Raw genomic sequence first — 54,762 nt, forward strand, 5'->3', positions numbered from 1 at the left:
TTTTCTTACCGCTCTTGATTATCTATATTAAATGGCACATCGGTACACTGTGTACTGCTGTTTTGAACAACAGTGGTGGGGTTTGAATTTTACATACACTGCTGTACTTCCCCTTCATGTAATAGCTTGTGCATGTTTGCGATTGATAGCCTTGTGCCCTGTGCTGCCGGGAACAAACTGCAAGACTTCCACGACCCTAACCAACGTGACTGGTTGGAAGATGGATGCCTGCAATTTTCTATACTGAAAGTTCAAACAAAATTTAGTATGTCGTAGAAAGCAAATTGAGTCAAGAAATGACACAAAATTGACCACCGTCCTCTTACACCCAATAACACCGCTTCAGCAGTAATCTCTGTCACCTCCTGTAGTCACTAATCTTTCTGAGTGTCATCAAATAATTTTGCTCGGCTCCTTGCTGCACAATTGTGCGACATTTTCTGATTTCTGATTGTGATCCACCTATTACAGGTCTTGCCACATCTATTTCAAAAAGGAAAATCTAAAACATTTATTTTCTTGTACTTCGACGATTCTGACATTGCCTTGTTAGTTAATTTTGTTTCATGTCCTGCTTCAGCTCATAGATGGATGTCATGTTGTTCTCAACCACAATTTTACGGTTTCGTCAATGATGGAAAGTCACCCAGGTCTTGTTGCAGCGAAGCATCCTGAATCCATGACATCACCACCACCATGCTGCACTGGAACGCCGGTGGCTTTTGTGCTCACCAGTCATAATGGACACGTGACTCCAGAAAAGTTCCACTTGAGACTCTGTTCATAGCACATTGTTCCCAGGATAATACAGCTGATAGTTCCTGGTCCTCTAGCCTCAGGAATGGCATTTGGGTACAAAGTTCCAGGTACTGATGTCACAGAATACATTATTTATTTTGTGATTAATTGTCATTGTTGACACACCACAGCACACAACAACGAAATGTGTTCCCTCCATTTAACCCATATGCGACATAGCAGGGGGCAGCTAATTCAGCGCCCGGGGAGCAGTGCTTGGGGACGGTACCTTGCTCAGGGTACCTCAGTAGTGCCTTGCTGGTGGAGGATTCGAACCTGCAATCTTTCAATTACGAGTGTGTTTCCCTAATCATTAGGCCACCACTGCCCATTAGCTGTGTAATATGAGATGCATGATTGAATTGTCATACCTGAACATTTGTTCTTTGCTGGGCATCACTGGGTAGAACTGAGCAAACAGCAGTCCACTCTGCTTGGATGGATATTGCAGCATGGACAGTAACAATAAATTGAAAGAAACGTGTACTGATCTTCTCTCTTCCAGAGACAGCCTGAGTATTGGACATCGCCGCTATTGTATTAAAATATAATATAGACAATGCAGCTTCGAACCCAGAAAAGCTTCATATCTGAGCTTTAAGTCTCTCCTCAGCTTAAACTATTCACTCCAGCCTGTCAAAAACAATCCATCCAGTTTCTAAAATGAATGCTCAGGCGTCATAAAAAGTGCTGCGCTGTTATTGTTATTGTAATAAAGCTGATTGAGCGATAGTGACAATGTGATTCAATCTCTTTGTGCTTAACAGAATTGTTTCCCATATAGCTGATGGGGGACCGCTTTCCAATGGGTGGGGTGCCCTCTGACACCCCTGTTCTGAATATGAAATTCCATGACCATTCAAGGCTTGCTGTGACAACTGTTTGGCTGTTTTTGGATGAGTAACAGTCTGCTCAGCATTATGGTACAGCCAGGAGAAGTTAATGGTAACCAGCTGCTGTTTCTAATACCATTGTTGTGTTTTACTGGTCTTATATTTTTGTTTCTTTTTATTTAGGTGAGGTATTTCTCCAATGTGAATTACATAGTTTTGTATTTGAGTAAATATGAAACTTGTGTTGGGTTGAGGAAACTGGAAACATAGTGATTTTTGCACTTGAGGCAGTGTGTCTGATTTCTGTGTTTAGGCATTATTTTTAATGGATTTAATTTCCATAAGCTGCCAGTTGCTTTGACTCCTGATTTTCTTTCATGACCAGGTAGAGACAAGCATTGACCTTGACTGCTGTTGTGATGTGTATATCTTCTGTTGTCGTGAAGATATGTCATACTGCGGTCATATTTATTTTCCTGTGGTAATGGCCACCCAGGGAACATGTCTCTTTGTATGTAGCTCCAAAACCACATTCACCTAGTTACCATTTTCCAGTCATTTCCAGGAATAACCAGGAGAGTTCACTGGGATCAGCTAGCCTCCATTTAACACTCTTGACCGAAACAGCGTAGTAAAAAAATACGCCTGGGCAAGTCTACTGATATTTATCCAACCATTTGCCAAACACTTATCCCGAGTCCCGGGCTATTGAAATTTAATTTAATTGTATTTATTTGATTGGTAGTATCAGAAATACTGAGACCCTCAATACCGATTAATTGAAAGGTATATTATATCAAACATGCAGCCTGAATATTTTGTTTAGAAACTCGATACCGCGGCCTTCTCACGCTTACTCTCACAAGGGGGCTGAAACGGATTTAGAGACAGGAGGCGCAACGGCTCCGCTTCTTTCCGCGGTTCCCAGGCTTTTTCTGTGTTGAGCAAAGCAGCTCTTCTGAACCCGATCGACCGAGTCTACTGCAGCAGTACAGCGCGCGCTGCACGCAGTGGCAAGTTTAAGTTTTAACATTTCATTTCGGAAAAGGTTTGCAAACACTGCATACATCTTCGGTGGATTTAACTGCACGCGGAAAGACGGTGCGATTTTCTTTTTTCACCTGGGGCTTGAAGAAGACATCTACACTACCTATCCAGTTCAGGAAGGTATTGCAATTATACTTTGTATATAACTATTTTTTTAATTATTATTGAAGACAAAGTATTGCGGTTTTTATAGTTTTCGTTCACTTTTATTTTTCTCCGATAATAATCTGATTCATTATAAAGCGTATAATTTTTGTTGTTACTATTATTTGTTTTGTTATATGTATGGAATCAGTGAACTGAGTTCTTTGTTCTATTAGTTTCTTAGTTAATACACACACACTTTATATAGGATAAACAAAAGCGCGAATGAATGTGAATTATAACTTATTCGCGATATTGAAAGTATTCTCTAAGAGGAACACTGCAGTCTAACATATAACCCCTAGGCCTATTGGTCCGTCAGTCTACTCTTCTACTAAATAATTGCATTTTCTGGGTACAGGTGAGGATACAAGATTACATATTTCTCCGTGTGTCGAATCCAGTCCCTTTCGGTCGCTCTTTGTCCACTTGAACATATTCTTTATCCCATCAGGAACAGTGCGGCTTTAGCACTTGCAGAAGTTTTCTGAAGTTGTCTGAATCTCTGAAATGCACAGCCCAGTTGTCAAAAGACATTCAATATATATTTGGAATGATGCATAGACCACGCATCAAGGAAATCGATATCCGCAGCTTCCCGAGAACTGCAGTAGATAATGACGGCGAATTTAATTGCACGGGTTTCGTTTTCACGCGTTATTATGTGCAGCACAGCAGCTTCCCGCATCGATGGGGGTAGTGTTTTAAAATTTGGCCCCTACACTGCGCACAGCCGGCGTGTTTTGTGGTTGCTGCGGTTTCCTCCCACGTTTTAATGACATGCAGTTCAGCCAAACTTGTGCCATTAAATTGGCCTTGGTGTGCAACTGTGTGACTGAATATCATACCCTGTGACGGGCTTCTCGCATTCAGACTGTACCAGGCCAGGTAGCTTTGGAATAAAAAGCATCATGTTGTTTCATTTAGGGAAAAAACGTCTGATACATGACGCATAGCAGCACGTGAATAAGCGCGCATTTTCTAAAGTTCCTTAAACGACAGGGTGTATGCTTCGCTGAACTTAAAATCGCAGACCTCTGTGAAATCAGTGGTTAACTGGAATGTGATATAACGAAATAGATTAATAACGTGTTCAGTTTTTCATTTTCCCTATCATGGAAATGTTAATGTTGAGACACAGAAGGTGTTTCTGTTCTATCTTGAATTTGATATAGGAAATTTTATTGTAGCTCTTGACTGTGGGTCATACAGTTTCTGTACTAGGAGGGTGTCCTTTATCATTTGTCTGATGAGGTCAAGATAGATGCAGAAACCACATAGAAATTATGTATTGTCTAGAACAGGGGTGGCCAATCTTATCCGCAAAGGGCCGGTGTGTGTGCGGGTTTTCACTGCAACTCCCTAATTAGATTACTAATTAGAGGACTGATTGCTGAAGAGTCCTCACACCTGGGTTTGAACAGCTGACCTACAGGTTATCCCAAAAACTTGCATACACACCAGCCCTTTGCGGATAAGATTGGCCACTCCTGGTCTAGAATGTAAACCCTGAAGAGCTAATATAGCTAGTTATTCAGTAATTAGGATGAATGAATTCAGAGGAAAACTGAAATTCATGCTTTTCATACCCTCACATTCATTAAATTAGTACACATTAACAATATTTAAGCAACATGTAACTTTATGTACTTACATTAATTTAGAAGACACTTATCCAAAGAGACATTCGTTTTTGAGCAAGCAAGTTCACACTGTCCCTGGAGCAATTTGGGGTTAAGATCTTTGCTCACAGACACAATGCTCAAATCACTTTACTAACCCGGGGATTTAAACCAGCAACCCTCCGATTACAGGCTCAGCACCCTAGCCTGCTATGGCACACAGTGCCACCAAACTGCAAAGAGCTGAGACTTTATGTGATACGGGATGCCAAGATAATGCGTAAGGGGGAAAAAGTGGTACGAGAGGAACAGCCCTTAAACATGGCACCCGCAGTGGTGTGTGGCTCTGTGAGTTTGGACCTGTGATTGCAAAGTTGCCAGTTGAAATCCTGAGGCCTGTAGCCACCAATGGGCTCCTGACTAAGACCCTTAACCCCTGGTCGCTCCTGGGTCACTGCATGCCGGCTGACACACAAGCTTCCTGTGACTGTCTCATAAGGAGCAAGACAGGAAGACACGCCAAAAAGACATTTTCCCCATGGGGATCAATAAAGTATCACTATTCAGTATTCAGTATCCTCTGTTATAAAATGTCTGGATTAAAGATCGTATTTCAGTCTGATTTGTTCACTTTTATCCCCCAAGAAAAATGGCGGCACCATTCCAAGTCAACAGCTGCCGGTTAATCCACTGTAATCGTTTGACGTCCTGTTTGTGTTCGTTAACGGAGGAAACCCATTTGGCAGATTTAAGGCTTGACATTTCACTGTTCTACATTGTATGTGATTCTGCTGTTTACATCAGAATCTGTTTTATTAAAGTGTGCAATTAATCCAGTAACACACTTGAATTTTTTTTTAGTAAAACAGTCTTTTTATAAAAAGATACTGTAAATGTTTACTTTTAACAGTGTTTGTGTACACAGTAATGTAACACAGCCCATTAAGCTCCTCCCATATGTCTGTAAGGATGATGTACAATGAACAATAACAATGCATGAAGACAAAATGAATACAAATCACATTATTCTCCCATATTTATGTGGTTATAACAGTTAAATGAACCCTGATATTATAAATAGGAAAAATACACAGAGAATGACTAAATTACTACTCGGGTAAAATTGCTAGTCTTGTTCTATTGCTCATTTTGAGTACTGCCTTTTAATGCCTCTCTTTCTGTGACATAAATCAGTAGTTATGAAAATACAGTGAAATGCAGTTACAGTGAATGTGATGAACTGAGCCGTGCCTTTTCCCTGTTGATTTTTCTATGTACTAAAAATGGTAATTTAGTCAATAATGATTTCTCTGGTATTCCAGGACACCCCTTTCAAGTAAGAATCCTCCTGCTTGCGGGTGCTGGTTCCTGGTGTCCTTAAGCAATGATAGAAATCTCTGTGTGGACACTGAGGTAGGAGAGGATGAGCCTCAGTTGGTCACATCTGCATGTTTTTAAGTGTCTTTTACTGTTCCTCCAGTCAATGACCCTGGACCCCTGCTTGATATTTAGCTCAGAATGAAAAATGATTGGAGAGATAACCAATCAGATTATGGAGGAGGTGGGTCCAACCAATCAGATGTCTTGGTCTGTATGCTGAGTAAATGAGTCGTAATGGTATTCAGCACGCAAGCTGCTTGGACCCACCTCCTCTACAATCTGATTGGTTATCTCTCTGAACCAATCATTTTTTATTCTGCCCTCAGAACATTTTTGTGCTGGTAAAACTCCCACAAGCTGATAGCTATGGCATTTACCATGTTTTTTTCCCCAAAGTTTACCACAAAGTATTCAGGAATTCTTCGTTGTCTTGTTATTGTTGTTATTGTTTTGTATCTTTAATCCTATGTGCGCGACCTCATCGATGTGGCGTCCTCCACAGAGCTCTCATGCTTCTGGTGCTCATGTGGCCAAGCTCACTGGAGTGTCAGCACATTACAGTTCACACGAAGGTATGTGGAACATCTACAGGTACAGTGTGGTGTTTTCAATGATTCTGGCTTGACTGAGGTATAACAAAAGGTGGATCATGATATTGTTTCTGTCGCTGTGAAATAACTGAGGTCAATTAAAAGGTGCAATATTATGTTGTCAGTCCCTGTGACATAATTAAGCCTTTTGCAGTGAATTTGATTACTCTTTGTTGTTGTTGGATTCTCTCTGGAATGTATTCTAGCTTATGAGCTGACATATTTCCTAATACTGAGCTGGTTAGCAAGTCAAGGACCAGGTACCTGGTTTTGGGCTTGGTGGGGAAATACTATCGAACTTGACATTCATCCAGAGGTATTAAAGCATCCCTCAAACAAGTCTGAGCAAATCCAGCTGTAGGACGTCATTCTCACTTTGTTCTGCCATTGCCTGTAAGGTCATCAGTTTGTTTTTCAATCGGTACCCAAAACGACTGGTCTTTGCTGCTTTATGAGTTTTTGCTCCTGAGTGAAAACGTTCTTGAGGGTTAATTCTGCCCACTCATTGGTGGGTTTGGTCAAATGCTGAGTCGTGCAAAGAAAGGCGCTGCCAGCTGTTTGGAGGGCATTCCCCTACCCCTGTCTACTTTGCCAGGATGATGATAGGTTAGAACCGGAAAGGGGGGTGGGCGATTGCTCCAAATGGCCAATCCTGTCAATGCTTGAAGCTTCCCCTCTTCTTTTGGAGTGACTTTTTACCAGCAAAGGAATCTCTCCTTGAACTGGCTGTCTGACCTACATCTGACCCAAGAGATTAAGGGCTCTGGTTACTAAGGTGCTGGGTTTGAGCACACTATGAATATCTAGGTATTTCTTTATAACAACCAGATATCTCCCCAACAACTGTAATCCACCCTGTCTCTAGTATTCCTTTACAGTCACCCAACAGCACAGTGTTCAGTACGCAGAGAACACAAAGAAACACAGAGAAGAGTTCTCGCTTGCTGATATGGACGGCTTGTCCTCAGCTGGATATCAGATCCACTACGGTGTCTGTTTTCACTTCTGGAAGAGGGTGATCTGAAAAGGAAACGCTGTAGAGATCAAAGTCCCCAAGACTGGCCTATTGCCCTACTGGTCTGTACTCGACCGCTGAGATGGATAACTGGAACCACTAGCTGCAGAATGGTCTCACAGCAGCATTTGATTCTCTGATGTAATGGATTTTATCTGACTCACCTGCCCTGACTTTCTCAGCAAGAATTGCAGTGACTTGCACTGACTCGCAGTTGCATCTCTTCGCAGGTTCCTACGAGGCCAGAGTACCAGCCGGACCGTGGAACCAGGGAGGGCGGGGTTTCAGGCTCCTGGGGTCCTTGGGGGCCGTGGGGGGACTGCTCACGATCCTGTGGGGGAGGGGTGCAGGAACAGACTCGCTCATGCCTGCTGATTGACGACGCTCCAGTCAACCATCCCCCAGGACGAGCCCCCCTCCCTCTGACTCCTGGTGGTGTAGTGCCCATGTTACACCCCTCTGGCCCCCTGCACCGCAACCACGTATGGCCTTCACACAATACCACACGCCCTGGTTCTCACAGATCGATGGGGAGCCACCCACAAGGCCCCAGAAACCACCGCCCTGGACACAGGTGACGAAATCCCTTTTTTATTACGGCGCCCCCTACTGCACATGCAAGGAAATGTCGGATTTGTTCAGCTTCTGTCACAGGCTGACTTGAATGCTGAGCAGACTGAAGGAACAGACTTCTGGATCCTTCCCAGTTTAAAGTCTCGATGATAAATAGCCTCAGTGTCTCTGTTTGCACCCATGCTGCTGCCTCCTTCAAGCAAGAGCATTGAAAGGAGGTGCTTTATAAAAAGCTCTGACAGCCGATTAATGGGATTTTAATTGGGGGAAGTAAGGTCTGAAAAATGGCAGCCAGTGCATTCAGTACAGAAAATACCATTCAGCTCAAGGGCTGTTTTGTCACACTTGACTAATTGCACAGTCAAATATAAAAGTCTTTTTATAATGTAAATCAGGTTTGACCTTTATGACATATTCTGTCTGGTTGCCTTGTGTGAGTGGAAGTTACTGAGCAGAATGGATGGCAAGTGCCTGTATTTGTTGAGAATTAGACACTCCCCAATATTTGTAATTCAACGGTGTGTTACTTGAGGTGACAGGATGCTTCCTGTGCAGGGGGGGTCATGAACGCATCGTCCCGGGGAGGTACGGCTATGGGCGGATGCCGTACGTCATGCCGCTGCAGACGGACACCGGCCAGCCTCAGAGCCGCCCACGGGGCCGCAGGACGAGACAGGGATCCTCAGTAGGACACCAATCTAAGGCCCGACACCGGGGACAACCATCGGGCTTCCCGCTGCAGACCCAGAGCCGTGATTTCAGTAGCCCCCAGCAGCAGCCCACTGGGTCTCAGCCCATGGCGGGGCCAGGGGGGGTCTCACTTTACCAGGCGCCTGGCTCCCAGCTGGGCTCCCACCTCGACAAAGGCCCGTCGGTGACTCGCAGTGGGCCGCCTTCCGCTGCCTGTCTTGGGCCCCAGAAGCTGCACCGGATGTGTAACACCAACGTAAGGACTGCAGCTTGTGTGGCGAATACCTTTCCGATTCATTTACTCGGCCTACAGCTAGCCTTTATATGATGAGTAGTTGCTTAGGATTCATTCTCACGGTTTTTGAATATTACTGATTTTTATCTAAGCTGCTTTCTTGGTAGCTAAGTAATTGTAACTTACTGTTAAAAATTAACATAAAACACAGACTAGGGACTGAAACTAGGCTGGCAGAACTATTACAACTTAGACAAGAGGATTAATATACTGAACTGAAGACTTAAGTCCCTAGAATGGGGAAGAAAGGCCAACTCTTGCTGTGACTAAAGCAGTGGGGACCTCATCATCCCTGATTATACTGATGGCCACTAGTCAAAGTCAAAAGTCAAAGTAAACTTTATTGTCATTCGTACCACACAGTTTGAGAGTGCATGGTAGAACAAAATTGCGTTTCTCCTGGCTCCATTTGCAAAACAAACAGAAATACTACAGTATAATATAATACAGTATAATACAATATAATACAGTACAGTAAAATAATACAGGCTACACAAAATTCACACAATACAACACAGAGCTACACAGAGAACAGAACTACACGGAGAGCTACTATTCAGCACAGAGGTAAATCTCGTGCAGAGTAATAGTGCTCAAAGTTAAAATTACAAATTATTGCACAGTCAAATATTGCACAGTAATATTGCACTATATGAGGCTTTGGCTTGTTAGCCCCAAATGTTAGCATTTCCTGTAAGATTGTAACGATAAGATAGCAAAGAGTGTCATGCAAACAGAAATGGATACTTACAGGATATCGTGATGTCTAAAAACTCCTCCAAAGATTCAAGTCTGCAAAACAAAACATCATTATAAGCAAGTCGTTTGTTTGAATGGGTTTGGCATGGAAGCTAAATGCCGGCGCTTCTGCTAAATCGTGTCAACAGCGGATTGTCGCATGTGCTTCTGCTGCCTGTCTGTTTGCCCGCCCCCAGGCCTGCCCCCCACCCGGCCGGCACATCAGGGAGGTGCAGTGTTCCTCGTACAACAGCCGTCCCTTCATGGGTCGCCTCTACCAGTGGGAGCCGTTCACAGACGGTCAGTGCGCTCGTGTCGAGTCCCTCCCCCGCGATAACATGTCAGGCTCCTCTGGCTTGAAAATTGTACCATTTATTCCATAAGTCAAGGAAATCGATCATTTGGGAGCTAATTTGAAAAATGAATTGATGAATTGATCCCAGTGGGGAAATTCTCTTCTTGTCTACCTCATCTTGCTCCCCGTGACACACACAAAGAGAGTAAACTTGGCAGCAAAGGGCATCCTCCCGTGGCAGCGCCCAGGGAACTGGGTGGGGGTTAAGGGCCTCAAGGACCCGCAGACATGCTGAGGTCATGCTTGAACCCGTGACCTTCTAATTATGGGCCCAGAGGCTTAGCCCCCTGAGCCCCACACCACCCCCAGCTTTCTAAAACTCAGTCCGTTTTTTATTGCTTTTGAGATGAGGCTGCCAGTGACCTAAAGTCAGGCTTCCTGATCATATGTTACAGTGCTGGAAAACAAAACTCACTCAGTCCCAGTGTAATCCAACAAGATACTTTTGTTTACTTTCCTAAACTCACTTTCCTAAAGTCACGGAAAACTGTATTCCATGGACTGAGTGAGTTTTAGAAATGTGCACTTCAATACCTAGATAATCTCAAAACGATGGAAATTGCGTGATTGAATAATTAGTAAGATGAGGCTGTTGGAGTGAAAGCTGGCGACGAGCCAGGAGGCTGACTTTGCCCGTAACCTAATCCATCCTTCTACTCTGTTGAAAAAAGTCTTCCACCGTATCACAATGGAATGCTAACACTGTTAGCTGCTTTGAGCTGCTGTCAAACACTTTCCACATCCAGTCAACTAGTATCCAAGCGACAGTGGCAGTGACACGGTTCTTTTCCGACAGCCCTCTGCAGGGCCCCAAAGTGCATGTTTTTCTAGCTTACATAAAAGGGGCAATATTCTGATTTATATGTGAATAAACCCCGCCCCCAGAACCTCCCCCCCAGAAGCCCCGCCCCCTGATTGCATCAACAGGCAGGTGATGGCTTCTTGTGGCTCATCTCATGCCATTTGGCACGAACATACATGTGCGTGGGACATATATGCTGATTGCACGTCACAGTGAACCATCAGCTGTGAATCACTGCCATGCCTTCTGAATATGAAGAATATGGTGACCTAAATATGTACATGCATTCAACGATAAATCTGATCGTAGTCTTTTAATCAAATTTAAAGCCTCCTGATTTGCTCTGTCCGCTAACACTTTCAGTATAACACTGCTTTGCATTTCTTACCAGTTACACCAAAGTTTTTGCATCCCACTGGGTCTTACCGACAGCAGCAGGCCAGCAAGCGCAAGGCAGATAATTATTGGCACCATAAATAGCGTCGTGATTATCTTGCAGACTTAAGGAAGCAGGTGATTGGCTTGTACTGAAACCTAGGGTGTGAGATTCTAGTGTCAGCAGGTCTTTTCATTTCAGGTTCCAAAAGTGGGAGGTGGGAGGGTCTAAGGTCAGCCCCTGATGATTAATTGCCTGTAGTACTGTGTATTCTGTGAGTTCTTCATCATTAGGATTTGCTAAACAGTGTCTGGAATATCTGGTCACTGTTGCCATGCCAAAAATACATTGCCTTCAGCAAAACTCTGCTTCACAAGCCTCGACCGGCCTGGAAGAGGGCTGTCCTGTGTAACGTCGCAGGGCCAAAGGCATTGAAAATGGCGAATAATGATAACAGGCTGCACGCGCACAGCTAGGAATCGATGATGATGTGATGACCGATCATCTGGCTTACACATTCTCCCACTGCCACAAAAAAGTAGCTATAAAATTTGAACGGCAATCAGGGGGGGATAAAATGGTAAAAATGGCTGTAAATTATGAAGGTTTAAAGAACTGAAACGTATCTGTGCCCCCCACCCGGATGGGGCACTTAAAATAAATCACTGCATTAAAACACACTGTGGAAAACGGTGAAAATGTGAGTCACCTTGGATGAAAGTGTAGGCCAAGAAACTTCAGTGATCCGTATAATTTCTTTTTATATATCATACATGTGTATCTACACATATATAACTAAAATATATCCTCAGGCTAAAACTTTTTATGCATATATGTGCTGTTCATCTTTCTGTCTTCTTATTTAAGTGAAGGTTGTTGTGCAAATGTATGTCAGCTGTGAAAAGGTTTAATGTCACCAACCACTGTTTCACCTCCACTATTACTTTTTGGCCAGATATTCACTTGAATGTGTATCCATGATATCGGACAGGTTAAATAGTTTCCTGGTTGGAACCTTATTCTGTCCCTAAAGTGTTGTGAGCACAAAGTCATATATTGTCCTGGCCTGCTGATCTACTTCAGCTGCACTACTTTAAGCATGTGACCCGGGGGGTGTAATCTGAATGGTAAAAACCATTTTCATGGGCCAATCAGAGCTGCTGAACTCTCGGATGTGGCACTTGACCTGTGAGGATTCAGAAAATAACCACTGACTGCTTAAAGAACCCCAGAAGTCCTGCTCATTTAAGTCACAGTGCGGCACTAAATAAGTCAAGTAGTACAGTACATTGATTCTTGAACCAATGGATTGAGCTTTTGATGGTGGATGAAGGGAATTTTGCCACTTTCCAGGTGGTGAATAGACACCTCATGTTCAGCTTCTGAGGAACAGGCTCACATGATGAAAAGTCTGTTTCTGGCCACAGTTCTGTAAATGCATCCCTTCTCCAGTGCAGCTGCACACCTGGCAGAACAGGTCCTGAAGAGGTGATGGCCTCTGTATCTCCAGCAGTGTTGGGCATTTCTGGTCCAGTAGCTAGAAATCCAGACCAAGATTTTGTTTCTACCAACATGCCGAGTATTGTAACTGTGATTTATGCTCACCTACTGGGTAGAAACAAAATCTTGGTCTGGATTTGTAGCTTCTGGACCTGAAATGCCCAACACTAATCTCTAGTCACAGCTGGTCCTCAACCTTCTGATTCACGGCTGCAGTGGTGGAAACACTTGCTGTTGGTGCTATTGGCAGCAGCTTTTATTTCAGATGTTGGGCGACAGCAGCGGTGACTGTGACACAGCGTGGTCGGGACCAAAGGGGTCTGTCTTGTGGGCAATGTACAATGTCGAAAATGCAACAGCGTGTTAAAATGTACTGTGTTTTCAGTATCTACTCTTAGAGACTGAAGAAGGTTGGGGATTTCCTATCTTTCTGGCTGTAACACTCAGAAGTGATGCAAAAAGAGAATGAGATCAAAATCAGATCAAGAAACAGATGGAGAGTTTTCACAATCATTTCCTAATTTTGAGGCATGCCTTAGAAGTACAAGAATTTAAGAAATCATGACATCTGATACAAAGTGCATATCCCAGCATTCAAGTCCTTTTGTCATTTTGTTGTTTGAAAGGAAGTACTTTTAATAGTGATCTAGTAAAATACTGCACCCATGTGGTGGTTTTCAGAAGTGTTTTCTTCCCAGTTGCCGTGGAATGGATGTCGTGATTGTCCCACGTCTCTCTGCCCTTACAGCTCAGGGGGACCAGCACTGTGAACTCAATTGTCGCGCCGTCGGCTTCCGTTTCTATGTGCGCCAGTCAGAGAAGGTGATTGACGGCACGCCGTGCGGCAGGAACGAAACGTCGGTCTGCATCGACGGATCGTGTCAGGTACCCCGGGCCACCAACAGCCTGTCGCCTTCTCGCCGTCTTTCGATCCTATTCTCGTATCGTCTATATTATCAGCTATTTTTATCGGGCTTTGAAAAAGTGTGATATGAGGTTTCTAGCCGCTGTCGAGAAAGGGCGGGAAAGTCGATGCATTTGCCTGATGTAGCCGTGTGATCCTATTATCAGCAGGAGGGCAGCATTCGAAATTGGAATACAAGTAACATGTTGGTTTATAACAGTGACTCTGGGGTTATCTCATGACTTTGTACTGGAGAAGTGGTTGGAAGATGGGTGGATGGAACTGGCTTCAATTCACCAGGATCTCAGGGGCCCTGGGAACACATCCAGGCTGTCATGCCCCACCGTGACACCCTGGACCCGACATGCCCCACCTCCGTGCACTGGACCAGGCTAAACCTAAGCAGCAAAGGGCAGTCAGTCCTGATGTGAAGGAGAGGCCATGTAACCATGGGAACCTGTATGAGCAGATTGTACTTATGACCCTGAATTGTCCCACAGATTCAGCTGCAAACTGTGGAAGAAGACCAAAGCACACAAATGGTTGGCTAGAGAATCTTTTGCTCCTCATTCCTTGGCCTAAATTCCTTAACGGGACCAATGTTTTACTTCTCTTTAACACCAATGGCGCATACAACAGTCACAGTGGAGCACTTTAACTCTGAAAAAAATGCCTTTCGGGTTGAACTCGAAGGTTGCAGCCTTTCCCCAGTCATGTTTTCGCAGGGAATTGAAGTCAGGTCAGAGCTGGTTAAGAAAACAGTTGGAGAGCTACATACACACAACAAGCACTAATACCGTACCACGCAATTCCTTGCGTGTGGTTGTTATTTTTAGCAAAGGTATCCTAGCGCATCGCCGTGGGAGCATTTCCCACAGCTCTCAACTCCCTGATCCCCAACTCTGTTTCCTGGACAACAGGAGCTCAATTTGGCCTTTGCTAAGGCTCTGACCTAGAGGGGAGTACTGCTTTTAGAGAAGTGAAATCAATAGTCCCGTTTAATAGAACAGTCTCCGTGAAAATGTGGAGGGGTGTTTACAGCCAGTTAGTCCTGATGTGGAGGAGATGTTATCCCCTGTTCATGTTGGCCTCCACAAATGACATCTTGTCTGACCTCGCTGATGAAAGTGCAGTGGCCTGTTACCTGAAGTCCAAGGTAATTCTGGCTCCTCTCCTAATCCACGGTTCATCTGTCTTGCATCTAAATCACATGTAACGGAGTGGCTGCAGTTTCCCTCTTCCTCTAGACTGCTAAATGACCTGTATTAAAGAAAAAAAGTATAACTATGCTAATTAGGATAAGATCACTCGTCATTGGACCTCTTAGAAAGATGTCGCCCAATTTCTGAGTATTCAGAGCGGCAATTGGCTTCCAGCTATAGAAGAGTCAGCATCTTGCTTGTGAGTAAGGAGGTTACATTTGGCTTCCAGCTTGAAGGGAGGTCACAGTGGATTCACTGTATGGCGTCTGGGGGTCCATGCAGTATTGGGTAAATATTGTTGAGCTGTATTTCAGACATAACTAGTTCCTTAAGGGGAGAGTCTGTGTGGCATTAATGACTTGTGCTGAATCAGGAAAAAGGCTGGCAGAGCTTGAAGCAGATTCTTCAGCAGCTAGATTGGCTGCCAGCTATTGATACTGCTGTGGAGATTATGGGATTCTTAAGGGAAGTGAGCAGCACCCACTGTATGCAAGAGCTCTTCTCGCTATATGTATGTCAGGGATGGGAAAAGGTGTCCAGGTTCCTGTGGTGCTGACCTGACAGCACAGACAATGAACTACTTAACAGTCTGTGGCCCCTGACTTTAGCTGGGAAGTGAATACAGTTTTGGGCAGGAGTCTGTGGCCCCTGACTAGCAGGGATGTGAATACAGTTTTGGGCAGGAGTCTGTGGCCCCTGACTTTAGCTGGGAAGTGAATACAGTTTTGGGCAGGAGTCTGTGGCCCCTGACTAGCAGGGATGTGAATACAGTTTTGGGCAGGAGTCTGTGGCCCCTGACTTTAGCTGGGAAGTGAATACAGTTTTGGGCAGGAGTCTGTGGCCCCTGACTTTAGCTGGGAAGTGAATACAGTTTTGGGCAGGAGTCTGTGGCCCCTGACTTTAGCTGGGAAGTGAATACAGTTTTGGGCAGGAGTCTGTGGCCCCTGACTTTAGCTGGGAAGTGAATACAGTTTTGGGCAGGAGTCTGTGGCCCCTGACTTTAGCTGGGAAGTGAATACAGTTTTGGGCAGGAGTCTGTGGCCCCTGACTCGCAGGGATGTGAATACATGCTGTGGACACTTAGTTATCTTCAGATAATTCCCCCTTATTTACACTGAGCCTCAGAGGTTGTGCCGTAAAATCACAGCAACATAAAAATTTTGAGGCTAATGATTCAGCTTGTTCTTCAGAATCTTATCCCCTTTTCAAATATTTTGCAAGCCTCCAAACGGAAATATAGCGTAACCACTGGATTACGGGTCAATAAACACTGACTTGTGATATTAATGTCCCCTGAATGCATCCTTAGTGAGGCTCGTATGAAATTCCAGCAGTAAACCCAGTGCATATTTAGATTGTAAGATAATTCCGGATAACAGGAAGAAAGAGGACACTGTTTAACTTGACAGGTACATCAGAAATCAAGTTGTAATTGTTGGCGGTATTTTGGCAATACACTAATGGTTATATATGCTTGTCATATAGAAGAAGGTGATACAGGAGAGCAGGATGGTGATAAATGAGAATGTTATGGAACATGTGTATTATACATTATTGTTTATTATGATTGGCAAGAAGGAGTTTGACTCATAAAGACACAGCCTCCAGCTGGGCCTTGGGGTTCTGTCATGACTGGGATCAATGTGCTGAGGGAAGGTTAACGATGGATGCCTGCCATTGCTGTGTTGAACTTTGGTCATAACTGTTCTGGGGTCTACTGGACTGTGAGTGATGAACTTTTTGGAAGGAATTCTGCTACATGCAAAAATTATGTGTCTCTACAGGTATTCTGAAGGCGACTAGTATAGGCTAAGAGAAACATCACTAGGGTTTCATTATTTATATTAAGCAACCCTGATCCTGGAGTGTCAGTATCCAGCTAGTTTTCTATCCAGCCTGGTCTCTGATGAACAACACCAGATCACAGGCAGATAGTAACTCATCAGTAAGGACCTGTTGGATACTGGCACTCCAGGATCAGGGTTGCCCACTCCTGATCTAGTGATGGCCAAATGAAGCTTCATGAACCATTTGCTGTATTTTCTGACCCCACTAGATGGTGCTATCTAGGCTCAAAGCATGCCAAAAAGCAAATCAAGGGCACCATCTAGTGGAGTCAAAAAATATAGCAAATGGTTCATGAAGCTTCATTTGCCCATTGTTGCCTGTAATCTATATGTTTCTGTGAGGACTGCAATAACAGGTTCTTAGTGTACTTGATGATCAAGACACATTAATAAGAAAAACTTTTCATATCTGTTTTAACTTCCTTCGCTGTAGAGATGGCTGTCATCTCGCTATCACTGATGACTCCTTTTCTTCTATGATCTGTTGAGGAGATGCCCCTTTACTAGTCATGGTGATGGTGTGTAATGGCAGATTTATTGTGTGGGGAATGAATATCACTTATACTTAATCTGGCCGCGTGCCAGGAAAATGGTGGCAGTGCGCTGTGCTGTGTGTGGCTGCGGCTTTTAGCGCCCTCTACTGCTTCTTGGGTGCCTGTTGCGCTAGCAGCTGAGCCCGAGATGGACGTCACCCAGAGGGCAGCTGAGACAGAGGTCTGCATATGAAACATTACATTCAGAGCTGCTGGGGGTCGTTATCAGGAGCCGTGAAAATCACCGACGACCTTTCTTCAGGGTCGTTACCTCTCCGAGAGCACAGTGACAGATATTACTGTATCTTTTGTCTATTCCTTGCGGTACTACGCTCCTTTGAAATGCGGGGTTCAAGAACTTAAACAAATGCGGCTACTCTCCACTGACCCCTCCCACTGCACTCCCCACCTCCCACCAACCTGTTTTGTTCATTATTGACCTGCCGTACCTCCCTCGGCGAAGCGCGTAGCTCGGAGGAAACAATCAAGGGACTTGCACGTCTGACTTTGCTGCGCCTAATATATATCCCAGATCCAGAAAATGCAGAAAATCTTTTATTTTTCTTGCCATTATCTTACTTGACTCTGCAGAATGGATTGACTGTGTATAACCCACATTTCTGGATGCTGGGCGGTTTGGGGGGTGGGCGGGGGAGCACGTATGGGGAATTTTATTTTCCGGTGATCTTACATAGCTGAAGACGGCACATGCCGGGACAGGCGGAATGGCATGCATTTATAGTACATGCTCTGCAAACAGCAATAATGTATGCTGGGTTCCAGCAGCTTGTGATCATTCTTCTCTGTCAATGTTGACCTGTATGGATGGTTTGAACCATCACGTTAAATTAACATTCAACGGTGGGTGTCTTACACCAAGTTCTGATGTTAGGTACGGAATAATGGGATCCCAGAGCAGGATAAAAATGTATAGAGGTTCAAGAGCAGTCAAGGGTCATATGGTACAGGCAGGTTATTTTCTAACAGTAGTAGTCACTAGAGATTTATGAAAAGGGGATACAAGCCTGATTTTATTGGAAATGAATGAGAACACACTAATTATACTAATTAGTGTACATTTATTTGTGCACTCAGAACATTACAGCCCTATCGACGCCCCCATATAGTGGAATGTTCGGTCTGTGTCCTCCTTTGACATGGTAACAGGATTTGAAGCATTAATAGATCTGTCAGCTGCTTGCAGGTCATGACAGGAGAATGGGCGGAGCTGCCACTCCCTGTCAGTCACTGACAGCTTTATCTCGCTCTTTATTGGTTACTTTGCACCAACAGAAACGCGTGGTAATCCTGAACAGCACGGGTGTCTGGCCTCTATCTCTTGTCGCTACCTGCAGGTTGTTAATTGCCATCGCTGAGTGATGTCCTGATTATTTACTTCCCCCCACCCTCCCAGATTGTGTAAAGTTAGCTGGAGGTGCAGTGTGTCAGAGGAGTAAATAGTTTGCCTGTTCGGGCTTTGATTTGGATTATGAACTGGGCCGTCAATTTAGTCTGGGATAAAATACAAATACAAAATTACAATATAGAATATCTGTATATCTACCGAACTTATCTGTATGTTACTAATGCTAATTTATCCTCATCATTATGCCCTTATCTGCTCACTTAACTTATTTGTACATAAACTGTACATAACAATTCCCACCTCTGTACATACTCTCTTAACTGTACAAATTGTACATACTGCACATATTGTACTTGCTACTCTCAGCACTTCTGATTAGATGCTAAACTATATTTCCTTGCCATGTATTTATACATGTGTAAAGGCAATACAGTTGAATCTAATCTAATTTAACCTGATATGGAATTTTCATTAAGTTCAGATGGGGGCATGAGACTCAAATCCCAAAAACACATGTATGCCGCAACAGACCCTCACCGCAAAGTGTTCTGCTTAAAGGTGACAGAGTTTCTGTCACGTGACAAACTACAGAGCTGATGCTGCTTCCAGGAAGTGGTTGCTGGAATGGAATCCTCTGGAAATGACGAGTTTCTGAATAGCATGTCTCAGAGATATGAAGATGGATGTGGTGTGCAGGAGCTTTGCTACGCCTGGATGCTTTGGTGATGCTGCCTTCCGCAGTCATGAAGGGATGTGGGCCTATAGACCTTCAAAGCGAGCAGGCCCTGCGGTGAGGATAGCAGACACGGTGAAAAGGAAGCCAACTGCGAGCATAATTGGATATACGACTCAGTGTAAGCTTTAATCTGTGCCACCAGCGATTTCAGAGGAACCTACATTAAATCTTGAACAGACATGAATAGTCATTGTGTGCCAAAATATTCCAGGTATCACACACTAATGCCATTGTGAGGGACTGAGAGCTGAGAATGTATCGACTGAGATCTCTGACCTAAAGGGTGACTTTCGCCTTGCCTATTGTCTGCCTCGCACAGATACAGAAGCCTTCTTAGAAAGAATGAGGGCTCTATGTCTGTTCTTGACTTCAGGAAGGTAACTATAAGGACCTCAGCATACAGTAGTGAGTGGAGGAGTTCAAAGAGACGGCAGATGTGTAACTCTCCATGGTTTATGCTTTTATGATTGAACCGCCGGTCTGTTCAATTAAAAGTAAAATGATGCAATATGGATGGCATGTGGGAAAGTGGCAATTAGTGTTACTTCAGAAACGTGGCTTTGTCACGGAGGCAGGTGCTCGTGTCACATTTTCATGAGTTATAGGCATACAACGCAGTGATTGGAGCTGAAACTGGACTGCTGCTGTCCCCCCCCATCACCTCGGGGGGGCTAGAGGGCGTGAAATCGGGGATCAATGTTACGGTGGCGATGATGCTGACACAGCACAAAGATAAGGAGGCTTTTTGACTGGTCTTTGTTCCTTTGTTTCCACAGTGCAGTCATGCTCTTTGTATGTCTTTCTGTGTTTGTGTACAAGTACATCTGCTCCTCGTTTAACCGCCGAGTTCCATTCCGACGACTTAGTCGTTAAGCTAAGTGAAAATCACGGTATCCTAGGCGTGACCACAACTGCGCTTACAACTTTACTTCAGCCACCCATACTCGATTTATTTCATTATTCATGAAGTGAATATTTTTTGCAACATTTTGCACATTGAACTTCGGAGATCTGTATAATACTACGAAATGTGGTCGTAAATGCGAGAATTGGTCAGAAAATGATTTTTTTGTTACTGTCATGTTTGCGAATGGTTGCTAACCGCAGTGGTCGCTAGACGAGTGTTTTCTGGCATTAACTTTTTCGTTACGTTTGAAGTATAAATGCAAATTTGCCACTTACAAAAATTTATTTGAAACGATTAGTTGTTGAGCCAGCTCTTGGTTATGTCTCTAGCAGAACCCCCCCCCCCCTGCCCGCCCGGTCCCTTCTAAAACGCTCCACCTCTCCACCCTTCCCCAATCTCCCCCCCCCACACACACACACACACACACATACTGACTCCACCCGCCTGGTTGCTCAGTTTACAAGGTTCCACTCAGAGCTCAGCACCGCACCCGAGTTCAGAGGAGAACTAGTGAGGGACAGACTGAGGGACAGACTGAGGGACAGTAGGGGACAGTCAACCCACTCCAGGATGACGTCGCCTGTTGGTCGTCACCTCCTGGCTAAAGGGGAGAGAGTTCTGTCCGTGTTGGGACTCCTGTTGCTTCTGTGCCCCCATATGTGTGTCCCAGGAAAGCCCAATCTACAGGTGAGCACATCTGGATTCTTAGCTCCGGCCGTGTGGTGGTGATCAGACCAGGTCCTCGGATATGTGCTAAAGCCGGTGACACATCAGCCTGAATCTCACAGTCAGTTTCGCTTTGCTGTGCTGTGTGACAGAGGATCTCACAGTCAGTCTGGCTTTGCTGTGCTGTGTGACAGAGGATTTCATTTTAAGCTGGTATCAGGAAGGACTGTGGAAGGCTGGAGCATTATTCTGAGGCAGGACTGTTATTTTCATTTATAAGATTTTGACTTGCATTATGATAACTCTTATTAATTCATTCTTTTATTAAGAAGTAGTAAAAATTAGGGAAAACACTGGGCAATATGCCAAGCTTTCAACATTTCTCCCAGCTTATTGATTAACAAATCCACTGTGTATAATAGGAATTGTTAGAAAAATATCTATTCTTGTTCTCCTTCCAGTGTTTGCCATTCCTTTCCCTTTTCATCTCTGCCACGACACTATGATATTAGCCTGATATTCCCTGTGTAATTATTCCGAGGGATAACTGTACCGTTTGATAGTCTAGCTAACACAATAGCTAAAGACGTTTTCAGCCGTGGGATGTCAAGCAGAGACCGTCGTGTACAGCTAGAAATAACCTGTGTGCAGCAATGTTGAATTTCACTTCTCATTTACATATTGTCCAAAGCAGTTTAATGGTTTATGAATATCAATGTGAAAATAATTAGCTGAGGAACGTAAAGACTCCCAAATCGGGCCAAACTTATAATCCGCATGGAGCCTCAGTTGTCTTTACTGCTGGTGTTATTTTTGAGGGTGGCTGACCGACTGCGTGCTTTTATGGTGTAACCCAAGCCGTAGCCTCGGCGCAGAGCTAGCAGAGATGCTGGTGCAGCCGCCCCATGAAGGAGACCCTCCACGTGCTCCTAGAGTTATTCTCACTCTTTTCAGAGGAAACAGTTTAAGCAGATGTCGCACAGTGTTTGAGGGGCTGACCTGACACGAAGAGGCACATGACCCGGGCATTCCAGTGATTTTCACAAGTTCCGTCTCTTGCAATAGCTGCCGGTAATTTTATTTGGACAGATGGGGGTCATTCTGCCAGCGGCCAAGCGTCCCAAGTTAATAATGTAGAGCTTTTTCTAAGGTGCTCAGGAAAATCAACACCGATTCATGATGACTGTGATTAAAGTGTTGTGATTCCACAGATTGAATTAAACCAAACCAGCAACATCTTAAAGTACATGTGTTATAACCTCACGAGATGATAAGAAATATTACAAGTAACAAGTTCATCTTAACCTTATACCACCTGTCCTGTCCTGCTCTTTAAATGCACAGATCTTCAGTTGTTGTTTGAACCTACACTGCTATGATTCCAGCTTTGGCCCAATAGCCGTTTCCTTTTGTATGTCGCATGGTTTGCTCGCAAAATCTGCAAAGTGTGCATGTTGTGGTGACACGTGCCACCAGCTTTGTTTCTCAGTGGGCTTGGTGACACCCTGGCTCTTGGGGTGGACGAGCCTGTGGCAGCAGCTGATGACACAGTGTGTCCCCTTGCCATGAAAGGACCTTTCAGAGCAGCGGTCCACATTGATCATGGAGTAGATCAACGTAGTGCTCTGTGACACCAGTGACTACATGTCTGTTGTCTTGACTAAGCTTGAACAACTGGAACAATCAGGTCACTGCATTCCAGTGCCATAAGCTCTGCTAGCATAGCTAGTACATAACCAGCTGAGCTGCTGTATCATTTTGGGCTTTTTTTTACTGAAGTGGCAGCTCTAAAGAAAAAGCAGAAGATAATGTCATGACAATTGCTGTTACTCATCTGGGTTCAACACTTTCAAATGAATATGCATCATCATAACAGAAAGTCACCATTGGTCATAGAATTTTGAGGTCAGCCTTTCAGAGGCTAAAAGCTAGAAAAGATCAGCTTACTGTCAGCTTTGGTGACTCTTCTTGTCATTATGTGATCTCACCATTGTGGGCTGTGGGAATTTCTGGAACACAGGAGAGCAGTAATGGCCTGGTGGGGTCATGCTCTCTGAGGCCTACAGAAGTTTGCTGTAGAATGAGAAGAATTTTCCATGATTTCGATCAGAACATCCACATAATCCATAATTTGTAGTGATTATGCGGAACTTTGGTTGGACTCTCATCTTCAGTTACTTTTTGCTGTGAACTAAAACTTGCTGACAGCCTGGAAGGTTTTATTATGCTCAAGCTTTGTTCTCAGCAGTTGTCATGTGACTATGCTTTTGCAGACTCCATCTTGCATCAGGAGAAATCTTACATGGGGAGGCATGAAAGAATGTCTTATTACCCATCAGTCATCCGATAATAACACTTGACAGTAGGAATTACTACAAATGATTTCTTTCTGGAATTCATTGTAGGCTCCTATCGCTGAAAGGAGAGTTTACTTGTTGACACGCATCTGTGAAAGCAGTTATGGAAAATCGTGTTTGTTTGAGTGTCTGTAGTCCCTGAAAGGGTGTGTTATGAAACAGATGATTGTACCTTCATCGTCACTTTTCTTCCCTAGGAAATAACGATGAGTGGAGCCTTTTCACCAGCAGAAGTGCCTCTGAGAGATTCACGCTGGTGATTTATCAACTTGACCTGCTTTGAACCCTCCTGACCCTCAGGGGGTGGTGTCTGTTTTTTCTGTTCCTGGAGCCTGTGTTGTATAACTTTTATAGATGCGGCTAGGGAAAATGGCCCTATTTAAGTTGCACTGCAGTACGCAACTTTAAAAATTAATTAACTTTTTAACCTATGTTAAAAGGTGTACATATGGCTAGTTTGTAATATATTACAAAAAAAACCATAAGCTGATTTGAAAATTAGAGAGATAAATGCTATTCGTGCTTTGCTGTCTGTTGTGAGACCTTCATATAGTTGGTGTCCAGTAAAAATACTCTATGTTCATCTCTGCCTACTGAAATAACTTTACTGATGCTCACATCTCCTCCAGATGGATTTTAAACCTAGGCTATATTAGCAAATATGCTGATATGCTGTTATGCTGATTTTGATTTAAAACAGGAAGACAAAGCTTAGATTAGTCCAAACATTTAGACTAACTGTGGGTAATCTGCCAAGTTCTTGGAATACAGTGAACAGGGATATGAGGTTCGAACTGACCATGCGCCCAGAGGACGATGGGGTCCCCTTCCGAGTCTAGTTTCCTCTCAAAGTTTCTTCCTGCTAGAGGGAGTTTTTCCTTGCCACTGTCGCCTCAGGCTTGCTTGGTCGGGGTTCAGGCTGGTTATATGTAAAGTGCTTTGTGACAATGACTGTTGTTAAAAGCGCTATATAAATGAAATTGAATTGAATTTAATTGAATGCATAATAAGAAAAGCATGTAAGTCAGCGTTCACTGATAGCGATCCACCTCAGTCCATCTAGGACATTAGTACCGTCCATCTTGAAGTAGTACTGTTAGTCTGTAATACTCGAGGTGTCTCATTACATTGTTATAGGTTTATTTTGTAAAGCAGTTTCTGAGAAAATGCTTTTTTATTTTGCGCTCTTGAAATAATGGATTTTTCATTGAACAGCGACAACAAGGTCGGGTGAAAAAGCAGTTCAGGTCGATTGCCAGAGACTCCCGAAGCCAGTGATGAGAGACAGAGCCCTAGAAATTACTGAGGAGCTGGACTTACCCAGATGGTTACTGGTTCATACTCAGACATAACACTGACACTTGATCTTATATTAATTAATAGACAAAAAGATTCATTCACAAACAAATCTAGAAATATATTACAGCCATATCTTGCTCCTAGTATTTACAAAACAGCTTGTAAATCACTTGCAAATATAAAACAATGGGTTAATAAGTATACTCTGAATTGAGGTATAGTTGAGCATTTTTCAACTGCTAAGTACTTCCTGAGACAGGGGTAAGATACCTTTGTAATGCATTTCTAAATTTCATTGTAAGTGAATCTTTTTTTTGCTAATATATTGTATTATCAAATGATTAGTAACAGTTTTTAATAGTTAAGGAGTAGACCTCAAACAAAAGTGTTAGCATTAATATATGTCTCTGAATAGTTAGATGAATGTGGAATTCAGTCCACAGGCATCCGCTCGGCGGGTAACTCCCTTGATGTTGACAAATAATGGCAGTCATGTCGCTTGGAGAAGATGGAACGGCAGGCTGCAGATGTCATTGTAGTGTTCACCCAATACAATAGACAGAATTGAAACAATGGGTCATAAATAATCCGTAGGAAGTAGCCTGTCTGAGAAGGTGAAAGAACTTCAGCTGTAGTGAGCAGCAAACCCTTTAAATCCACACAAAACCTTGAATGATGAATTGAAAAAAGATTTGAATTTTTAGAGCTTGCTGGTGGACCTTTAAGTGACCACAGGAACTTTGAGTGAAAGTGACAAACTTCTCAGTGACAACCTACATGGACATTAGCTTTGGGGCCGCCCAACACTCTTGCCCCAGTGTCTTCTGTTTGGCAGATGTTTAGCAGCAAGTGAAATATGTGTTTGTATTTTCTATGTCTTCTTTGCAGTCTGGTGCTTCCAGATTATTTTGTCTGGGTGGAGAACACTGGAATCCTCACTTGTGCTTTACCACTAAATACAAGAAAGAGAAATATCACAGATTACAACTGGACCATTTGCAGGAGTGTTTATGAAATTGAAATCATTGCATGTGACATTGAAGGTGTCATTTTTTTTCTAACTGAGGTCGAAAGTATTTTTATGGGGGTGCCACAGTGGTTTTACTGGGCACATAAAGTTAGTCGGGCTAATTGTTGAGTTCCAAACCCCCTGATGTTCAGCCCCCCCCTGGGTTCTTCAGCACCCCCCAGGTTGGGACCTAGTTGGGCCTTTGTCACATACTTTTGCTAGGGAATACTTTGGTTTAACAGCCTCCAGAGGCTGACCTGACCCCTCAGTTCAATAGGCACCATGGGTTTTGTTTATTTGGGTACCATTCAAAGACCCGCACTCTAAATCCATCATTATAATTTTAAGCCATCTGCAACAGAGACAAGCAGTTTCAAATTAGTTTTGACTGATGTTTATTGTCTTTGATCCTATTAGCATTCATCTACACTATCTGTTTTGTTTCTTTTAGAATTAAAAAATATATCATTGACGCTGTAAGTTTACTTGGCTACGTATTGCTGATATTCAAAAATAGGCATGATAAACCATGATTCTCTGTCAGAGTCCTCTCGATGTACATGAGCTGTGGATATAACTCAGGAAGCCATATTGCTAGTACTTACCTACCTATCTGCTGCATCTGTTGTTCAGTCTGGAGATGTTACGATTTGTAAGTGTGAAGTGTACGTGCAGGGATTATTGTGCTTTTCAAAGCCCACCTATGTTTCCTTAGATATTAAGGTATCACAAATATAATCATATAAAGCACTAGTCCAGTGTGGATTACATAACCGATTGCTTAACCTTGGTCACAGATTATGATCCTCGCTTGTTGGTATGTGGTCACCAGAGGTGGATAGTTCAGGTCCAGAAAGTAAAAATCCAGCCAAAGGTTGTATAAAGATTCACAGTCACAGAGTACTCAGCTATTTGGTTGAAACAAAATCTTGGTCTGGATTTTTGCTTGCTGGACCTGAACTTTCCACCTCTTGGGGAATCAGTCTGCGTGGTTGGACCTCGGCTCATGCTTCTCTTTCTTTCAGCATCTGTATTACATTCTGCAGGACTGAGTCAAAGTCTGAAGTCTTAAGTTTTTCCTCTTTGACGAAATATTTGCCAAGAGCATGAATCTGTGGGAGACTGAATAAATCTATTGCAAATACTGTACTAATTACAGTTTACTTACTGCCAGCATTCATACATCAATCATATGTATATAACTATGAAGAAAATATGGGTTTTGTGACTCAGGATATTTATAATTTCTCAACTTGATGTACTGAGAAATTCTGATGGTGTTATGTGGGCGATCCACACCAAGCAAATTAGAGTTAAAAATAATTAAAAAAAAATATTTTTGCTTTGTTCTAACATAATTTTTTTTTCTATACTTGAAAATGGTGATAACCAATCACACTATTATAATTTTACATAAAGCCCGCCCCCGCCCCCCCAAAACCAGGAATAATAATCTCTACTGTAGTCAGGGCTGTAGCAAAGAATTCTAGGTCTCCTGAGAAAATGTCACATTGGCCCCCCGCCCAATAAAATTAATAATTTTATGTATTCAAGGGCCCCCATAAAATGCTGGGTTGTCTTAACATGCCATGATATCCATGGCCCTCTGGAAGTGAGGCTGTGAGTCAATCTGGGCGCCTCTCGATCGTTACAGGGGGGGGAGGTCAAATATACTGCGTGACATAAGGGACAATGTCACACGCGTTTAGCTACAGCTCCATAGTGGCAGTGCGACCGGGTTGGTTTGATTTTTGCTAAAATGTGTTTGTTACTCAATAAATGTCGATAGATGACGGCATATGTGTGTCAGTGGTAAACTCAAGGGTCTTATAGCATATACAGGTCAATGGGCACCACATTTAAGTGATTTGATTGATTTCAGATGGTTAATTAAGATATTTTTTAAATTTAAATATTCAATGGCACAAAATGTTACTGCAGAATTCAGAGCACATTCCCAGTCTGTGCACAATCCCAGTCTGTGCACATTGCCAGTTTGTTTCCTTTTGTTTCTGTGCAGAGTCTTGGCTGTGATGGCTACCTGGGTTCAGGCAACGTGATGGACACGTGCGGAGTATGCGGAGGTGACAACACAACCTGCCGGCTGGTGTCCGGCATCTTCAAGCACAGCATGATGAAGATGGGATATCACAAGATTGTGGAGATCCCAGAGGGTGCTACCAAGATCAACGTCACGGAGATGATCAAGAGCAAAAATTACCTGGGTGCGTGGCTCATTTTTCAACAATTTACACGCAGAGAAAGCATGACTGAACTGACTAGCACTGTTGGACTAACACAGTTGCCCAAATGGATTATCACAACTGAGCTACCAAATGATTACTCAGCTGGGTGTGCGATATTGAGCACAATGATTAACGGGTCAAAAGTTGAAACTGACACACTTTCTTGCACACCATGCAGACCTAAAAATAATTTACGACAGATACATTAAAATAGCTTTTTTTGTAGCAATTCATATGACAAAAGAAAGGACATTCTGGAGACGTCCAGTATAAATAGTCACCGAGTCTACAGTACATTGGCTTCATGGCAAATAACCACAACAATAACAATAGCAACAACAACAGTAACATCGACAATACTAATATGATTATTATTATTATTATTATTATTATTATTATTTTAGCAATCCCAATGCTATTGTCCCTACAGTAAAAGTAGCCAAAGATGCAAAACATGTGCTTCAAAGGGATGAACACTAATGTTCTTTTCTCAACCAAAGGCTGTGATGCCACGGAGACAATTACAGGTGTAACCTTTAACATTCACAATTCACATGTGCTCCCTTGCTGACAACCCAGTGGTGGGGAATTATATAAAAAATCAAGTTAATGTGCATGTTGACTGGAGAAACTTTTCATTGACGAAGTGAACTAATTGACTTATTTTACTGTAGCCTTGCTCATGACATCATGAGCATTTATGTGTTTCATACCTTCATAATTTGAGGCTGAATTTTCATCACAGGTACAGTGCACATTGTAGTCTCCCCTGGGGTGTTTCTCAGGATTTTTAAGGTGGGGGCACACGAGGGACCATAATTCATACAGAGAGGCCAAACATATCATAAGTTATGAATCGGTGAGTGACAGGGGAAGGAACACTCCGCTTTCAGCTGGGGCCCTGTCCCTGTATACGTCCCTGAGTCTTCCTCTTGCAGCTGCGCAGTTCGTCTGGATGTTTCTGATGCATCATATTGTCCTTCTTGCAGCTCTGCGCAGTCGATCTGGACGCTCTATTGTCAATGGACAATGGGCCATTGACAGGCCTGGGAAGTATGAGGGGGTGGGCACCATGTTCACTTACCGCCGGCCCAATGAGATCAGTAGTACAGCTGGGGAGTCTCTGCTGGCTGAGGGGCCCACCAATGAGATTTTGGATGTCTATGTAAGTAGCCAATCACAGGAGATGTGCTGGCATGTCAAGCTGCCATATAAACTGTGTTATATAGCCTAAATTTGATCGCACATTGTCACTCTTTGAGTTTCTCTGTGGTATTTTTTTAACCTCCAGCATGTTCATTCCTAGTCAGAGATGGATAGTTCGGGCCCAGAAAGTAAAAATCCAGACCAAGATATTATTTCAACCCACCTGTTCAGCATAAACAGTCACAGCCACAGAGTACGCAACTCATTGGTTCAAACAAAATCTTGGTCTGGATTTTTACTTTCTGGACCTGAACTATCCACCTATGTTCCTAGATTTCTGTTGGACTTTTCTGTTTACAACATCCCGTTCTGCTGCCAAGTTGAATAAAACTCCATGGCTATTTGACTCTGCAGCTCTTGCATTATCTTGTTATTTAATGTCAACGAAGATGATCGTGATCATCATTGTTTCTATCACTTCAGATGATCTACCAGCAGCCCAATCCTGGGATACACTATGAATTCTTACTTCCTGCAGAGAATCCACAACTTCCACAAGAGACCAAGAATGAGGGTGAGTTTGTCTTTCTGGACGTGCATGACACAGCAGACTGGCTTCAAGCAGAATACAGTGAAGCTTTGCAGGGATGATACAATGGGCTCTGTGAAGATTAGGGCCTTAACCCCCTCCCCAGGGAACACTTTGGATGGCGAGGATGCATACATGCATCCTGGAAGCTCAGACCAGGAGGGGTACCATCACCCCCAACAGGAACCTAACAACCAGGTGCTCCGACGGCATCAGGAACATGCCTGGAAGCGGCTCGGCTTTACAGACTGCACTGTCTCTTGCGGCAGAGGTGAGCGCCCTGTTGGCCCAGGCTTTGTCTTCGTTGGCAGTTCCAGGACCCGGTCTGGGGTTTCTGACTGAGGCTTATTCTATCCTTCCTTCAGGCTCCAGGCATACAGTGTTCCGCTGTGTCCATAGTGCCACCCTCCAGCCTGTGACCGACAGCTTGTGTGACAGAACCACCCGGCCCAGCCCCCAGGAGGAGCCCTGCAACGTGGAACCCTGTCCTGCCTTGTGAGATCCTTCCCTGTATTTCCGCTGATCTGCCATGGACACTGGGAAAATATTCCTTATATCCGCACTACTATAATATATCTTTGAATGGTTTCTCTCAATAATAGTCTTGAGAGCTCCTGTGGACTCTAAGTTTTTTTCCTAATAGACTCTAAAGTCATTAGGCTTAATTGAAATTTTGAATGATTTCTTGTGAGATTTTTGAAGATTGTCCTGGGTAGAAAGCTAAAGATCCATCCATTTCCTACCTGCTCATCCTGCTCAGAATCAGAATCCTGGCAGATGTCAGTCTGTCACAGGTCACATTCATATTCTATAGGCAGTTTGGAGATGCCAGTTGGTCTAACTACTTGCCTTTGGGAGGACACCAGAGTCCACAGAGGAAGCTTGCATGACACATGACATAGGAAGAGCAGGCAGACTCCACACACACAGAGCAAAGGTGGGATTCAAACCCACAACCTTGGAAGAATGAGGCAGCAGCATAACGCACCATGCGACCCGGGACCCAAATCAATGTCGCACCATCCATCCATCCATCCATCCACCCATCAATCAATCAATCAATCAACTATTTATCCAGTACAGGGTCATGGAGGATTAGGTCCTGCATAGATCACAAGGCAGTGGAACACGCTGCAATCTTAGAGATGCAGATTCATCTAACCACGTCTTTTTGCACAGCTCAATGAAACCAATACTAGATTGAAACACCTGCTTTCTCAAAGTTCTAAACATCCCTTAATATCTCAGTGTGGCCTCACACCACCAGGATGTGGGACGGTGCCGCAGAGACACAGCTAGTTAGCATAGCCTATGCGTCCATCTCCATGTCCCTTCGCTCCTGTAATGAGGCCCCCCCCCCGGTGGTGTGCCGCAGCTGGGACATCGGCGAATGGTCTGAGTGCAGCAGCACCTGCGGCCCGGGCCAGCAGCATCGGCAGGTGCTCTGCAGGCAGACCTACACCAACCGGACCCTGAACGTGCACACGGGCCGATGCCAGCACCTGGAGCGGCCGGAGACCACCACCACCTGTCAGCTCAGGATCTGCAGCGAGTGGCAGATTCGCAGCGACTGGAGCACGGTGAGACAAAGCGGTCTGTCCACTGCACCGCTGCACTTTCTGGTTACTTGGGATTTCAAGGTCATTAAGCAAACTTCCCAAACCTATGTAGAAAGCCAAAAGTTTGAAGTTTAGTAAATCTTGGTGCATTGATGACATTGAAACATATTCTTTATTAACACATCGTAGCCAGCAACATTTATGGGAAATCCCACAAAATCAACCAACACATTCAGAAAATGTGTGTAAAATAACAAAGAAAGATGCCTTGGTTGGATGAGTGTACAACTGCTCAATGACAACAGTTGTTAATAAGCTCAGGAATGTACAAATGCCTTCCAGATGGTACAATCTGAATAATTCATGCCTTTGTTCAGTTATAATGAGGCCACTAAGGGTTTAGTGACCTCTCTGAATTAGTTGCAGGCATTTTGTCAAGAAAATTGCCAATTTGTGCAGGTTATAATATCATAAGCTATGCATGAATCTGGGTGCCAAGAAGAAACCTCACAGAAGTTCACACTGGGGCTCATTTAAAACAGAACAACACTGTGGAGATTCTACAGCCATGTGGAAAAAGGTATTATGGTGTGACAAAACCACCTTTTTGCTTTCAATGTCAAGTGTCTGTGAAAAACAATATGGAGTGTCTATCAAATGATGGAAGCAGCTGCCTCAAAGAAGACCATCCCTACAGTAATCAAGGTGGAGGCAGCTGCCTCAAAGAAGACCATCCCTACAGTAATCAAGGTGGAGGCAGCTGCCTCAAAGAAGACCATCCCTACAGTAATCAAGGTGGAGGCAGCTGCCTCAAAGAAGACCATCCCTACAGTAATCAAGGTGGAGACAGCTGCCTCAAAGAAGACCATCCCTACAGGAATCAAGGTGGAGACAGCTGCCTCAAAGAAGACCATCCCTACAGTAATCAAGGTGGAGAAAGCTGCCTCAAAGAAGACCATCCCTACAGTAATCAAGGTGGGGACAGCTGCCTCAAAGAAGACCATCCCTACAGGAATCAAGGTGGAGGCAGCTGCCTCAAAGAAGACCATCCCTACAGTAATCAAGGTGGAGACAGCTGCCTCAAAGAAGACCATCCCTACAGTAATCATGGTGGAGGCAGCTGCCTCAAAGAACACCATCCCTACAGTAATCATCTTAGAGGCAGCTGCCTCTAATTAGGGTTTGTCTTTATAAGGCGCTGGAGAACTTCTGAAGATAAAAGGATGATGGATGGTACCAAATATAAACAGATGTTTGAAGAAAACTTCCCGCCAGAAAACTGGGAACAAAATTTATTTTAAAACTAGAAACTGACTCAAACACTGCCAGAGCAAAAGTTGATTGGATAATGAACAAAAAAGCAAATGGCCCAATGAGAGCATAGAACTGAAAACCATGAAGCACCTTGAAGAGGGCAGTTCACTGACTGTCCCTGATATATGAGTGAAGCCCTGTAAGGAGGAATGGGCAAATTTAGCACTTATGGCAACAATTGCAAAAGGTTCTCAAACTTGTGTCACTTATCCAACATATATTTTGTAGTTTTTACTTTTAATTAATTATCAGAAAATTGTAGAATTTATATTTCACTTGGTGCTGTTAAAACATGTAAATAATAAGGGAGGGAAACATTTCCTGATTGTTTTTTACTCCTTCTATCAAAATACTATTATACTGCAAAATACTATAATGTTATTTAACTATATTTAAACTTTAAACAGTCTAAATATTAAAATGGCAGTTTTTATTGAAATCTGTACCCAGTCTGGTTTTCCGTTCCAAAATGTAAGTGTATTAAACTATTTTGAGACTTTGAGCGGTTACTGACGTGAAAATGCCTTATGTCTCTTCTCTGACTTGTTCAACAGCAGTCTGAGTTAGCAAATGTAATAAATTAAATAAGCACATTTATATAGATGCCTTTGATCTTGTGTTGCACCACCCTTCGACCTTTGACCTGTGTGCCCTCTTCCCCAGTGCTCTGTCCCCTGCGGGGTGGGTCAGAGGTCACGGGAGGTACACTGCATCAGCAATGTGGGCGACTCTGTGGCTGAGGAGGAGTGCAACACGAAGCTGCGACCAGGCGACATGGAGAACTGTGACATGGGCCCCTGTGCCAAGAGCTGGTTCTTTACCGAATGGGCCAGCCGGGTATGCCCCCCCCCCCCTTCCCCCCCCGACGCTCCACCCTCTCACATCAGCGCCTGGCTGTTGTAACTGTGTTCCCTGTGCGCCCCCTTGCAGTGCTCGGCAGATTGCGGATTCGGGGTGAAGACCCGTGGCGTCCTCTGCTTGACCAATCACGTTAGCAGCTTGCCGCTGGATGGCTGTGGGCCGGAGCGCCCCCCAGAGTCCCAAGTTTGTAACAACGGGCCGTGTGAGAATCAAATAGAGTGGTTTACGGGACAGTGGAGTCAGGTGAAGCGTGAATTGTTGTACTTGCTGTGTTCTGTGTATCTGTGTTGCTTTTCTTTAGTTACAGGCTAAACAGAAAAGGACTGATGCTGTAGCATCAATAACAAAAAAGAGATTATATACATTAGCATATTATGTATTCAGGATGTCATGCTGGCTTGTTGAGGCCTCAGGGCCGCCCAGTGCGGCATGTTCCCTGAGGTGGTTGGTGTCAGCCTGAGAGGTGACGCTTCTTTCTGCGTGTTTCCTCCTATAAGTGCTCTGCAGAGTGCGGGCACGGCCGGCAGCAGAGGGAGGTGGTGTGCCTGATGAAGTCTGACAAGGGTTTCTCACTTCTGCCCCCTTATGAGTGCTCCTCCCTGGACCAACCCCCCACCCAGCAGAGCTGCCAGTCCAAGGCGTGCAGCGCCAAGTGGTACCACACTGACTGGAGTTCTGTAAGGAATCACGCAGAGCGCGGTTATCCGTCAGTGTTCTGTGTTTCTGACCCTCAAACACCCTGCTGTCCAATAACACAATTGCATGGGGAGGTTCTGTAATCGTGTGTTGGTTTAATGTGGAACTCATGAACCCCTGCCCAGTGCTCCAAGACATGTGAAGGCGGGTTCCGGGTTCGAGAGGTACGCTGCCTCTCGAATGACATGGTGCCCAGCGAGGCCTGTGATGCACGGCTACGTCCAGAAGAACGAGAGAGCTGCAGCCCGGAGCCCTGTGCCCCAGAGATTGGTCAGTGACCATGTACATTTAGCCACACCCACAGCCCCACCCACTCTCAGCGATAGGTCAGTGACAATGGACTTAGCCACACCCACAGCCCCACCCACTCTCAGCGATAGGTCAGTGACAATGGACTTAGCCACACCCACAGCCCCACCCACTCTCAGCGATAGGTCAGTGACCACATACTTAGCCACACCCCTAGCCCCACCCTCCATACCAAAATCAAAGTCAGTGATTATATGCATAACTTGCCCCCCCTACTATAAGTACATACTATATACTATATATGCTCATAGCAAATGTGTAGGCCCCACTGATGTTCTCAGGTGCTATGTGACAAACACGTCTGACAGCACACCTCCTCTTTCTGATTTTCAGATGAGAACTGTCGAGACAAATACTATAACTGCAATGTGGTCGTTCAGGCTCGACTGTGCGTGTACACTTACTACCAGACGACCTGCTGTGCATCCTGTACCCGGGGGGCCCAGCGGCACTCGGGGTACTGGGGGACCAGATGACTCTTCGCCCTGGGGGTGTCAAAACCTTCTCTGGACCGATGGACAGTACAGATGATGTAGGTGTGCAGCTGCAGCAATTTTCAGAAAATACTCTAATAAGCGAGAAGCACCTTGGGCCGACTTAAGGAGGGACGACAATACACAGACACAAAGGACAGAACTGAAAGCCTTCTCCTTCAGTGCTGCAGTGTTAGTGAATCATCCGGACTCTTGGCTGGGAATCAGAGCTGAGAGAGTGAGAGAGAGAGAGAGAGAGAGAGAGGGAGAGAGAGCAGGAGAAAGCTGTGCCCATCACTCACCTGAGCCTCAGAGCACCTGGGAAACAGAACTCACAGAAATCCTGGTGTGGACACATTCTTCAGGGGATCTGGGGTCAGCTTGAGAGGGAGTGGAAGTGTTGTTGTTCATTGGGAAGATTTCGCAAAGTTCACACTCAAGGACTCATTTTTTAAAATTCCAATATGTATAAACTGTATAGTTTTTGTATGTCATGCCTGTATTTATAAAATGGTGAGTTATATACAAATGCCAAATTTTCTTAAATGTTTATTAAACTGATCACAATTTATTGTTCCTGATCTAATTTTATTACAATGGCTCAAGTTGCCCATCATTGGCCTTCAATGTTGGGCACAAAGTTTGAATAACAGTTAATTTATTTTGCATTATTGGAGCACATCCTGAAAAGGTCATTTTGTTCTCTGCAGCACTTCTCAGCTGAAAATAAGTCCCAGTTTTGCCATTTGTGAAATAAAGTCACTGCATTAAGTCACTTTAATGGGTCGTGTTTTTAAATTAGGCTTCACTTGCCTACTCACAGTGCTTCTGGCAATTATTTTGGCAATACCCTGAGCCACAGTAAGGAAAAGGGCTTCCTTCCTATAAAATCGGCAGTTCAAAAGGAGAAAGTGGAACGTAAAACCGATTCCATAATTTCATCATTATATCTATAACTGTACTCATTACCTCCTCGGGAAGAGTACATCGATCCTTCCACATTGCTGGAGCCCAGGTCTGCAAAAACCGCTCAAATTTTTTGGTTCCCTTGTAGAACAAAGTGAGAATGTGAAAAGATACATAAAAATGCAGGATATACTAAGATCACTGCAAGATCACAGTGAGATGCACGTGAGAGGGTGCTGTGAACAAACATGGCATCCTCCAAACCAACACTCAACATATATTTTACGCATCTATGAGTTGCTAAACATTGTGTACCATCTGCTGGTGAGCACTGGGGAAGAGGGGACAGACAGGTCAAAGGTCAAACGGTGGTGCAACACAAGAATAAAGGCATCTATTTAAATATACTACATACTATATGTTTGTAGAATATACTATTTGCATATTTACTTTATGTCAGTAGATTTTGTCGACCAGGGCACATAGGCAAATTTCGAGAGGGGTTCACATGCCAAACCGAGTGACACCAAGAAAACACTCAGATTCTAGTCAAAGAGCAACCATGCCACCCTGTTCCTAAAATAAAACGTCAGTGTTTAAGGTCATACAAGTTTTTTTTTGTTCAGTGGTATTGCATTCTGTAATGGGCTATACCAATTTTGTTCAGTAAATTGCTTTTCAGCTCTCAAAGGAAAAAGTTTCATTGTTGTCAGAATACTGTATTCATGGATTTTCCCTCCACGGCCTGGAGAATTCATTCTTTGGCCACACACTTTCAAAAGTCTGGCCATCTCTCTTGGTGTGCCCATGACTAATCTGCATGAATTTGTAGGCTAGTTTATATGTTTGTTATTTGAACGATTCTAAGGCCTTCTATATTGATAGCATTAGTGGACCTCAGACATTACATACCAGGCAGTTCATTCATCTTTCCTGGTCCAGGTTTGCTCCTTCCTGCCCTAAGAATGGTATCAGGATGGAGTTGAGAAAATAATTGCTATTTCTTAAATGTAGTTAAGTCTTTGTTAGCATTTAAAGGAGGATCAGACATCCACACATCTAAGTAAAATGTTTCATGTGACCTCAGCAATGATGGAGACAAACACAGTGTCACCATGCTTTGTATCTTAGAATGGACTGGGCATAACTGTTCCAACTTTCAAAGATCAGATGTAGCACAGTTAATAAAACATATGGTAGCTAGAGCTTATTTTTTGCTTGTGGGAGTTTTACTTACACGAAAATGTTGTGAGGGCAGAAGGAAAAATGATTGGTTCAGAAATATAACCAATCATTTTGTAGAGGAAGTGGGTCCACGCAAGTACAGCATGTACCAGTCCATTCTAGGATACAAAGCATGGTGCAGTTGTGACACTGTATTGGTTTCCATCATTGTTGAGGTCACATGAAATAGTTGACATTTTCAGTATATTTAGATTGGCTGGGCCCATCTCCTCTGGTTGCTTGGACCCACCTCCTCTACAATCTGAACCAATCATTTTTTTAAATCAGAAATCGTATTTGCTTCACAACCCGAAATGAGAATATCTGTGCAGAAGAGATCTCCAGCTGACTTAAAGGTTAAACCTTGTTTAAAGTTCCCCAATCACAAGCTAAGATTGTCCGGTTGAATGGACTGGTTTCAATGACTTGCCTTGAATTACTTCTATATATCGGAAGACACTCAGAAGACTGTAGCGATGTGTTGCCTCATATCGTAAAGGCTGAGAATTATTTGAACCACAAGGTGGCGGTATTTACTTGAGTATGACCTACAGAGACTCTTATTAACAGACCTCACTGGTCAGTAGCACAACAAGCTTTCTCTGCTCATCAAAATAAAGAAGTATAATTCAAGAGTAATTCATGCATTAGTATGTGTCACATGGTGTGCAGATTGTGTTGCTGTTTAGACTATTGCAAACATTCCAGTGTGGGGGGACACCAACGTGTGGCAAAGTCAGCCAAATGGTTTATAATCTCCTTACAAAGAAGTAAGAAAATGAATCTACACTTTTTGTGTAGATTGTGAATTTAGTGCAACACTAGGCCACACTCCAGGGTTAGGCATTTGGATCATATCTATTCTGAGCCCAAGTGCAAAGCTCTTGTGTCTGATCAATAGCTGGACCATGTAGATTCCTTGTCCATTCCCTGTCCTTTCCTGTCCATTAACCTATTGTCCAGTAATTGTTTGTCCAGTACTTTTGCATTGTCCAGCAATCTGTTGTCCCCTGCACTGTACACTATACAGAACTTTGTTGCCTCGTGCTACATATTTTGTTGTTAGAAGATGGATGTAAGGAGTCAGAGATTTGGAAGAAGATTTATTTACTTTACTTGGCAAATACAATAGAGATAAACAACTGGATAATCTCTGTGTCTGTTACCAAGTGACTTTAACCTTTAAGATGGGGCTGTTTATAAATGCTGCTCAAGTTATGGAAAGATACGGTAGGTTCTCAGCTGAAATTTACTCGATAATGTACATTCTCTCTGTGACCATCCCTGTACCTGACTCCCTGCATTATACCCACGCTCTGTCTCTGGAAGGACCTGCTGGACACCTGCAGGGCTCTCAGCTCAGCTAGGCCCGAATGCTGACGGCTTCGAGTGTGTGTGTGTGTGTGACTGGGTATACCTTACCTTATGGGGACACAATGTCCCCACAACGTGATGAATACCCATTTTTTTCCCTTATGTTGACCAGTTTCCTGCACCCCATAAGGGAAAACTCAATTTAATAAAAAATGATAAAATTAAAAATGCAAAAACTCGTATTTTGCTTGGTTACTTATGGTTATGGTTAGGGCTGGGTAGGGGTTAAGGTTGTCATAGTTAGCATTAGCATTTTTCCCATAGAAATGAATGAGCGGTCCCCATAAAGATATGTTTACCCGATGTGTGTGTGTGTGTGTGTGTGTTTGAGCTTCCTGAGCGCTCCGTCAGTGCAGATCAGCCGCAGGGAACACACTTTTTCATGCAGCACAAGAAGAAAACATATTTACAGGTATCTGTCTCTACTGATATTAGAATGCAGTGCAAGTTTACATGCAGCCCCAGTGAGCAAACTTCATAAAGCTCCATGCTTCATTTTTTATTGCCAGAGTAAATCAATAAGTTTATTGATTGATATGGCATTGTATTTCAACCATATAATCTCTGTAAATGATATACAATGTGATTTATTTTTATTTGCTCCTAATTTTTGCCTGACACTCTTGAAGGCATCAATGCCAGGGCCATATACACCATTGTACCCAACAATTTTTTTTCCTGAGGGCCAGATTCGATCAGCCACACAAAGCCAAGGTCCACTGCATCCGAAAAAAAAAGCCCCAAAAACTGCACACCAGCGGGATGTCCCCGACAATAACATTAGCTAGTGATGACCAAATGAAGCTTCATGAACCATTTGCTGTATTGTCTGACACCACTAGATGGTGCTCTTGATTTACATTGGGGCATACTTTGAGCTCTTTTTTGAATAGAAAGCACCATCTAGTGGCATCAGAAAATACAGCAAATGGTGCATGAAGCTTCACTTGGCCGTCACTAAAATTTGCTAATCATGAAGGGATAATTGTGTGGTTTGCCAGTTGGTGACTGCTGGTTTCGAGCATTCAGTGTTTAAACACCAGCTGCTTAATGTCTGCTTTTATCCAACATAATCTCGCCAGGTTAATGACCTTTCTCTATTATACAGCGGCAGGAGCACAGTCTGCAGACAATGATCCCAGCAAAGCTGAGAATGACAGCCAAGACCATGCATTCAACATTATTTTCTTCTGGACAGATTTTATCACAGGCCGTAGTTTCAGAGATTGACAGTGTCCATAAAGGGATTCGTTGTCTCTGAGCCACACTGACCTCTGGATATCCTCCCACGTCATGCACGTCGATGCCCATCAGGTGGCCCAGGCCGTGGGGCATGAAGACATCACCCATGTTTGCCTTGAGCATGTCGTCCACGCTCCCCTTCAGAATTCCGATCTTTACCAGCTCCTCCAGCTGCACACGATTGGTCAGGCGATGCATGTCTGGCCACAGACACATTCAGCAGGTGAGGTACTCATTGAAATGGTGTTTGCCACCAGCTGACACGTCCTGCACTGTCAAAGCACTGCTCACTTGGTCCATTTGTAAGTAGACTGTTTACAGTGGTCACTGACACTGATGCTCCCATTGGCCAAGTTAGGAACTCGGCTTAGGAAATCCAATTATAGGTTCAACGGGGTAGGGGATTTTGTGGAAGCTAGTGAGGTATGTTAGGACTTGAGAACAGCCTTGTAGGCGGTATTCTGGTCATTGGCCAACTTCCTGTTTCCTGGAAGGAGCAGGTGATGTCTGAGCAGTAGCAATAATACTCTGCACCAATGTCAAAAAGACTGCAGTGAAAGCAGAGACAACAAAAACAATAACAAAAAAGACAACAAAATGACAAAAAAAGAACACGTCACACCACAAAAAGTAAGCCATTAAAATCTTATACACACAAAAAAAACAATGAATGCTAATAGATATAACACTGACTTTCAAAGACCAATGTAATGTCCTTATGTAGGTACTCATCTTACAATAATAAGCCAAACGAAAACAGGTTTAGCTTCAAACACAGATCACTGCAGTGTCCCTGCTGGCATTTTTGGGATGAAAGCCTCCCAGATCAATCATTTGATCTATTTATTACTGATGAATAATTAAACTACTGTAACAGTCTCGGATAGCTTCAAATATTCTTTAAGTGGCCCCAACATCTGATATAAAAACTGGCCAAATAGAAATTTTAACATGATCCGGGCCCGGAGCGATGAAAAGGCTGGGAATTTTTGGAAGTCTGTGTGGCAATTCTGATCAGTGCAAATATACAAACATCTGAGATTAAACTGATGCCCAAACAACAATTAAATTTCTTAGACAATTTAACCAAGACCAAACTTTTGAAGCATGGCCACCAGAGGGTAATATAACATTAACACTCTCCAAATGTAGAACTTATTGGCATCAGTTATTCCAATTAAGGATTTTGAACAAAGGTAGGAGAAAAAGTGTCTCCATCTTCAATAACCTTGTTATTGGGAGCTCCAGCGTGGCCACAGTGCAAAAAAAAAAATTACTAACCCAAAGTCATTATCATGATTTTATGGCTAATATAGCTGCCCTTTGTGGTGTGAACCAACAGGAGGGTGACTGTGGCACAAATGGTAAATAACTTTAATGATGGTTACATCATTAGTGGGTCGAGTCCTGCTGACAGCCAAGTGCATATTAGGGGGATGGTCAGAGTATCGGTGGATATACTAAAAGGCGTAATATTTTACGTGTAAACAGGCAGCAAAATCTTGGAAAACTGAGTGTGTAAACCTTGCTTCAGGGCAACACAGTCAGATTAAATGTAGAAGTCAACGACTCCACAGGTTCCAAAGCATCCCTGTGTGATACTGATACTGATACCAGCAGCTTAACTCTAGTTTAACAAAGAGCTGGAGTCCACAGAGGATCTTTGCACCAAGGCTCTTCCTCTGGCTGCATTCAGGACTGGACCAGGAAACCTGCAGATGGGTCCATGTTCCACAAGGTGGCCGGCAGCTGCAGCTGGGCCCAGTCAAGTGTGAGACCAGGTCTGCATCACCACCAGGATGCACAACAGCTAACGGCAACGCAGTTGCAACTACACTCCATGTCCTCAGCTTTGCAGCGTGGAAGTGACACCACCCTCTAGCATCCTTACTAGCAAGTGATTCGCTCATTTTCCATACACACATGTCGTATGTATAGTCATCGGATTCCAGAGCCTATCCTATGAACCACAGGCACAAAGCAGGAAATAAACCCAGGATGCACACACACATACACTCTTGGTGCATACATTCACAGCTGCAGCATAGACACCTTGACGAGTGCAATTCACATTCGCTTGTTTTTATGATAACCACCGTGCCAACTTATGTGAGCATTTGTAGCTTAGTATATAGTTATTATAGTTAAACCAGAAAGTGAGTGAACTACTAACTTACCTTGTCCACTAAAGTTAGACTCCATTGGTAGATAATAAGTAGTATTTGGATACAGTTTCTTTTGCGTCAGTTTTCAACTCCAGCATCATTCAGGCCTGTTTTGTATGGAAATGAATGGAGTAGCCTATAGCTAAAGAAATGTTGCTACAATTGTGTTGTTAAAAAAAGAAAGGAAAGAGCTGCCTCTACAACTGAAATTTTATTTATTCTGGCTACTTTCCAAGGTTTTACATTTTTCTTTTTGCAGCAACGAGTAATATCTTATTTTGTAAAGAAAGAGATAAATATTTTGACCTATAATTTTCTCTGTGTATATATAGTGGGGGTTAGATGGGAGGTCAGAATTAATCAAATATTATTCAATTAATGACTGGGGAAACTCGACCAGTAATTCTGTCTTAAATGCCCATTCTTACTCAGCCCGGCTGAGTATTACAGTCCCTGCTCTGGGCCAGCAGCATATGTGTAGCATACATTGTGCAGCCTAGTTTCCAGCTGTTATGAATTGCATATGCAGATGAAGATGCTGGTCTGTTTGTGAGCAGGAAGGGAGCCAAAGCGGCTGTGTTAAGATAGAAGGAACGCAGGCCAGGAATAATTCCTGTCCTCTTATTTGTGATGTGGCTGCGGAAAGCACTGAGACTCCCCCCTCCCCCCACCCTCCCGGCAAGCTTCCTGCTCAGCGTTTATTGTGTGTTTCTGTTCTGTTTGTTTGTGGTTAAGCTGCTTCTTTAAATGACAGGTAGGTTGGACTCTCAAACGGAAACTTGCTTCTTCAGGCTGACAGTAAAAGTAAGAATTCTACCCATTACCATGACATTTTATATAAATATACTGTACTAAACGGTTTAATTAAAAATAAATTTTAATCTCTGTGAAATCCTCAGTAAGCTGGCAGCTTTATCAGTAAGGCCCAGATATCAGTAGCAGGTAAAGACTAGATAATTCATGATCCTGCAGCCGATCTCTCGATGGCCTTTATTGCAGTCCGGTCCCTCGTTAGTCCAGCTTCATTGACAGGGTGCTGGGGAACATGCTCTGTCCTTAATGTGGCAGTGAGGTCAGTGAGGATGATGCAGACTCCCATCTCTTGGAGTGCATGGGGGCCAAGCTCTACCCATGTTCACTGCAATGGTTCTGGCCAGTAGTATGTTCCTGCAGTACCAGATGCTGCACTTTTAAGACCACAATTTCTGGACCTGTTTTACACGACAGCATCATCCAGTGAAAGGATGACTGCTTTGATATGTGGTCTTATTGAGATATGTATGTTTTGAATTGCAATTATTTATCCATTCATGCATCACCATAACCACTTAATCCCAACTGGGGTCATGGGGGGACCAGAGCCTATCCCAGGAACATTGTGCACAGACAGGAACCAACCCTGGGCAGTTGCCAGCACACTGCAGGGCACAGACACACGGGGCCAAATAATCTATCGCACACACTTTTGGACTGTGGGAGGAAACCAGAGCCCCCGGCAGAAACCCACGCATTAGATGAGAGCGTGCAAACTGCACACAGAAAGGTCCTACGCCCGGCCCAGAAACCGAACCCAGGACCTTCTTGCTGTGAGGCAGCAGCGCTCACCACTGCACCACTTTTTACTTTTGTTTGTATTAAAATGTGACTATTAAATTTTTTCTTTATCTCCAACAAAAATACTACTTCAAATCAAATACAAGCTGAATTTCAGTTCACAACGTGCTCAGCCTTCACCCCTTGACATAAACTGTGGTTGATGAGCCTCCATCCATTGCCGGCCTTTTCAGAAACCACAAGGTAGAATGGACAGCGCTCCGTCCTGAGGCTGTCGGCCCCGTCCTGAGGCTGTCGGCCCCGTCCTGAGGCTGTCGGCCCCGTCCTGAGGCTGTCGGCCCCGTCCTGAGGCGTCTCGCTTCAGGCTTTTAAGGGGTCACCCCCAGAACAACACGTTTTCGCGTTTTGAGGTGGACAGAGGAAATCGAGCCAGGGAGTGTGTTTGAAAAGAAGCTGGAATTCTTTTTTTGGTTTTGGAATAAGCTGTCAGTGAAATAAGCGTAAACAGTGCAGATGGTACTTTAATTAGTTAGCTACATAAATTAGAAATAGCTCATTTTTGCAGTAGCGCATGAGGAGGGCTAACAGTATCCTCTGTGGTGGGGAGCAAAGATGCAGCATTTGTTTGGATCATTAGTTTGTACTTGACTACGCTGTTCCAGATGTCCAACCGCATTTTATAAGAAAGACGGGACAGTTCCTAAAGAAACAGACCAGCCAGAGCATTCGACAGCCTGTTTGGCATCTTCACGGGTTCTAAGAAAGCTGCCGTTTGCTTTGTCTTCATTTGCTTTACATGGATTGTCAGTCACAGGTAATGGGAGTCATTCTATCTGTGAGAATTACTCCTCAGCATCACAGAACATTCTAATGCGTTTGCAGTAGGTCTTATCTGCCAGACTTTGCACATTTGCATCATTAGAGACCTGTATGGCTCATAGAGTCCTAGCAAGCCATTTTCTGTCCTTTATTTTTGTGTTTGTAAGCCTGATGTCCCTGAGGATGGAACAAAACCAAACTGCCGGCCCATGTGCTTCTACCTCCTAATTAACACCGGCGTTTTGTTCCTGTGTCTGAACTGATACATCCCTCCCCCTCCTCTGTTCCCACAGATTGCTGCCTTTCTGTCTGGCATGACACCAGCAGTGCTTCTGACACTGGTACGTATCCTGCCTGTCGCACTGGTATACACCCCCACCCTCACCCCCACCCCAAGCTTGTTTTAAGTATCTCCCAGCTTTTCAAATCATAAAGGCGCTCTGATAGGCAGCATTTTCATATGGGAGATTTCAGAGCTACAAAGAGGCCAAATACTTGGTGCCAGAAATTCTGGTGCATCACTCACAGAATCTGCAGAATTATTTGATGTGTCCTGGGGAAGAATCTCAAGAAATCAGGCTAAAATGCCAAAGACGAGCGCCGTGTGTCGGAAAAGCAGAGCAGTGGAAGCTTGTGGGCGGGGAGAGGCAGCCGCTTAGCGGGATTTAAACTGAACACAACAAGGTGCGACCCCCGGAAACAACCCCCGGACTGATCCGGCAGCCCCGTGGCCCAGTCTCACTCACGACTGTTCTGAGCTTCTAAAGGCTGGAATGTACGGCAGGGCTGTGATTTACAAACTGCTGGAACCCAAAGCCAATGCAGGACGCATAGGCGGGTGTAAGCAGCACTAAACCTGGGTCCCTGAGCTCTGGGCAGTGGCAGTATAATGTGACTCATCTTTCGCCCTTTTTCCTTCATCTGGAGGGGTTTATGTTCAGAGCCGCAGAATCCTTTCAGACCGCAGTGTCTGTTGGCAGCCGGTGAACATGGCGGGGAATCTCTTATGGTATGGCAGCCGTCTGGTGGTAGGAAAACGGCCAAAACGCGGAACGTGTTCCCTTGTGACGTTCCCGTGTTCCAAAATGCCCCCAAGCAGACTGCTAAACGAAATCGAGCGGCTTCATGGACACCAGGATTAAGGGGATCGGCCCCCGTGACCCCCCCAGTCACTAGATGTGAATGATACTGAACCTCGGTGGGAAATTGTTAGGCAATAGATTTCCACTTTCATCTCTCAAAGCACTTTTATTTCTTCACCCCTGACTGTTCAGGACAACAAGAATTGGAAGAATTCAACTCAAGAGAAATGTAAACTGTTCTGAATGTGAAATTTATTTACTGGTATTAATATGCTGTTTTTCATGTTTCCAATATTTTGTCCACTATCTTGGAGTGTGTGTGCAGAAACATATTCATTAATTCATAAATACACAGACTAGTGAACGTTCTACATCACAAGCACTTGTAAAAACGGCGCATGTCAAGGTCTGAGAAATATTAGACGGTAACCTAACATTCAGTACTCGTAGGGAAGGGGCAGAGGTGAACGCCTGAGTGACACACACACACACACACACACACATGTAGGGTAAACATATCCTTATGGGGACCGCTCATTCATTTCAATGGGAAAAAAGCTAAAGCTAACTATGACAACCTTAACCCCCACCCTGCCCTAACCATAACCATAAGTAAGCTGACAAAATACAAGAGTTTTTGCATTTGTAGTTTTTTCATAGCAGTCACCGATTTTTATAAAATAGAGTTTTCCCTTATGGGGACCAGAAAACCGGTCCCCATAAGGGAAAAAAAACAGATATTTATCACGTTATGGGGACATTATGTCCCCATAAGGATAGGTAAACCCGCTCGCACACACACACACACACACACACACACACACACACACACACACACACACACACACACACTGGCCACTCTATTACTGTAGGTACATTTGCTCACTGAAGCAAATATATAATGAGCCAGGACTATCTGCCACGAGGCCTCGTTTGACGGAATCAGCCAGTAAGTTTATCTGGGATCTGTTATTTATCGCTGTAAATGTCTGTGCTTCCCATGGAAATTTAATTACAGCAAAGGTTCACGCATGCTGATTAATTTTATCTGTTGTAAGAATTAATTTATTTGAAATGATTACATACTGAGTCCCAGCCTGCAGCTGCAACTTTTTTGATTCTGCCTTTGTCTTTAGAAATATTTGTAAAGTAATTTATTTTAATGTCTAAGCTTAACTTCTAATTGTTGGACCTGTTGCTGTTTTCTTCCATCATTTTTAGAAGGAAGTAGTTTGACTGCACCAGACTTAGTCCTTGTACCCGGTGTCCCTTAAAAGCCTTTGTTATAAACATTAATCAACTAGCCATGATTATATAAGCAATTCAACAAAACTGTCGTCATACGCAGGATATTGTTTATAATTATTTGTATTAATGGTGTCCAAAATTCCTGGACCATTCCGGCAACATGGATAAGACTTTGATGGACGCCAAAAGCAGTTTGGTGTCTGTCTGCAGAGCTCAACCCCAGCAATACTGGGGATGCTTAACTGGAGGGTGGTAGATAAAGCCCATAGAGGAAAACCAGCGAAGAACACGAGAGGAATCATTCTCATCTCTACCCTTTTGAAAAGATGACAGTATCCACTCCATGAAAATGCATCAAAATGTTCCTTCCATTACTGGGACTTCCACTTTCATTGTAGAAGAAAGCGAGAACCATTCGCCCTCATAATAGAGATGTAAAGATGTAGAGATCACTTTGAATTCCCCGTGTTTTTTGTGCTGCAGAGTAAAGCAGTTTGTTCCTTATCAGCGTCGTGATCTTCGTTATGGGGGGATCCCAGGTCAAACTGGGACCAGCGCCGTAGACAGCTGGCTCTGTGTGTGTGAGGTGGCTTTAACGCAGAACATTAGAACATCTACGGAGATCAGGCATCAAGGCCGCTAAAACGATGGCTTTATTCTGCAGATATTTGTTAACTTTTGATGCCAAAAATTATCTCTAGGGGACCTTCGGGACGCTTTTCTGTGGCGTCACGGGCTAATTTGAGAGGGAGCTCTTTGTACATTTATATGCAAATGCATTTTGGTCTTTGAGATTACACCCCCCGCAACTCTGAAAAGGATACGCAGTTTCTGAAGATGGATGGATGGATTGAGATTACAGTGGAGTATATTGGCCTTTCATGTTGAAGGATACTCCATGAAAAATAGCAGCATAAGACTCAAAAGCTTTTAAACTCTGTGAAATGCCAATTTAATTTATGAGCAAACATAAGAAGTAATATGAAGTAATAATTTGAATAATATTATTTTATTATTAAATAAAGCCAGAACCAGCCAGGCCCTCCCCTGCTGCCATTTCCTCATAACCAGCAGACTCTCAAGCTTATTCCTGGGCTGCTGCAGCCCCAGTGCATTCTGGGTCTGTTTATTAAGCGCACTTCACATTGGGCTGTTGCAGCCCCAGTGCATTCTGGGACTGTTTATTAAGCACACTTCACATTGGGCTGTTGCAGCCCCAGTGCATTCTGGGACTGTTTAGTAAGCGCACTTCACATTGGGCTGTTGCAGCCCCAGTGCATTCTGGGACTGTTTAGTAAGCACACTTCACATTGGGTTGCTGCCTTGGTCTTGTTTACAAACATGAGGTCGGGCAACAGGTGTGTCAGGATGATTGGACATTTTTCAAAGGGGTCACTGTTCCCCTCGAGAACCACAACCAAATATGGCTCCTTTCCAGAAATAAACCTAATGATGTGTAGCTAATTGTATATTTTGGACATGCCTCACTTCGCTTCCTGAGTGCAGTGTGACCTGTTGGGTGCTGTGTGTCATGCATTTACCTGCTGAGTGGAACGACAGCACAGGGAGTCCTTATTGGCTGGAAGAGGAGGTCATGTGACTCTATGAGAAATGTGTAGAAATGATGGGACTTTAGAAGGCGCTGCTCAGAAAATGGAGACTGAGCGAAATAGATGAAAAGTAAAAGCAGCCAAAAACAAACTGGCGCAGTACATTCAAATGCCCTCAGTGCTCAGGCTGTATGACTGGATACACGATTAACCCCTTAATATATCTGAAACCAAAACGCTGAGTGTGCAAATACATCCATACAGCCAGATGTCATCGGCACATGAGCGTCGTTTTAGAAAGTTCCCGTGTGGAAGTGCTGAGTTGCCGAGCTGAAATGCACCCTGGGAGGCTTTGAGTAATTGACTAATCCAGATTAATGTTCTCGCCATGGTGGGGGAGAAGTAATTGCAGGCTGTACATCAAAATATGGAAAAAAAAAGAATTGAATTTTAATAGCTTGCTGCTAAGTTTTGTTTTGTGGTAATTTAGATTCAGCAAAAAGTCAATGTGGTATTGTTAAGCTAGTATTTACAATATTCTCTATAAAGACAGCAGAATGAAAGAGAGAATTAAATAAAGACGACAATTAGGGGGCTCTGTCCCATGTGGAGCGTCAATAATAACAGACTGTCAGCAGCGTGTTTGGGGTCGTAGCCTGAATGAGCACTGAGAGCCTCGTGAGTGAAGATGTCTGCGTGTCGCTAAGGGCCCGACAGCCCTGGTGTTGCGACGTCGCATCAGCTGCCTGGAACTAGACGGGGATGCGGCAGGAAGCTATTTCAGGTGCGGCGCATCTGTTGCCTGTCAGCCCTCCCTGCCCGCGCCGGCGTCTGTCGCTGAGGCACCCGAGCGGACGTGAGGGCCCGGGGTCTCCTGGTGAATCAGTGTTTCTTTAATGTTTCTCCACGTTTGTCCCTCAGAGATATTTCGGGAGTCTTCGTTAGTGACCCAGGCAGCGCGAGTCGTGCGACAGCCATAATGAAGAGGAGGTTCTTGGGGGGTGTGGCGCGTGAGGTGGCTGTCGGGGCTGGATGCGGGGTGGGTGTGCGGAGCATAGGGGCGTTTCCTAGGGAACCGAATTCCATGATTCCAGTGGGAGTAATGAGGCTGGAAGTGAGTCTAATACCCATTAATATCATTTTATTATCGTCGTAATGTTAACATCCACTCTCTGATGAACCTCAAAGTGTTTTCATTTGGTTTGTATTGGAACCTTTTCCTCACTGCTTAACACGCACCAAATAAAATGGGTGTTCTGGGGTAAATATTTCTCTTTTTACCCAACCCATCCCTCAGGATTTATGTCAAAGCGTCGGTTTGGTGGCCCGTGTAGATTGCCCCTCGGAGGTGGCTGCATCCTGCAGTGGCCTGGGGGGGGGGGGGGGGGGGGGGGAGCACACCTCACCCCCAGTGACCATAAAGCGAAAGGAAACTAAAAGTGAAGGTACAGAAACTTACTTATTGGGTTCACCACACGACCATCACGGGTCGTGCTCAGAATGGCAGCTTATTCCTGAAGAGAGAGCTGAGAGTCATTCAGCAGTACAACAAGCCAACGCTGCACTTAACTAAAAGTCTCTGACTCTGGAAAGGATGCGAATGTAGAGTGATTGTGCTCCTCAGTGCGGATATGATGTAAAAGGGTTAGTTTAATCAACTTCCGTCTCCCTGTAACTGCATAACAAGCATAGTCAGCATTTCAAGCAGCATAATTTATCTCCATTAAATCACATCTCTATATCACAAATGCTTGTCTGTCACGTAGAGCCAGATAATTGGCTTGAGAAAGTGCGTTTGGATGCTGGGTAATTAAAACCAAAACTCATGAACCGCTTTGGCTGTGCTGTCCCACCCGACTATGAAGCATTTCCTTCCCGTTTGAGCTCTCTGAAGTCACACGGTAAAACAAGATGACGCCATTTTACTCAGTGATTCAATGAAGGTGAGTTTTATGAATGTGTCATTTTACACGAGCAGATGCCCCTTAGCAGTGCATTGATGAACACAGTGACAGCATGTTCTGTGTGCTTGGTGTCGCTGACAGCCTGCAGATTTGGTGGATTTTCACTAAATGGTGAGTTTGGCCACATTTGGTGACGGTGCTTCGGACCTTTGAGCTCTGGCAGCTTTCAGGTTGTCGTTGCTGGAAGCTTAGAGCATCAGAGGAGGCTTTGATACCCAGAACTTGGAGGATTATTGCGTGCTGATTGTCACCAACCAAGCTGCCCCACTCCACCGGCTCTAACCCCTGCAGCGACAGACACAGCGATTCCTCATTTATTTCAGCAATACGCAGCATTTGTTTCCTTGCTCATAAAATTTGCACGCTCAGAATTCCTCAAAAATTAATGTGCGAATGGCAAGTTTTATTGTCAAGCTGTTTGGAAAGTGGAGTTTCAAAACGGTGCCAAGTCTGGAACATGCTACAGTGAGTAATCAGCCTCTACATTTATTCAAAGCTCTTAAAAAAGCTTGTCTCACCAGCCCAGCTTGCAGAGCTGAAAAATTTGACAAAATCCATTTTCGTCTTACTTTCGTTCCTGTAAATGAAAATTAAAAGCATCATGTTGGAATGAGTCACGGCTGGTCAAGCTGGGCCTCTCTGTTCACCAGACGCTGTCGGCCTCACGGCTGCATGAACGCGCAGGTTCAAACTGCCTGTATTTCAGCGGATGTTAAACAGTGCTGTAAGGAGGCGGGCCCCTCGTTAGTTACCGTGGAAACAGGAGATGTGATCATCCTTTTTCTTTGGTGATAAGATGGGGAGGCTCAGCAAATGGATACATGTGACCTGTTTCCCCCCCCGCTGTCCTCCTTTGCTTCCCATGTCATGTTTGGCCTACAAAATATGTGCTGAGACCTTCACATTGCCAACAAATGCCGTGCTTTCCAGTACCTATCCTATATTTTCCCAGTATCTAGACTTTTTACAGTGAAAAAGCCAGTAAATCACTTTCACAGTCCTAAATCCTTCATAATGTTTTTTTAATGTGAACTAGAATGAAGTAGAATGAACCTGGGGGGAGGGGGGGGCCGGTGGTTAGCTGGCACAGAACGGCTGCTACCGAGAGCTTTGTTGTCAGGGCGACTGGCCGCTGCGCGGCTTGACAGTTACGCCTCACCTTCGGCCCGCATCCTCCTGGGACGTCATTAAATTCCTGTCTCCAGCACCTCAGCCTCTCTGAGTCGTGCATGCAGGCCTCTCTTGCCACCTTGTGCAAGACTTATGGCCTCTTTCCCTCCCTCTCCCTCTCCCTCTCTCTCTCTCTCTCTCCCTCTCTCTCTCTCTCTCTCTCCCTCTCTCTCCGGGGGATGAAGCCAACGCTGAACTTAGCTTGATGTATGAATATTAAAGCAGAGCCCGTCCCCGTCTCCTGAACGCGTGTCTCCCTCACTCCTGCCCGCCGCTGTCCTGTCGGGTTTCATATCATACTGCAAAGCGAGTCAGAGATCCAGGCCCCGTAATGTTCCTGAATTTATTTTGTTTGGGTGTTTGGGTGTTTGGGTGCTGCTGCAGTGTAACCCCCCCCCCCCCCCCCGGCCATCTTCAGACCCCTTTGGATGGGCTGTGTGCAGTAGCAGGATTCAGCCTGGAACTCTGACTGCAGAATACCAATGGCAGGATGGGTAAATGCCAGCTATTGTACCTCGGTAGCAGTGCTGTCTGTCATAAGAGCTGCTCTTAATGTTTTTCTTAGTCGGACGGCCTTCTCTTCCGAGACGGTAAATAAATACGTTTGTTTGGTCTGAATGCATGTCTTTTCTTCCCCCTGCTTTCTATAAGTTGTCATGGTTACAAACAAAATACATGCAGGGAGGTAAGTAGAGGTGATGCAAACTAAATAGCCGAAGGTTGCACCTGTACCGCTGGGCCGGTTGAGACCGGTGTAGCTGCCCAGCAGGACCCCCTGGGAGGTAGGAGGGGGAGAATCTCTCTGGGGGAAACACCAAGCCATTCAAGGCCCTGTGATCTGGGCCGATCGTCCCCAAAGCCGGCAGCCTGAGCACGCAGTGTGGCGTCGAGCGTCTGCGGTACTGGACACCTGCTCTCAGCGCTGACCTAATTGGCCTCTGTCAGTAGCAGAAGTCTTCATTCACAACCCGCAAGGGTCATTGGCTCCATTTTTTAATTAATTTCTAAATACAAGTTTTATGTTGCATGGCAAGTTTTATGTTTGGTCCTAAACTTTAGCGGCTCTCCAGTTCATTGTGGAGGCTCATTATCTCTGAAGGGTTTGAATTCACATGCAGCTTCAAGCAGGGATGTTTATTTTCAGCGATAAAAAGCTTCTCTACTCTTCTACACTGGAGGAAATGTGAGGGTTTTTTTTAAGCTGATCCAGGGTATTTAGACTCTCGGTGTCATTACATTACACCTCCTTTGTGTGTGTGTGTGTGTGTGTGTGTGTACATGTGAGAGGGAGAGGGTTTCTATTTACCACAATGCAGAGCACACAATATAAACCGCAATTAAAGAAAAAAAAAATCGGTCAATACAATAAAAAACTAAAATAGCCAAAAGTTTTGTATTTTGTTTGGTTACTTATAGTGAAGGTTATAGCTGGGTAGGGGTTAAGGGTCTCATTGCTAGGATTTGGGTTTTACCCATACAAATGAATGGAGAGTCCCCAGAATGATAGGAATTAACTGTATGTGTGCGGGTGTTTTCTACCATGACAGGAAAAGTAACCTGGACAGTAAGAGCTATAGTCATTGTTAGCTAGAACACAGTAGGACTAGTTCCAATTTATCAAGTTATAGGATTATTCAGTTTTTCAGTTAGAACAGCTGTGTTCTGTATTGTTAGTGACAGTATTAACTTCCTGTCACCTTTTTCCTTAGGTGATGAAACATGTGAAGCCTGGATTGATGGAGTATGAAATGGAAAGGTAAAGAAGACTTTTCCTTTCCAGCTAAATCTTTTATTCAGATTTTGCATATTGGTCCGTTATGAAGCCCATGATCCGCTTAAGCCGTCAGATCTGCGTAACAGCAGCTGAGTGTTCCCAGCATGCATTTCTGCAGCACAGGTTGCTCACACTACATAACCATGTGATTTCAGCTTTCTGGATCATTCTAAATGCAAGATGCATGATCAGGTGCATTGAAATGTGTGTTTCCTGCATTAAATTTAGATCAGGTGATGTGTGTGTGCAACTAGAATCCTGTACTGGTTGTACCTCAACTGTGTTCCTTATACTGCCTGGAATAGGATCCACCCCCGTAACCCTGACCAGGAAGAACATTAGGAGTTAGGAGATGGATGCTTGGTGTGTGGTTATAGTATGTGGTTTAATGAAATGATCGGGGTTTGGGGTTTCAGAAAGGAATACGACAGTCTTGGGTCCTTGTGTTGCTATACAAGCAAGACGCATTTGTGTCAACACCCACCACTAACTCAATATACATTTTTTATGCTGTGGTAACACAATTACATTCCCTACAAATAGTTAATATGATATGTAAATACTCGGTGGTACTGCCCTTGTTAGCATGCCGTGTAAAGAGCCACTGTTATACCCCATATAAATCTGTATAGCAGCCACTTTTACAGTCCCGTTTAAGTCTTTAGTATGTTCTATAAGCCCCACCACTGCTTCCATATGAAACGGTAATGCTGCGTAAATTGTTAGCAGGTTATATGAAGACCCACTGTTACCTGCCGAACATTTTGCTTCTATCTGCATACCCCCCAAAAGATATACACATACAATATAATGTGTACAATATGTGTGTGTATATGTGTGTGTGTGTGTAGTGTGTGTATATATATATATATATAAACAAATGAGAAACTAACTAGGCTTTATTTTAATTACATTTTCTTTATACAAAATATGCTCTGTTGACTTTTTGGTAATGCTGTCTTTTAACTTTTTTCTTATTGAATCTTGCTGCACTTTGTGGTTTCATTTTAAAGTGCTTGACAGTATTATAAGGTTCACAGAGCTGGGAATCTATTTAGGAAGTAGCTATTTTAAGAGAAGTCAACAAATGAATTAGAAAAATACAGAGTTTTTTCAATATACTGGAGATAATCTTCCTAAAGTTCAAATATGTTTTGACATTTAATAAATATTAAAATGTCCTAGAACGGGTTGAAGATTGTTTCCCAGTTTGCAGTGGGTTCTGGGTAGGCTGTGGCCCCCGTTGCACCTGTGGAGGCAACCTGGCTAATCGGAGTAGCAGCTCTTGGTGCACAGAGTGAGGGAGCTGCAGGGCATCCGTAACCAGGCAGAGTTTAAGCTTGGAGAGAGTCACACAAGCATTTCACAGAGGCATCTGTGTCGCTGAGTGATTTGCAGTCTCCGTGCCTTTAATGTGAGGTCACGTGTGATGGACGGGTATCCCACCCTGGGTGCCCCCCTGACGGATGGGCGTCCCACCCTGGGTGTCCCCCTGACGGACGTGCGTCCCACCCTGGGTGTCCCCCTGACGGACGGGCGTCCCACCCTGGGTGTCCCCCTGACGGATGGGTATCCCACCCTGGGGATTCTCCTAATTTGTACCATCTGCTGCCTGAGATAGGCTCCAGGCTCACTTATTGGGCTTTTCCACCGACAGAGAACCGGTCCTGTTCTGGTTCGTGAACCTATTTTTGTAAGCTTCTGTGAGTTTCCACCTTAGGAGAGCCAGGAAAGCAACACCTATTGCCTCCACATAAATGGTGAGGAGGCGGAGAGGTTCAGTGACATCAAATTCCAGGAACTCCACATCACAAAGGACCTAATGTGGACCATTAACACCTCCCACCTGGTGAACAAAGCCCAGGAGCACAACAGCGCATTCTCTGTGATTGCATCAGACAGTGTGGTACACC

The 54,762-nt window shown here is 44.1% G+C and overlaps 1 protein-coding gene across 1 annotated transcript; it reads left to right on the plus strand.

Annotated features, from left to right (window-relative positions):
* The first annotated feature begins 2,520 nt into the window (after positions 1 to 2,520).
* Positions 2,521 to 35,558, plus strand: LOC111847965 (thrombospondin type-1 domain-containing protein 4). The gene is made up of 18 exons (XM_072718349.1): positions 2,521 to 2,798; positions 5,767 to 5,857; positions 6,327 to 6,396; positions 7,660 to 8,003; positions 8,558 to 8,948; positions 9,923 to 10,025; positions 13,507 to 13,643; positions 27,605 to 27,809; positions 28,820 to 28,995; positions 29,460 to 29,550; positions 29,672 to 29,836; positions 29,931 to 30,060; positions 30,941 to 31,145; positions 33,102 to 33,275; positions 33,369 to 33,542; positions 33,797 to 33,976; positions 34,121 to 34,265; positions 34,638 to 35,558. Exons 2-18 carry the CDS (start codon positions 5,829 to 5,831, stop codon positions 34,778 to 34,780), a joined length of 2,862 nt encoding a protein of 953 aa, XP_072574450.1. The 5' UTR covers positions 2,521 to 2,798; positions 5,767 to 5,828; the 3' UTR covers positions 34,781 to 35,558.
* The last annotated feature ends 19,204 nt before the right edge of the window (positions 35,559 to 54,762 follow it).

This window comes from Paramormyrops kingsleyae, chromosome 11, assembly GCF_048594095.1.
Source record: "Paramormyrops kingsleyae isolate MSU_618 chromosome 11, PKINGS_0.4, whole genome shotgun sequence".
In the NCBI taxonomy this organism is placed as follows: Eukaryota; Metazoa; Chordata; class Actinopteri; order Osteoglossiformes; family Mormyridae; genus Paramormyrops; species Paramormyrops kingsleyae.

Excerpts from the sequence above, each read along its gene's own strand:
- LOC111847965 (XM_072718349.1), top strand. The coding sequence starts at position 5,829 with ATGATAGAAATCTCTGTGTGGACACTGAG. Across the intron at positions 30,061-30,940 it reads GTGGAACCCTGTCCTGCCTT|CTGGGACATCGGCGAATGGT; the intron begins GTGAGATCCTTC and ends GGTGTGCCGCAG. Across the intron at positions 33,977-34,120 it reads ACCACACTGACTGGAGTTCT|TGCTCCAAGACATGTGAAGG; the intron begins GTAAGGAATCAC and ends ACCCCTGCCCAG.